The following is a 72,089-nucleotide window of genomic DNA, read 5'->3' as shown; positions in this document are numbered from 1 at the left end:
GTGGGTTGCCATTTCCTCCTCCAGGGATCTTCCCAACCAGGAATCGAACCTGCATCTCCTGCATTGGCAGGCAGATTCTTTACTACTGAGCCACCTGGGAAGCCCTAAATCAACTACGCTTCAATTTTTTTTTTAATTTTTATTAAAAAAAATGTTGCCCCAGGGGAAAAAGTCAAACAGAAGAAATGTCAAACCAATAAGCCCAAAGGTGACAATGAAGACAGAGACGTAGCTCCAAAAATATGAGTCTTGAAGGTCTCTGCCTTCAAGGAATGTATATACAGTCTATTGGGACACTTTGAAATATACTTGAGCCCAACTTAGGCTCAAGTTGGGGCCTCTGTTATACACTTAATGTCTTTCCATGATGGTGTTTTTTCCCTTTAATGAACCCAATGATCAGAGGCCTGTCAAAGTAAATAGGAAGCCAGAGAGTAAACAGCTACCTATTGGTGTGCTTTATAATTGGCCAAGTGATTGAAGACCTCTCTTGAGTGAATAACTGGACAGGAAGTGGCCAGGAAGCGACAATATTTTCAGAAGATTTGACTGAGTGGGAGTTGTATTTTCCATTGTCTGATACTTGCCAATCATTACACATATGTCAGTAAAACAGAGTTTGTTCAGCCCATTCAGTGCACCTGTGTGATCATGTTCTCTTTTTTTTTTTTTTTTTTTTTGGCTTAAAGAACTAACATTTATTTTCTCAGTTCTGGAGTTTGGAAGTCCAAGATCAGCATCTAATTCTTGATCAGAGTTCACTTGCTTTAGGGGAAGCCATTTCCAAATGAAAAGTTACTATTTCATTCTCCTGATTTTTTCTTTGCTTTTTGGAGCCAAAGAAGTGCTTCTTTCAAAGGGTAAAATTTTCTGAAATATCCAGTGAGCTGAAAACTTAAATAAATGCCAGATTCCAACTGTAAATAGGAAGAGTGGAAAAGAAAGTATATCTGAACATTGGATTGTAGAAATATTGGAAATCACTATTGGGAATAGTGATGTAGAAATAGACAAGACAGTCAAAAAAGATTTTACCAGGCATCCTTGTAATCTACTTAGATATTTCAGTATTTGACCTTGAAGCAACTTCTGGAAAGTTGGATGGCATAATTTCCTAGAATATCATAGTGGATAAATCCATTAGCCCGATGGGCCTCACTTGGCATTTTCAAAGAAATTTACTGCCAGTAATAAGGTTGCGAACACTAAAAGCTGCTAGCTGATGAAAATCTTGCTTAAAAAAAATCTAGGCAGATTTCTCACAGGAGTTTCACCAAATACACTCACACACCCATACTATCAAAATGTATGAAAAGTGAAAGTCGAGTCCAACTCTTTGAGAACCCATTGACTATATGGTCCATGGAGTTCTCCGGGCCAGAATACTGGAGTGGGTAACCTTTTCCTTCTCCAAGGGATCTTCCCAACCCATGGATGGAACCCAGGTCTCCCACATTACAGTCAGATTCTTTACCAACTGAGCTATCAGGGAAGCCTGTCAAAATGTATACCTTTCAAAAATATGCATTAAGGCCTAAGGCTATTATGGATATTACAAAGTCTATTTCATCTATGAAATTATTTTTAATCCAGCAAAAATGTTGTGAGACATATTAGGTGCAAGGCATATGATCGGTGCTTAGGAGAGCACAGAGAAGAATAAGAGAGTCCCTTCTTCCTTCTAGTAACAGATAAGACAACTAAAACAGAATAAGTAAGTACTAAATAGAGAGACAAATACCCTCCTGGGAGAGCTCAGGGAAAGAAGCAATTGATTATGACCAACAGTATTAGGGGAGACTTAATTGGGGTCAAAACTGACTCATAGAAACAAAAGTAAACCACACTCTTTGTGGAATCAAACAAGAATACACATTATTTAGCTAGATTTATACACGATTGGAAACTCGTTTAAAGATTATCCATCCTACAAAGGGAGAAATGTTATTAATGCAAAAAAAAAAAAAAGTTATCCACAATGTCATCACAAATTACACAACCTGTGGAAAATTCTTCCAGAGATGGTAGTACCAGACCACCTGACCTGCCTCTTGAGAAACCTATATGCAGGTCAGGAAGCAACAGTTAGAACTGGACATGGAACAACAGACTGGTTCCAAATAGGAAAAGGAGTATATTAAGGCTGTATATTGTCACCCTGCTCATTTAACTTATATGCAGAGTACATCATGAGAAATGCTGGGCTGGATGAAGCACAAGCTGGAATCAAGATTGCCGGAAGAAATATCCTCAGATATGCAGATGACACCATCCTTATGGCGGAAAGTGAAGAAGAACTAAAGAGCCTTTTGATGAAAGTGAAAGAGGAGAGTGAAAAAGTTGGCTTAAAGCTCAACATTCAGAAAACCAAAACCATGGCATCCAGTCCCATCACTTCATGGGAAATAGATGGGGAAACAGTGGAAATAGTGGCTGACTTTATTTTGGGGGGCTCCAAAATCACTGCAGATGGTGATTGCAGCCATGAAATTAAAAGACGCTTACTCCTTGGAAGGAAAGTTATGACCAACCTAGACAGAATATTAAAAAGCAGTGACATTACTTTGTCAAAAAAGTCAATCTAGTCAAGGCTATGGTTTTTCCAATAGTCGTGTATGGATGTGAGAGTTGGACTATAAAGAAAGCTGCTGCTGCTGCTGCTGCTGCTAAGTCACATCAGTCATGTCCAACTCTGTGCGGCCCCATAGACAGCAGCCCATCAGGTTCCCCCGTCCCTGGGATTCTCCAGACAAGAACACTGGAGTGGGTTGACATTTCCTTCTCCAATGCATGAAAGTGAAAAGTGAAAGTGAATTCTCTCAGTCGTGTCCGACTCTTCGAGACCCCACAGACTGCAGCCCACCAGGTTCCTCCATCCATGGGATTTTCCAGGCAAGAGTACTGGAGTGGGGTGCCATCGCACCAATGAATTGATGCTTTTGAACTGTGGTGTTGGAGAAGACTCTTGAGAGTCCCTTGGACTGCAAGGAGATCCAACCAGTCCATCCTAAAGGAGATCAGTCCTAAGTGTTCATTGGATGGGCTGATGTTGAAGCTGAAACACCAGTACTTTGGCCACCTGATGCAAAGAACTGACTCATTTGAAAAGACCCTGATGCAAAATTCACAGAAGTAGGGCAATGGGTTAAAGTTATAGCAAATCAAATTTGGGCTGAGTATTTAAAAATAAAATCCTAACAAATATTCTAAAAAAAAAAAGAAAAGACCCTGATGATGGGAAAGATTGAAGGCAGGAGGAGAAGGGGACAACAGAGGATGAGATGGTTGGATGGCATTACCAACTCAATGCACATGAGTCTGGGTAAACTTAAGGAGTTGGTTATAGACAGGGAGGCCTGGCATGCTGTGGTTCATGGGGTCGCAGAGAGTCAGACATGACTGAGCGACTGAACTGAACTGAACTGAAAATGCTATCAGTAAATAGTATCTGTTCTCCTGGGAATTGCAACATTTTACAAAAGTGTATTTAATTCAAGAAGGACAACATCATGACTCTTAGTTGCAGAAAATAACATTTTGAACAGTGGCTAACAGAGCAGGAGGACATAAATATTCTGTCCCTAGAAAGATGTGTTATAGAGTACAACAGGAGTAGTTTGCTTGTCCTAAACATGTCCATGATTCACTCTTCTCCCAAGACTATCAATTAGTTTGCTCTTATTTCACAAATACCTAGTAGGTCTTTGATTACTAATGTACAGTTGTCCCTCAGTATGCACAGGGCACTGGGATCCCGCCACCTCCCCCTGGAGGTTACCAATATCCAAGGATGCTCAAGTCCCTCATATAAAATAGCACTTGCATATAACCTATGCAACACTTTAAATCATCTCTAGATTACTTATATTTATTACAATGTGAAAGCCATATAAATAGTTGCCAATGTGCAGCAAATTCAAGTTTTGCTATTTGGAACTTTCTGTAGTTTTTTTTGTTTTTTGTTTTTTGTTTTCTCTTATTATTTTTGATCCACGGTTGGTAGAATCCACAAATTTGGAACCTGTTGATAAGGAGGGCTGATTATAAGCATGCATTTTAATCCCAGAAAGAAAACTGAAGAATAGCACTAATCTTTGAACTCCTTGAGGGCAAGGACTATACATTGGTTATTGTTTTTTTTTGTTTAGTCACTAAGTCATGTCTGACTCTTCTGTGACTTTATGGACTGTAGCCCATCTGTCCCCTCTGTCCCTGGGGTTTCCTAGGCAAGAATACTGGAGTGGGTTGCAATTCCTTTGTCCAGGGGATCTTCCCAACCCAGGGACCAAACTCATGTCTCCTGCAATGGCAGGCAAATTCTTTACCACAGAGCCATGTGGGAATTTATACACTGGTTAGCATAGATCAACATGACAGTGCTTGGTGACAGCTTAGGTACACTGACAAAATTGAAAATTAAAAAAAAAAAACGTCAAAAATCACAATTTGAAGTACCAGCAAAGCAAGATAGACTCTTAGTTGTCACTTAACTGTCATACATCCTACCAGACTCACAAATTTTCCTGTTATATCCTTATTTTACAAAAGAAAAGAAAGCCAGTAGAAAAATGATGGAAGAATCCACATAAAGTAATCTGATATATCAGATTAGATCGGATCAGTCGCTCAGTCCTGTACGACTCTTTGCGACCCCATGAACCGCAGCACACCAGGCCTCCCTGTCCATCACCAACTCCCGGAGTTCACTCAGATTCATGTCCATCGAGTCAGTGATGCCTTCCAGCCATCCCATCCTCTGTCGTCCCCTTCTCCTCCTGCCCTCAATCCCTCCCAGCATCAGAGTCTTTTCCAATGAGTCAGTCCTTTACATCAGGTGGCCAAAGTACTGGAGTTTCAGCTTTAGCATCATTCCTTCCAAAGAAATCCCAGGGCTGATCTCCTTCAGAATGGACTGGTTGGATCTCCTTGCAGTCCAAGGGACTCTCAAGAGTCTTCTCCAACACCACAGTTCAAAAGCATCAATTCTTCGGCGCTCAGCCTTCTTCACTGTCCAACTCTTACATCCATACATGACCACAGGAAAAACCGTAGCCTTGACTAGACGAACTTTGTTGGCAAAGTAATGTCTCTGCTTTTCAGTATGCTCTCTAGGTTGGTCATAACTTTCCTTCCAAGGAGTAAGCGTCTTTTAATTTCATGGCTGCAGTCACCATGTGTGGTGATTTTGGAGCCCAGAAAAATAAAGTCTGACACTGTTTCCACTGTTTCCCCATCTATTTCCCATGAAGTGATGGGACCGGATGCCATGACCTTCGTTTTCTGAATGTTGAGCTTTAAGCCAACTTTTTCACTCTCGACTTTCACCTTTATCAAGAGGCTTTTTAGTTCCTCTTCACTTTCTGCCATAAGGGTCGTGTCATCTGCATATCTGAGGTTACTGATATTTCTCCCGGCAACCTTGATTCCAGTTTGTGTTTCTTCCAGTCCAGCGTTTCTCATGATGTACTCTGCATATAAGTTAAGTAAACAGGGTGACAATATACAGCCTTGACGTACTCCTTTTCCTATTTGGAACCAGTCTGTTGTTCCATGTCCAGTTCTAACTGTTGCTTCCTGACCTGCATACAGGTTTCTCAAGAGGCAGATCAGGTGTTCTGGTATTCCCATCTCTTTCAGAATTTTCCACAGTTTATTGTGATCCACACGGTCAAAGGCTTTGGCATAGTCAATAAAGCAGAAATAGATGTTTTTCTGGAACTCTCTTGCTTTTTCCATGATCCAGCGGATGTTGGCCATTTGATCTCTGGTTCCTCTGCTTTTTCTAAAATCAGCTTCAACATCAGGAATGTTAAGGTTAACATATTGCTGAAGCCTGGCTTGGAGAATTTTGAGCATTACTTTACTAGTGTGTGAGATAAGTGCAATTGTGTAGTAGTTTGAGCATTCTTTGGCATTGCCTTTCTTTGGGATTGGAATGAAAACTGACCTTTTCCAGTCTTGTGGCCACTGCTGAGTTTTCCAAATTTGCTGGCATATTGAGTGTAGCACTTTCACAGCATCATCTTTCAGGATTTGGAATAGCTCAACTGGAATTCTATCACCTCCACTAGCTTTGTTCGTAGTGCTGCTTTCTGAGGCCCACTTGACTTCACATTCCAGGATGTCTGCCTCTAGGTCAGTGATCACACCATAGTGATTATCTGGGTCATGAAGATCTTTTTTGCACAGTTCTTCTGTGTGTTCTTGCCATCTCTTCTTAATATCTTCTGCTTCTGTTAGGTCCATACCATTCCTGTCCTTTATCGAGCCCATCTTTGCATGAAATATTCCCTTGGTATCTCTGATTTTCTTGAAGAGATCTCTAGTCTTTCCCATTCTGTTGTTTACCTCTATTTCTTTGCATTGATCGCTGAGGAAGGCTTTCTTATCTCTTCTTGCTATTCTTTGGAACTCTGCATTCAGATGTTTATATCTTTCCTTTTCTCCCTTGCTTTTCACTTCTCTTCTTTTCACAGCTATTTGTAAGGCCTCCTCAGACAGCCATTTTGCTTTTTTGCATTTCTTTTCCATGGGGATGGTCTTGATCTCTGTCTCCTGTACAATGTCATGAACCTCATTCCATAGCTCATCAGGCACTCTATCTATCAGATCTAGGCCCTTAAATCTATTTCTCACTTCCACTGTATAATCATAAGGGATTTGATTTAGGTCATACCTGAATGGTCTACTGGTTTTCCCTACTTTCTTCAATTTAAGTCTGAATTTGGCAATAAGGAGTTCATGGTCTGAGCCACAGTCAGCTCCTGGTCTTGTTTTTGCTGACTGTATAGAGCTTCTCCATCTTTGGCTGCAAAGAATATAATCAATCTGATTTTGGTGTTGACCATCTGGTGATGTCCATGTATAGAGTCTTCTCTTGTGTTGCTGGAAGAGGGTGTTTGCTATGACCAGTGCATTTTCTTGGCAAAACTCTACTAGTCTTTGCCCTGCTTCATTCTGTATTCCAAGGCCAAATTTGCCTGTTACTCCAGGTGTTTCTTGACTTCCTCCTTTTGCATTCCAGTTCCCTATAATGAAAAGGACATCTTTTTTGGGGTGTTAGTTCTAAAAGGTCTTGTAGGTCTTCATAGAACCATTCAACTTCAGCTTCTTCAGTGTTACTGGTAGGGGCATAGACTTGGATTACTGTGATATTGAATGGTTTGCCTTGGAAACGAACAGAGATCATTCTGTCGTTTTTGAGATTGCCTCCAAGTACTGCATTTCAGACTCTTTTGTTGACCATGATGGCCACTCCATTTCTTCTGAGGGATTCCTGCCTGCAGTAGTAGATACAATGGTCATCTGAGTTAAATTCACCCATTCCAGTCCATTTTAGTTCGCTGATTCCTAGAATGTCAACATTCACTCTTGCCATCTCTTATTTGACCACTTCCAATTTGCCTTGATTCATGGACCTGACATTCCAGGTTCCTATGCAATATTGCTCTTTACAGCACCGGACCTTGCTTCTATCACCAGTCACATCCATAGCTGGGTATTGTTTTTGCTTTGGCTCCATCCCTTCATTCTTTCTGGAGTTATTTCTCCAGTGATCTCCAGTAGCATATTGGGCACCTACTGACCTGGGGAGTTTCTCTTTCAGTATCCTATCATTTTGCCTTTTCATACTGTTCATGGGGTTCTCAAGCAAGAATACTGAAGTGGTTTGCCATTCCCTTCTCCAGTGGACCACATTCTGTCAGATCTCTCCACCATGACCCGCCCATCTTGGGCTGCCCCACGAGCATGGCTTAGTTTCATTGAGTTAGACAAGGCTGTGTTCCTAGTGTGATTAGACTGACTAGTTTTCTTTGAGTATGGTTTCAGTGTGTCTGCCCTCTGATGCCCTCTTGCAACACCTACCGTCTTACTTGGGTTTCTCTTACTTTGGGCGTGGGTATCTCTTCACAGCTGCTCCAGCAAAGTGCAGCCAATGCTCCTTACCTTGGATGAGGGGTATCTCTTCACCACCACCCTTCCTGACCTTCAACGTTGGATAGCTCCTCTAGGCCCTCCTGTGCCTGCGCAGCCACGGGCATTGGGTTGGTCCTCCGGGCACCCGAACCTGGCCTCGGGCTTAAGGGAGTGGGGTATCTCCTCTCGGCTGCCCCCCCTGGCCTCGGGCGTGGGGTTGCTCCTCCCAGCTGCCACCCCTGGCCTCAGGGGCCTATTATTTCCAGTTTAACAACAAGTATTTGATATCAGAATCAGGTGGAAATCTAGATGATCAAGGATCTATTTAAAATTTTTAAAAATTGTATCAGAAATATTTTAATAATATATATGATGAAAGAATGCAGAACATTTTTCAAGCAGGTCAAAACTAGAGCACAATGAAGTTAGGAACAAAATATAATGAAATGAGTATATCTTGCTTAGTTAAATGTATTTTAAATTATTGTGATTCAAGTATTTAGAAATACTGCCTGTTTAGTAAAAATTTAATCCATTTATTTATTTGAGAACTATTTATTAAACAGCTACTCAATGTTGGCATTGAGTGTACAGTAGTGATGAAGACAGGTACTATTCATCTTTTTGAAGCCAGGGCCAATTTATCCATTAGGCATGGTGAACACAGTGCCTAGGAACCACAGTACTTTTCAGGGATCCACAAAAATATTTTAATTTTCTTTAAGATGAGAAATAAGAAATGAAATGAATGTAATCCTGGCTGGACTGTATTAGTCTTTATTCTAATGCAGTGATAAAATATAATTTTAATGTTAGTTATGGCTAAAGAGGCCCACAAAAGCAAAAGTTGCTAGGACAGGCCTGTGGGGATTTTATGTTCTATTAGAGGAGACTGGCTAGTGCTGCTTCTGATAAAGAAAGAAAAGGAGGAAGGAAGGAAAGAAGGAAAGATGGCTGGAAGAATGAAGGGAAGGAAGAAGGAAAGAGTCATTAAACTTCGACCTCCCATCCTCCATAAAGAGATTGATTCCTAGAAAAGCAAGATAGGTTTAAGACTCCAAGAGTTGTATTCAGCGTGAGGAAGATCCTAGGAAGACTCTGAAATAAAGAGCATCTTTAATAATCCTCATGGTAAAACATTTGAAATCTATTCAAAGGAAAGAACTCAGAAGATAGGAAAATATTTCGACCTACTGGATCCTCTAAAGTTCACTAAATTTAACAGGTCATCACATCCATTTCTCTTTCCTCCCTCACATGGGCAATGACCCACATGCTTTTTGATTGCTGAATAAGATAAGATCATGTGACCTGCTAAGAGATTTCTAATCAATAGAAAAGAGCAGCAGGCACAAATGTATGGAGTTTATCAAACACTGGCATAGCAACATAAAATTTGATTAGAGTGGATTTCCACTTTTTTGTTTGTTTGTTTATTTTTTTAAAATTTTATTTTATTTTTAAAATTTACATAATTGTATTAGTTTTGCCAAATATCAAAATGAATCCATCACAGGTATACATGTGCTCCCCATCCTGAACCCTCCTCCCTCCTCCCTCCCCATACCATCCCTCTGGGTCGTCCCAGTGCACCAGCCCCAAGCATCCAGTATCGTGCATCGAACCTGGACTGGCATCTCGTTTCATACATGATATTTTACATGTTTCAATGCCATTCTCCCAAATCTTCCCACCCTCTCCCTCTCCCACAGAGTCCATAAGACTGTTCTATACATCAGTGTCTCTTTTGCTGTCCCATACACAGGGTTACTGTTATCACCTTTCTAAATTCCATATATATGCGTTAGTATACTGTATTGGTGTTTTTCCTTCTGGCTTACTTCACTCTGTATAATAGGCTCCAGTTTCATCCACCTCATTAGAACTGATTCAAATGTATTCTTTTTAATGGCTGAGTAATACTCCATTGTGTATATGTACCATAGCTTTCTTATTCATTCATCTGCTGATGGACATCTAGGTTGCTTCCATGTCCTGGCTATTATAAACAGTGCTGCAATGAACATTGGGGTACATGTGTCTCTTTCCCTTCTGGTTTCCTCAGTGTGTATGCCCAGCAGTGGGATTGCTGGATCATAAGGCAGTTCTATTTCCAGTTTTTTACGGAATCTCCACACTGTTCTCCATAGTGGCTGTACTAGTTTGCATTCCCACCAACAGTGTAAGAGGGTTCCCTTTTCTCCACACCCTCTCCAACATTTATTATTTGTAGACTTTTGGATTGCAGCCATTCTGACTGGTGTGAAATGGTACCTCATAGTGGTCTTGATTTGCATTTCTCTGATAATGAGTGATGTTGAGCATCTTTTCATGTGTTTGTTAGCCATCTGTATGTCTTCTTTGGAGAAATGTCTATTTAGTTCTTTGGCCCATTTTTTGATTGGGTCATTTATTTTTCTGGAGTTGAGCTGGAGGAGTTGCTTGTATATTTTTGAGATTAGTTGTTTGTCAGTTGCTTCATTTGTTATTATTTTCTCCCATTCTGAAGGCTGTCTTTTCACCTTGCTGATACTTTCCTTTGATGTGCAGAAGCTTTTAAGGTACAGTTATCAAGACAGTGTGGTACTGGCACAAAGACAGAAATATAGATCAATGGAACAAAATAGAAAGCCCAGAGATAAATCCACGCACATATGGACACCTTATCTTTGACAAAGGAGGCAAGAATATACAATGGATTAAAGACAATCTCTTTAACAAGTGGTGCTGGGAAAGGTCAACCACTTGTAAAAGAATGAAACTAGAACACTTTCTAACACCATACACAAAAATAAACTCAAAATGGATTAAAGATCTAAACATAAGACCAGAAACTATAAAACTCCTAGAGGAGAACATAGGCAAAACACTCTCTGACATACATCACAGCAGGATCCTCTATGACCCACCTCCCAGAATACTGGAAATAAAAGCAAAAATAAACAAATGGGACCTAATTAACCTTAAAAGCTTCTGCACATCAAAGGATTTCCACTTTAAATGACAACATCAAGTTACTGTACTATTGGAAGGCCATTACAAGTGAGGATGAAGCAGAGCATAGACTACTTAAGGAGATGTATACTTTAGAATCCTTTAGCAATAAATGGAAACAGTTATTTTATGTTATCTTCCCCAAACTTTGCTTTTCTGAAAATACTCAGAGTTGTAGTCATCTTTAACATGAGCTAAAATATGTTTCCAGAAAGTTCTGACACTAATTTTTTAAATCAAACTTACTGGAATAGTTTTGCAACCCCAGAGTATCAGTTCTATGATCACACTGCCATTTAGATTTCCTGCTGTTAGGCACTGCACCAAAAGTTATGACTGGAAAAGTTATGGGAAGTATTCTGCCACCTTAAGGCCCTGGGTTCAGAGAACTGAATCAAGTACCTTGTTTATATTAGTTGGCACACTACCAAGATTATGTAAAAGAGATTTTTTTAAACACTAGATGATGTATAATTAATCAGTTCTCATATCTTTGAAGTAGCTGAAAAAATGTCACCAAACACACCACGCACACACACACACAAATCTCTCTGAGGAATAAGTACTTGCCAATACACATATGCAATCACAGCAACATTCTTTTCTCTGTTTAGAAGTCAGAGCAGACTAGCTCAAGACCTGTTTTTTCTTTTTTTTAAGTGGCATTGATTTACAATTTTATGTTAGCTTCAGGTGTACAGCAAAGTGATTCAGCTATATATTGTTTTTCAGATTCTTTTCATAATAGATTATTACAAGACATTGAATATAGGTTCCCTATGCTATACAGTAGGACCTTGCTGATCTATTTTATATAGTTCAGTTCAGCCGCTCAGTCGTGTCCGACTCTTTGCAACTCCATGAATCGCAGCACACCAGGCCTCCCTGTCCATCACCAACTCCTGGAGTTCAGTCAGACTCACATCCATCAAGTCCGTGATGCCATCCAGCCATCTCATCCTCTGTTCTCCCCTTCTCCTCCTGCCCCCAGTCCCTCCCAGCATCAGAGTCTTTTGCAATGAGTCAACTCTTTGCATGAGGTGGCCAAAGTACTGGAGTTTCAGCTTTAGCATCATTCCTTCCAAAGACACCCAGGGCTGATCTCCTTCAGAATGGACTGGTTGGATCTCCTTGCAGTCCAAGGGTCTCTCAGGAGTCTTCTCCAACACTACAGTTCAAAAGCATCAGTTCTTTGGCACGCAGCTTTCTTCACAGTCCAACTCTCACATCCATACATGACCACTGGAAAAACCATAGCCTTGACTAGATGGACCTTTGTTAGCAAAGTAATGTCTTTGATTTTGAATATGCTATCTAGGTTGGTCATAACTATTCTTCCAAGGAGTAAGCATCTTTTAATTACATGGCTGCAATCACCAACTGCAGTGATTTTGGAGCCCAGAAAAATTAAGTCTGACACTGTTTGCACTCTTTCCGCATCTATTTCCCATGAAGTGATGAGACCAGATGCCGTGATCTTCTTTTTCTGAATGTTGAGCTTTAAGCCAACTTTTTCATTCTCCACTTTCACTTTCATCAAGAGGCTTTTGAGTTCCTCTTCACTTTCTGCCATAAGGGTGGTGTCATTTGCATATCTGAGGTTATTGATATTTCTCCCAGCAATCTTGATTCCAGCTTGTGCTTCTTCCAGTCCAGCGTTTCTCATGATGTACTCTGCATAGAAATTAAATAAACAGGGTGATAATATACTGCCTTGACGTACTCTTTTTCCTATTTGGAACCAGTCTGTTGTTCCATAACCAGTTCTAACTGTTGCTTCTTGACCTGCATATAGGTTTCTCAAGAGGCAGGTCAGAATTTTCCAGTTTATTGTGATCCACACAGTCAAAGGCTTTGGCATAGTCAATAAAGCACAAATAGATGTTTTTCTAGAACTCTCTTGCTTTTTCCATGATCCAGTGGATGTTGACAATTTGATCTCTGGTTCCTCTGCCTTTTCTAAAACCAGCTTGAATATCTGGAAGTTCACGGTTCAAGTATTACTGAAGCCTGGCTTGGAGAATTTTGGGCATTACTTTACTAGCATGTGAGATGAGTGCAATTGTGCGGCAGTTTGAGCATTCTTTGGCATTGCCTTTCTTTGAGATTTGAATGAAAACTGACCTTTTCTAGTCCTGTGGCCGCTGCTGCATTTTCCAAATTTGCTGGCATATTGAGTGCAGCACTTCCACAGCATCATCTTTCAGGATTTGAAATAGCTCAACTGGAATTCCATCACTTGCACTAGCTTAGTTCATAGTGATGCTTTCTAAGGCCCACTTGACTTCACATTCCAGGATGTCTGGCTCTAGGTCAGTGATCACACCATCGTTATTATCTTGGTCGTGAAGATCTTTTTTGTATAGTTCTTCTGTGTATTCTTGCCACCTCTTCTTAATATCTTCTGCTTCTGTTAGGTCCATACCATTTCTGTCCTTTATTGAGCCCATCTTTGCATGAAATGTTCCCTTGGTATCTCTAATTTTCTTGAAGAGATCGCTAGTCTTTCCCATTCTGTTCTTTTCCTCTATTTCTTTGCACTGATCACTGAGGAAGGCGTTCTTATCTCTCCTTGGTAGGTGCCCAGTATGCTACTGGAGATCAGTGGAGAAATAACTCCAGAAAGAATGAAAGGATGGAGCCAAAGCAAAAACAATACCCAGCTGTGGATATGACTGGTGATGGAAGCAAGGTCCGATGCTGTAAAGAGCAATATTGCATAGGAACCTGGAATGTTAGGTTCATGAATCAAGGCAAATTGGAAGTGGTCAAACAGGAGATGGCAAGAGTGAACGTCGACATTCTAGGAATCAGCAAACTAAAATGGACTGAAAAGAGTGAATTTAACTCAGATGACCATTATATCTACTACTGCAGGCAGGAATCCCTCAGAAGAAATGGAGTAACCATCACGGAAAACAAAAGAGTCCAAAATGCAGTACATGGATGCAATCTCAAAAACGACAGAATGATCTCTGTTTCCAAGGCAAACCATTCAATACCACAGTAATCCAAGCCTATGCCCCAACCAGTAATGCTGAAGAAGCTGAAGTTGAATGGTTCTATGAAGACCTACAAGACCTTTTGGAACTAACACCAAGAAAAGATGTCCTTTTCATTATAGGGGACTGGAATGCAAAAGTAGGAAGTCAAGAAATACCTGGGGTAACAGGTAAATTTGGCCTTGGAATACAGAATGAAGCAGGGCGAAGACTAATAGAGTTTTGCCAGGAAAATGCGCTGGTCATAGCAAACACCCTCTTCCAACAACACATGTGTAGAGAAGACTCTACACATGGACATCACCAGATGGTCAACACCAAAATCAGATTGATTATATTCTTTACAGCCAAAGATGGAGAAGCTCTATGCAGGCAGCAAAAACAAGACTGGGAGCCAATTGTGGCTCGGATCATGAACTCCTTATTGCCAAATTCAGACTTAAATTGAAGAAAGTAGGGAAAACCAGTAGACCATTCAGGTATGACCTAAATCAAATCCCTTATGATAATACAGTGGAAGTGAGAAATAGATTTTGGGGACTAGATCTGATATATAGAGTGCCTGATGAACTATGGACAGAGGTTCATGACATTGTACAGGAGACAGGGATCAAGACTGTCTCCATTTAAAAGAAATGCAAAAAAAGCAAAATGGCTGTCTGGGGAGGCCTCACAAATAGCTGTGAAAAGAAGAGAAGTGAAAAGCAAAGGAGAAAAGGAAAGATACAAGCATTTGAATGCTGCTTACCTGTGCAGCCCAGAAATTCACATTTGGTGAGGCTGGAATCACAGATAGATGTGACATCTTTGTTTGTTGACATGACAGCAGATGTTCCATTTCACACTACCCATGAAATGACTGTACAGAAGTGAAACTAACACATCCCTCTGCCAGAGGCTTGTCATTCTAGGAGATATTTGCAGCAATTAAATGGTATTTTCACTTTGTTTCTTCATCTCCCCCCATCTCTGATACATAAAGAATCTGACATCCAGGCCCCAACAAGATGGTTACTTTGAGGCGTTAGCCTGCCATCTTCTAGGTCTGCTGGTTCCCCAATTAAAGTCTCTTTCTTGCCTCAACACCCCATCTCTCGGATTCATTGGCCTGTCGTGAGGTGAGCAGAGGGAGTTTGGACTCAGTAACATGTTAACCCCAAACTTCTAATCTATCTTTCCCGCCCCTCCTCTTTCCCCTTTGGCCATAAGTTTGTTTTCTATGTCTGTGAGCTCAAGACCTATTCTTTTTTTTTTTTTTTTTTTTAATTTTAACTTTCCATTTATTGAGCTTTCACAGATGGCCAAGTCTACCTTACATAGTAGGCATGATCCATTACAATAAAATAGCATTAAAAAGTTTCATGTTACAAAGCAGAGCAAAGCAAAAAAAAAAAAAAAAAACAGAGCAAAACAAATTACAGTTCCACCAGCTGAGCAGGGACACAGAAATGCCTCCTTAAGTTGCTGCTTTACCACAAAAACACCAAATACTGAGTTAGTTTAATCCAGAGATATTTTTCAGACAGAGAATGTGATATCAAGTCAAGACAACAAAGAAGGAAACATGAAGGCCTCTGGGAGATGGTCCACTGAGACTCTACCCATAGGTAGGTAGGTACAGATATGAGTTTACACAACAGCTACTTTTAACATTAGGTGCGAACAAGAGAGGTGAACAGACTGAGCTTGATGTGTAAGTGCTGAGGGAGAAGTAGGGAGATATGACCACGTCAGCTGACCATCTTCCACTTCCTGTAGAAGCGCAGGACATTCTTGACTTCCACACCAGCTTCAGTTGCCGTCCCCAGCACCAGCTGCAGGGGGTATGAGAGATTCCTAGGGTTGTCTAAACAGATGCCCGTGAGGATGGTGATCATATTCCTGTGGTCGGGGGTCCCCAGCCAGGATGAGTCCAGCAGACCTCTGCAGATGTCAAGCATGTTATAGAGGTCCCAGGCATCAGAGTCTGGCCTGGTCATCCTGGGTCTCACCAACATCACAGACACACAGGACTGGCAGAGAAGGTACTGGTTCCCTCTCTTCAGCTCCCCCTCTAGGAAGGTGATGGCTGCTGAAGCCCGCTTGTCCTCCCTTCTCAGGATATACAATATGTTCACCACGATGTTGGGTATGATGAGGAGAAACTGACCGCTGGTGGCAAGCTGCCGGATGACTGGCAGGTGCTCACAGAGGGCCCAGGCGTCAGGGAACAGGTAAAGGGTCAAAGCTGACCGAATCTGGATGTGCCTGAGAGTTTTCTCCAGCAGCACCACCTCACTTTGAAGCCACAGTTGTACTATGTCTTTGAAAAATCTGATCCTGGAAGTTTTCTCTAGCAACTGCTGAGATGGGTTGTCTGGTCCTTCAAACCCAGTGCTCACAAAGACCCCTGAATGAGAGTCATACCTCAGGAACTGTTCTTAAGGGCAATTACTAACAGACATATGAGCTCTTTACCTTGTTTTCACTAAACAGTTATAAGTTTGAGTTAATTTTAGTAAGTTAATTCATCACTCTGGATCTTTGTCTCCCTATCTAGAAAATGGAAATAATAATAAACTGCCCTACCTACTAGTCCATGAAGCTTATGAAAGGCTGAAATAAGATGTTGTATATAAGAGTTGTTCACAAAATATAATGGTTTGTTTTCACATATTTCACATTCTTTTAGCCGAGAAGCACCTAGTGGTGTTCAAGACGTAAAAGTGAAGTCAACAGAATCACTGTTCTCATGGACTTTATAACACAAGGTGTTCAATTGGCAGACCTATTTCAACCCCTAATATTATGGTAGTCACTGTGCTAACTGAGGGGATTAATGAGGATGAAAAACAAGATCCTTAAATTTAACGTTGTAAATCCATTACACTTCAACTTTTTTAAAAGGGAAAAAGAAAAGCAGGATCCTTACCTTCACAAAGCACACAGTTTATGCAAGAGGCTTGCCCATTAACCAACAACTACAAAATAGCACAGGTAGTACCTTGAGAGAAAAGAGCACAAGAGGAAAGGCTCCCATGCATTTCTAATCATTTCTAATGTTCTCTGCCTGTGCTTCAGAGATGCTGCCAACATGTCATCAGTACTGACCTGGCTCTTTAGACTTGCACAGTTGGGTTCCCCGTATGTGTGGGTAAACTGAATAACAAATTAGCATGCTTTGTATTCCATTATCTATTTTACTGGATTGGCCAAAAAGTTCATTTGGGTTTCGAAATTTTCTGGCCAGTCTAATTCAATTAAAAAACCTGAAATCTTTATTAAAATAGGTTAAGCACCAACATTAAAGAATGAAGCAATAGTAACCCACAGACAACTTTTTAAAAAGACATTAACTCCTCAGTTCAATTTCTTTTCTTTTTTTTTTTTTTCCTCACTAATGCTAAACAAACATTGTTTAGGGAAGATTCATATTTTTGGCATTGTAGTCCTCAAAATCAAAATATCTATTTATTGTTGGAAAAACATCTCAGAATTGCTTTCATTAATTACCTAATTTAATCTGACTTGAAATATTTAAGCAAAATAAATTTAAAATTCCAACTAGAAACATAAAAGATTTACCAAAGGAAACTTCTACTCTAAGCACTTAACTGACATGAGATATTGTTGTGTATGAGCTCTTCCTGTTTTTTTAATAAAGTATCAAGTTTTCCCAAGATAACATCCCATGGGGCCTGGAAAATTTATTTTTAAAGGGTGTAATTTTTTCCTTTAATATGCTGCTATAATTCTAGGACAGCAGTCTCTCTCTGGGGGAAAAAAAAAGGCATTCCAGTGGGTTGCCATCTGTATAGCCCCATTCCAAATGATCAGAACAAACTGGTTCAGAGGCTGAATGACAAATATTATGAATTTCAAACAAATCTAAACCTGCCATTCTTCTCAACTCGGATGCTCAGGAAATCATTTAAAACATTAGATAACCGTGTCATTGCACACATTGAGAGGTGTTTTGATTTCAGGGATTACAATTACCTGAGAAACACAGAACCATTTGCCTTGCAGAAGCTATTTAGATTTGAAGACCTCTTCATCACAGCCCTGAAATTTCATCTTACATCATCTCCCGATGCGAGCTGCCTGTATTATACTTGGAGCTGCTTTGAAAGCTGCAGCCTTGTTTTACTGCCAAGTCTCACAGACAGCGTTAGTATGATAGGCTGTGACACATACAGGTACTTTTGAGAAGAGAGGTTAAATCCTAGAGGGAAAAGGGTTTGGGGAACAAATGACTTAACAACAGGAAGAAATCAGTTAGCCAGCAAAGCAGCAGGACTGAACAGGTATTTAGCTCTTTAAGGAAACATCCAACTATGTATAAAGGTCAAAGAAAAGAATGAGATCAATTGGAGTAGATATTCACAGGTACTTAATATTTGATGATGCTGATATTTAAAGACAAATGACAAGGAATTCATCATTTCTGTGTGCCATTAATTTATAAATATTCTTCATTTAAAAATAAACTTTCTTACAGAAATGATATCCACTTATCATATTTCTTTTTTGAAATGTATTTCTTATTTGATTTGCTTTCAATAATTGAACTATACCAGAGCACACCACTTAAAATGCTTCTTCATTTAACCCAAAAGTAATTAAATCAGTAATAAGCATGTATTATGAATAAGTTTATCAATCGATGTCAGCATTTCAAATGTTGGAAATTGTTCAGTAATATCCAAGATAATGATTTCAGAAATACAGGGGAGGCATCATGACTCAATGTGTATTATGACATTTATGAAATGTTAAGGAGAAAAAAATGAGAAAGAAAAAAAAGAAAAAGAGCTATTAAAGGCAAGCATGTCAATTTCATGAAGTGGTTCAAGATTAGTATTTTATTCAGAATGAACTAATTTAGTATTATTTTATAGTCCTCAGACCAATAGACCAGTCTCTACTTCAAAAATGCTCAGATAACATTTTTCTAATTTAAAGTTTCTCTCTGCTTAAGATTTAACTATCCAAAGAATAATATTTATAAGTTTCATCTATTTTTACCTCGCTTACCAGTAATAGCCTCAAAAGATTTCGTGCCTTCAAAGACTTGATTGTTTCTTCCAAGATTTTAGCTATCAAAGTTTTAAATTGTTCCTTGGGATATGTTGGGGCAATTAGATCACTGCCCTCAAAATCTGCATTTAATAGCAGTGATTTTATTTCAAGTTTTGAAAGAAGTAAAGCAGGAGTTATCTCATTAGAAGTTCATTGGCTAGAACTTTATCAAAAAATACTTGTTTTGGGTGTCGTTTTATCTTTTATTAGAAGCCTAATAGATTCATTCTAAAATCAAAAAGCATAAATCCCTTTCCAAATTCTCAAATGTTTCTAAGAAAAAAGGTTTTTATTTTGAATTGGTTACCACTATTAAATTCTTATTTTAGAAAATTCCTTCCTCTTTTATATACAATTGCATATTATAAAGATGATACATATAGTAACCTTTGCATATATCTGTGTATCATCTTTGTATACATTGTGTTATTATTATAAAATTGAGATGTCAAGGATATTGTCAATCTTTAAGGTGTTTTGCTGATCTCTTGAATAATAAAGTGAAAGAGGTTAATATTATTTCATTATCACCCCCCTTTTTCTGTTTCTGTACTCAACATGAATCATTCATTCAATAAGCTTTTTTGCTAAACATTGTGGGTAACACACAAAACACACACACACACACTCTAGGAAGTCAAGACACATACACCATCAAGGAGAAAAAATGATTAAATGCCAATACAGCAGGAGTTGTGATAGAGCTTTTTAAATAGATGAGATTCATCTTCACTGAAGTTTATGAAGATGGTGATAGGACTTGAGCTGGGTCTTAAAGTATACTGGATTAAGTTGAAATGAAGGGAGAGGGTATGTACAAGGAAGAGTTAAGAAACAAAGAATGAGCATGACCAGGAGACAATGAATGGAGACTGCTTAACATAAAGCAGTTGTGTTTTAATCCCCGTCCCTGGGATTCTCCAGGCAAGAACACTGGAGTGGCTTGCCATTTCCTTCTCCAGTGCATGAAAGTGAAAAGTGAACGTGAAGTCGCTCAGTCGCGTCTGACTCTTAGCGACCCGATGGACTGCAGCCTACCAGGCTCCTCCATCCATGGGATTTTCCAGGCAAGAGTACTGGAGCGGGGTGCCATTGCCTTCTCCGGAAGGTGTTGATAGGGAAAGATAAATTTGGAAATAAATTTTGGAGGAATGTAAGTACTAAAGGGGAGATTTGGCGCTAGTTTTACCCTGGGAATGGGGTAGAAATGGTGAATACAGATGTCCTAGGGAAGAAAACATCAACAGGGTTTTCATCTATTCATTCTAGCAAGCATTTGTCAAGTACCGTGTGTGTGTGTGTGTGTGTGTGTGTGTGTGTGTGTATAGTCGCTCAGTGTCCTACTCTTTGCAACCCTTTGAACTATAGCCCACCAGGCTCTTTTGTCCATGGGATTCTCCAGGCAAGACTGCTGGAGTGGTTTGCCATTCCCTTCTCCAGCGGATCTTCCCAACTATTTTAATTGGTAGAATATTAATGGGCTGGAGATTCCAATATGGCTTCAAGGCTTTGAGATTTCAAAAACAAATTTTATATTAACTGAAATTTTATTATGCTCTCTGGTCCTTTTAAAAATAAAATTCTAAAAGGTGCTTGAACCACGTAAGGAGAGGGAAACAGATGAACCAAATTTGTGTAATTAGTTCCTGAACTGACCTTCAATTCCACTGTGCTCCTTGCCTTTGAATCCTTATTTCCAAACCTGTCTTCAGCTCCTTTCCTGCCTCACCTCTCCAACTTCCCAGACCCTAACTACTTTATTTCTAGATGTTGTTCCAACTTGGAGGTTTAGATCACCCTGGGCAAAGCCTAAGATAGCTTTCCTTTTCTGGTTTGCACTGGAAAAAATTGACTTGGAGAAAAATTAGGAAGTTTCAGAAGAAAAACAATTAGGGTAGGAAAAAATTGATCACTTTGTCTATGATTCTATTGACTATCACTTTTGTGTCTTCCCTTATAGCTCAGTTGGTTTAAAAAAAAAAAAAATCCGCCTACAATGCAGGAGACACCAGTTGGATTCCTGGATCAGGAAGATCTGCTGGAGAAGGAATAGGCTACCCACTCCAGTATTCTTGGGCTTCCCTTGTGGCTCAGCTGGTAAAGAATCTGCCTGCAATGTGGGAGACCTGGGTTTGATCCCTGGGTTGGGAAGATCCCCTGGAGAAGGGAAAGGCTACCCACTCCAGTACTGTGGCCTGGAAAATTCAATTGACTGTATAGTTCACGGGATCACAAAATGTCAGACATGACTGAGCGACTTTCACTTTCACTATTGACTTGGTAGTGATGGTGGGATTCATTTTCATATAGGTGAGTCCTGATAGACAGATGGAAAATATAAAATTGGAAATTAAGGTAGGAAACAAGATTGGAATGCAGATTTGGGAGTCTTCACCAATGGCAATTAAAGTCTCACAAATGTTCTGAAGAGTATGCCCCTTTCCGTGAGTGGGCATTAGTGGTAAGGAAACAGGTCTGTGGTGTTCTTCATGGTCAACTAATATTAATGTGCTGAGTCTTATTAAGTTTTTGCAACAACTCTATGAGGTAGGAAGGTGAGACAGATTGTCTATCATTTCTTATTAGGATTTTTTTCTAATTAGATTAAGAATTTTACTCATCTTAAGACTGATATACATATTATTCTGAGACTGATTTCTTCTAAGGCCCTACACACATAGACCAATACTTTATTTTCATGCCTGGTCTAATTATTCCAAAAATTAGCTGACTCTGTTGTCTTTCCTATCCGTACACACAGTCTTGCTCTCACAAACAAATGTGATTAGAAAAATTGCACATGTTAAAAAGAAGAACAGCTTAAGGAAATTTGGTCTATAACACACAGATCCACTTGTCAGCTAAAAATAAAGCAAATGTGTAAGGGAAAGCATAAAAGAGAAAAGGGCTTGTTATTCTTTGAGAGATATGTTTTGAAACCATTGGTAACTGTACCTGGAAAAACAATAAACTATAAAAAAATCAGTCTTTTTATTCATTTATTAATTTTCTACTGAACATACTACATTGTATTCAAGTTCTTTTCTCTTTTTTAAATCATTTTGTTATATACCATCAAGAGGAGCCATAAATATAAATCCCAGAGGATGGGACAACATTCAGTAACTATAAGACACAGGTGGGAAATTAGAAATACAGAGAACTCTTATTCACTCCTTTGGATCACCAGATCATAGAATTGAAAGGAATTTGAAAAAAAAATTAATTTAGGCATCTTTGGTTTAAAGAAGAGAGATTGTGAAAAGCTTAAGGTCCTATAGCTGGTAAATGGTAGAGCTTTCATTCCGTGGTACCACACTAATATTAGTCCCCACACCTTGACTAAATGAATGAATCCAAAAGTAACATTTGAATTCCTACTATGTGGTATGCGTTGAAGGGGAAGCTAAAGTTTAAAAGAAAGTGAAAGTGAAGTTGCTCAGTTGTGTCCAACTCTTTGCGACCCTATGGACTGTAGCCCACCAGGCTCCTTCATGATGGGATATTTCAGGCAAGAATACTGGAGTGGGTTGCCATTTCCTTATCTAAAAATTGGCTCAGTGGGTAGAGAATCTTCCTGCAAAGCAGTAGACACAGGCAGACATGGATTCGATTCCTGGGTCAGGAAAATTCCCTGGAGCAAAGCATGACAACCCACTCCAGTATTCTTGCCTGGAGAATCCCATGGACAGAGGAGCTTGGCAGGCTACAGTCCATAGTGTCACAAAGAGTCAGACACGACTGAAGCGACTGAGCATGCACACACACACATGTCCATCAACAGATGAACGTATATATATCAAATCCATGTCTGCCTGTGTCTCCTGCTTTGCAGGTAGATTCTGTACCCACTGAATCATATATATATATATATATATATATATACACACGAATCACTTTGTTGTACAGCAGAAACTAACACAACGTGGTAAAACAACTATATTCAATAAAATAATTTTTATTTTTTTTAGAGTTTTAAATTTGAAGACACCTACCCTGTTGCTAGGAGTTTTGAAATTGATGTGAAGTCAGCATACAAGAATCAGCTAACAAATACAATCAGAATGAGTCTATAATCAAATGTTCAATGGAAGCAGGGCATTGACTAGGAATAGAAGTTGGAATTGGATAGAACAGAGTTATATAACTGAGTTATAACTGTGTTATATAGTTAGGCTCTCATTAGTTATCTATTTTATACATAGAAGTGTATATATGCCAATCCCAACCTCCTAATTCATCCCACCTTCTTTTCCCACCTTGGTTTGCATACATTTGTGTCTCTATCCCTGCCTTGAAAATAAGTTAATCTACACCAATTTTTCTAGATTCCACATATAAGTGATACTATACAATATATGTTTTTCTCTTTCTGACTTACTTCACTTTGAATGACACTCTCTAGATACATCCACATTTCTGTAAATGGCATAATTTCTTTCTTTTTATGGCTGAATAATATTCCTATATATATATATATTTATACATACACACACACACATATATATATATGTATATATCACATCTTCTTTCTTTATTCCTCTGTTGATGGACATCTAAGTTGCTTCCATGTCCTGGCTATTGTAAATAGTGCTGCAATGAACACTGGGGAGCGTGTGTCTTTTTGAATTATGGTTTTCTCTGGGTAAATGCCCAATAATGGGATTGCTGGGTCATATGGTAGTTCTATTTTTAGCTTTTTGAGGAACCTACATACTTGTTTTCCACAGTGGCTGCACCAACTTACATTCCCACCAACAGTGAGAGAGAGCTCTCTTTTCCCCACACTTTCTCTAGAATGTATTATTTGTAGATTTTCTGATCGTGGCCACACCAGCTATACCAGTGTGAGGTGATATCTCATTGTAGTTTTGATTTGCATTTCTCTAATAATGAGCAATGTCAAGCATCTTTTCGTGTTTGTTGGCCATCTATATGTCTTCTTTGGAGAAATGTCTATTTAACATGAGTCTTCTGCCCGTGTTTTGATTGGGTTGTTTGTTCTTTTGATATTGAGCTGCATGAGCTGTCTGTGTATTTTAGAGATTAATCCTTGTTGGTTGCTTTGCTTGCAAATATTTCCTTCCATTCTGATGGTTGTCTTTGCATCTTATTTATGATTTCCTTTGCTATAAAATTTGCTCAGGAATTTTAAATCCCTGCCCCCCAGATAAGCTGTATTTACTCTTACTGTGAAATTATCAAAATTCCTGCCAAAGCAGTTTCCTCCACTTTAAGATCTTATATCTCACTAACATATGATAAACATTATAGTCTCCTTTTTATGGCAAATAGCACATAACTCCAGAAAAATGTAGAGAAAGCTTCTAGCATAAGTCCTCATTGAAGTGGAAGCATTCAGTGCCCCAAACTGCTTGCTTTAAATTAATGGTTACTATCAAAAGGCTAAGATACAAATGTATACTTATCCAATGGTTTGAGACAACCAAAAAAGAAAAAAAAAATGGGCAAGTAATATTACTCTTGAGTTTTACTCATTTACAATAAAGTTATCGTACTGCAAATATTAAACCCACAAATGTATTTAACCTGTTTCAAGGAAAAATTGCATCATCTATAGAGGAATTTTAAAATGCATGTTTCATTGCCATTGAATCAGTATTCTTTTTCATTGCTGAGTTTCTCCAGGGCCTGTAATTATGCTGACACATAGTAGGCATGCAATAAATATTGTTGCATTTTCTAGATCAGGTCCTTTTCGCTCTCTAAATATATTAACATTTAACCTCAATGGTTGCTTAGGCCCCAAGGGCTACACAGAGACTAACAACAATATGAAAACATACTTTCAAAGCCATTTCATAAACAATGCTAAAATTAGATATAGTTCTGGGTGTGGCGGGGGAGGCATTTCTCTTCTTTCTGTGGAAAAATTAAGGATTAAAACTGGTGAGATCTTTCAGAGCTGCAGTGTGAGTTTGAATAACAAAGAAAGAAGGAAAGAAAAAGGAAAAAAGCAAGTAAAGCAAGTCAGCCTGATGCAGAATAAGAGAATTAAGAACTGCTTTTATCACTAACCCCCAGGGGAAAAAAAGTTGATAAATGGAGCAAAAATAAGGTAAATACTATACTCCCAAAACAGAAAACTGAAATTTTATGAGGCTGTTGCCAGCTGATATTCCTTACCTACTTGGCTTGAAACAAATGAGAGGCAGAAGAGTTAAACGCTGTGGTGTTATGAGACCAAACCTGGGTCCACTAGTCCACATGTAGTAAAGTCAGTCTACGGACAGCAGGTTGTGGTGAAGAAAAGTGCAACGTTTATAGCAGGGCACCAGGCAAGGAGTCCAGGGCAGCTAGTGCCCAAAACAACCTAACTCCCCAGTGGATTTCAGGAAAGCATTTTAAAGACCCACCACCATATGAGAGGGGGTGGGTCTTGGGGTGAGTGTTCAGCTCATGTTCAGCTCAATTGTGATTCTCTGATTGGTTGATGGTGAGGTAACAGGGTGGTGTCACAGGGGTTAATATTATGGATCCTCAGGCTCCAGTAGGTCTGGGGGTACATGCTTCTGGTCATCAAGTAGTTAAGTCTTCCACTTAACTAGGTTTTAGCATCTGTAAAACAACTCAGGAAATGTCCATCAACTACTATTAGCTACATACTTCAGAGAGGAGCTAAAGCCAAGGATATGGGAGGAGAACCATCCCAGGAAGGACCCATAGGGTCCTACTTGGTTACACTGGTTTTGGAGTCAGATCAGGATATTCACTCCAATTCTGCACTTAAACAAATGTGAGACTTTCAAGGTTACTGTGACGTTAAAGAAAATATTAACAAATAGCAGCTTTCAATAAGTACAGCTTTTTCAGCTCCTTAAGTTATAATTAGTATTTCAACTGTGGACAATCATGCTGAATTTAGTCCTAATAAGGCAATTTTTCTGCCTAAAACAAATACCCACACCATAGGCACTATGAACATGCCAGTAAAATCTTGTTGGAATATTTTTAAGCCAAATTTTTTATCACACTAATAATATCCCTAGAGTCAATACAGACAAAATAAAAAAAATGCTGCTATAGTACAATCAAGTGTTTAAAAAATAAGCATGAAATAAGTTCCTACTATGTGACATGTTTTGCCAGGCAGAGGCTACCACAATAAGTAAGGCTTAATTGTTGCCCTTAGGGGAGAAAGTGGGAGAAGAGCCTTGTAAATATTTATAAAAGGGGTAATGAGGAGGTCCATTGTTTTCAACTCAGCGAGTCTTGTGGCAGAAAACAACTTGGGATCAGAAACATCCTTGGTCCTTGTTCCCATAATCCTGTAAACCACAACTGCAGATTTCTAGTAGGTCACCACTAAAATGTGAGCCATCTAAACTCAATGAAAACAATCACAGTTAAAAAGAAGAGAGTCCATATATCCAAAGCATGATATGAATCACTCTTAAAAAAGTAAGAGCTAATGGAAAATCAACATTTTTATAGAGTATGCAATTTACCAAGCACTTTCCTTTCTATAATCTCATTTGACCATCATTGTTACAGAGTCCAAGCTCACTCTGCTTGCCACATGACAGGCCAATGAATCCGAGACATGAGATATTGAGGCAAGGAAGAGACATTAATTGCGGCAGATCAAGAAAATGGCAGGCTAGAGCCTTAAAACAACCACCTTATTGGGGTCTAGACTCCAGGTTCTTTCATAGATCAGAGAGAAAGAAGGGAATGAAGCAATGAGGAACTAAAGTCAAAAGGCAGAAGAGAGAGGGAGAGGCAGTGGGGAAGTAAAGTGAAAGGGTCTCCAGTCTTGCAAAACATCTCCAAGGTTATGTCCAGCCTTTGGAAGGGGTGTGTTAATCTCTTCTATTCACAGGTGGACAGGGACAAACTATCTCACCTTGAGCTGAACAAAGGCATTTTGGTTTACAGTCAAGCAGGGGGCAGGGTCCTCTAGGCAAGCCATTGTGTATGATTATAATAATGAAAGCAAGTCAAAGAAACAGTTTCCAACATGGAATCAGAATTGGCTTCCTCCCTGCAACGTCATAAATCCATGAACTAAGCAGTCATTCTTTGGCACATTTTATAGGTAAGGAAACAGGCTTCAAAAAGTGGAGCAAATAATTTGAATTGGTATGATATGCTGGGAAATAAAAGCAGGTGTTCTTGAGGACTGCAAAAAGAAATGCCTCAAAGGTAGAAATCAGGTGGGATCAAATTAAAGAATAAAAAGGAAGGGAAGAAGGGAGGGAGAGAAAAAAAGCAAGCAAGGAACAAAAGGAAGGAAGGAAAGAAAGAAAGAAAGATAAGCCACAGTCCAAAGGCACAGAGGAGGAAGAGCTCCTGAAAAGTGAGGAGACTTTTTGAAGTGCTTCTAACACAGAGATGGCTGAGACCATGGAGCAACCAAAATGATGATAGGTGAGCCCTACAGAAGAAGCAGTGAGAAATTGTGACCCCACCGTAATGCCTCTATCATGATCTTGGGCCAGCCAACAAAAAAGTTGCCTATGCATCCTATCTCCATTTCCTTTCCTTGATGCCCTTAGACCACTCTAATCAGATTCTAGCCCTTCCATTAATGCCACCAACAGTGCTCTCATGGAGGTGACTAACGAACTCCAAAGTTGTTGTGGGAGCATGTAATTTCCTTGGTTCTGTCTCATCACAATGAAAATTTGAAGCAACAGACGTTAAAGCCCTCAGACAGACCATGTCTCAGCTCTCGAACAGATCAGCATTACAGCTCTTGGACAGATCAGTGTTACAGCTCCGTGTTACACCCAGTTTTATTTAAGAAAATACATCCTTGAGGCGTGAGGGCATGCTGACCCAAAAGAAGGGAAGAGAAGAGAGAGAGACCCCTGGCCCTTTGACTCCTCTTTTTATGTTTTTTCTCCTCCCCCCTGGGCCTGCCCTGTGTAAATTGGGCTAGCTAGGAGTGTTGTTTGTTCTACCTGAGGTCCTCCCTCAGGTCCTAGGACCTTCCTTTGTTCTATTTTTGTGGGCTTTTCCCTTCCTTGTCTTTTAACCACCACCATTCTGGACTCCTTTTTCCTATTCTAACTACCTAACAAAAGTGTTCAGAAAAGGCAATGGCAACCCACTCCAGTACTTTTGCCTGGAAAATCCCATAGATGGAGGAGCCTGGTAGCCTGTAGTCCATGGGGTCGCTAAGAGTCGGACATGACTGAGCGACTTCACTTTGACTTTTCACTTTCATGCATTGGAGAAGGAAATGGCAACCCACTCCAGTGTTCTTGCCTGGAGAATCCCAGGGACGGGGAAGCCTGGTGGGCTGCCGTCTATGGGGTCGCACAGAGTCAGACACGACTGAAGTGACTTAGCAGCAGCAGCAACAAAAGTGTTAATCCAGTAGTTAATTCTCAGTCCTCATCTTACTTGACTTGAATGTTTGTGTGCCACAAATTCATATGTTGAAATCCTAATCCTAATAGGTGAGGCTTCTGGGATGTGCTTAGGTCATGAGGGTGAAAACTCTCATGAATGGAATTAGTGTCCTTATAAAAGAGGCTCCATAGCTCCTTCCACTGCATGAGGATACAGCAAGAAGTTGGCAGTCTGAGACTCAGAAGAGGGCCCTCACCCAACCATGCTGGCACCCTGATCTTCGATTTCCAGCCTCCAAAACTGTGAGAAATTTCTGTTGTTTATAAGCCCCCTAACCTGTGGTATTTTGTTATGGCAGACCAAATACACAAAGAGGATTTATCAGGAAAATTAAACACAATAATGGGCATCTCTTCCTCTATATCTGAGAGACAATTCAAATTCAGCATGTTCAAACCTGAACTCCTGGGCTTCTCCCTCAAGCTACTCTACCAGCCTTCCTCATCTCAATGGATGTCAGTTTCATATTTCCAGTTGTTCAGGCCAATAAAAACCTTGAAGTTATTATTTTAAAAAAATATTTCTTGAAATAAGTATATATATTAGACATCTAATGTTTAAGAATTTATACAAATTGAACAAATGCAGAATCAGAACTGGGAGTCCTCTGGTAACCTAGAGATTAGGATTCCAGGATTTCACTGCTATGACCTGGGTTTAATCCCTGGGAACTGAAATGACACAGCCATGTGGCACAGCCCAAAAAAAAAAACACAGAATTTTAATAATATCCCAGAAGCCTTCTTTAGACTTCCTCCTTCTAGTCACTTCAGTTCAGTTCACTTCAGTCACTTAGTCATGTCCAACTCTTTGTGACACCATGGACTGCAGCACACCAGGCCTCCCTGTCCATCACGAACTCCCGGAGCTTACTCAAACTCATGTCCATCGAGTCGGTGATGGATCCAACTATCTCATCCTCTGTTGTCCCTTTCTCTTCCCACCTTCAATCTTTCTGAGCACTAGGGTCTTTTCAAATATGTCAGTTCTTTGCATCAGGTGGCCAAAGTATTGGAGTTTCAGCTTCAGCATCAGTCCTTCCAATGAATATTCAGGACTGATTTCCTTTAGGATAGACTGGTTGGATCTCTTTGCAGTGCAAGGGACTCTCAAGAGTCTTCTCCAATACCACAGTTCAAAAGCATCAATTCTTCAGCGCTCAGCTTTCTTTATGGTCTGACTCTCACATCCATACATGACTACTGGAAAAAACCATAGCTTTGACTAGATGGATCTTTGTTGACAAAGTAACATCACTGTTTTTAATATGCTGTCTAGGTTGGTCACAACTTTTCTTCCAAGAAGCAAGCGTCTTTTAATTTCATGGCTGCAATCACCATCTGCAGTGATTTTGGAGCCCAAAAAAATAAAATCTGTCACTGTTTCCATTGTTTCCCCATCTATTTGCCAAGAAGTAATGGGACCAGATGCCATAATCTTAGTTTGCTGAATGTTGAGTTTTAAACCAACTCTTTCACTCTCCTCTTTCACTTTGATCAAGTGGCTCTTTAGTCTTTCACGTTCTGCCATAGGGGTGGTGTCATCTGCATATCTGAGGTTATTGATATTTTTCCTGGCAATCTTGATTCCAGTTTGTACTTCATCCAGCTCAGCATTTCTCATCATGTACTCTGCATATAAGTTAAATAAGCAGGGTGACAATATACAGCCTTGATGTACTCCTTTTCCTATTTGGAACCAGTCTGTTGTTCCATGTCCAGTTCTAACTGTTGCTTCCTGACCTGCATACAGATTTCTCAGGAGGCAGGTAAGGTGGTCTGGTATTCTCATCTCTTTAAGAATTTTCCACAGTTTGTGGTGATCCACAAGGTCAAAGGCTTTGGCGTAGTCAATAAAGAGAATAGATGTTTTCTGGAACTCTCTTTTTTTTCAATGATCCAACGGATGTTGGCAATTTGATCTCTGGTTCCTCCGCCTTTTCTAAATCCAACTTGAATATCTGGAATTTCATGGTTCACATACTGTTGAAGCCTAGCTTGGAGAATTTTGAGCATTACTTTGCTAGCGTGTGAGATGAGTGCAATTCTGTGGTAGTTTGAACATTTTTTGGCATTGCCTTTCTTTGGGATTGGAATGAAAACTGACCTTTTCCAGTCCTGTGGACACTGCGGAGTTTTCCAAATTTGCTGGCAGCTCTTTCACAGGATCATCTTTTAGGATTTGAAATAGCTCAACTGGAATTTCATCACCTCCACTAGCTTTGTGGTGATGCTTCCTAAGGCCTACTTGACTTCACATTCCAGAATGTCAGGCTCTAGGTGAGTGATCACACCATTGTGGTTATCTGGGTATCTAGTTACTAGCACCTCTCCCATAAAAAACATGGATTTCTAAATATAAAATAAAATCTGGATATTTTAGCATTTGTCTATCATCAGTGCCAGAGAAAAATAAAAGTTTTTAAAAAGCAAATAGGAAGGAGAACAGACAAATCTATCATAGAAGAAAATTTCCCAGAACTAAAGAAAGACATGAGTTCTCAGATTTAAGAAGCCCATCAGTTGTCAAGCTCAATATATGGATAAAGACCCACACCAAGACACACTGTTGTGAAATGTCAGAATAAGTGGAAAAAAAAAAAAAAAAGCCTCTTAGCTTCCGGAAAGTAAAACATCGCCCTAAAGGAGCAATAATCAATGACATCTGAATTGCCATAGGCAACTTTGTGAAGGAAGAAGATGAGACAATATTAAAAATTAAGAAAATAAGATTTTTGTTAATGTTTTAGATCATATTTATATTTCTGCACATTACTGAAAAAACAGATTAAAAAGCTTGCATTCCAAAACAAAAATAGTCCATAATCCCATCACCTAACCAGGTCAATGATATGTTTTTAGCCAGGTTTTCTTCTAGTCCTTTTTCATATGCATTTTCAAAGTTAATATATTTGCAATAGTATTAAAGGTAGAAATTATATGTATATCTATATATAGATATAGATATATTGGGGCTTCCCTTGTGGCTCAGCTGGTAATGAATCCGCCTGCAATGCAGGAGACCTGGGTTCTATCCCTGTGTTGGGGATACCCCTTGGAAAAGGAAAAGGTTAGCTACTCTAGTATTCAGGCCTGGATAATTTGAAAAGAGCTGGACATATGACTGAGCAAATTTCACTTTCATATTCTACAAGCTTATTTTACAGTACATCACAGGAATTGTTCTAGTTGGTAGTTGGTAGCCTTTCTTTATTTCTCATCTTCCCCCATTTCTTCTCCTTCTCTCTCACTCCCTCCATTCCCAATCCATGGTAACATTACCACTTCTTCTCCCATTCAAGTACTAACAAGGCCTGACCCTGCCAAGCTTCTGAGATCAGACAAGATCAGGTACGTTCAGTGTGGTATGGCCTTAGACTACCACTCTTTCTATCTTTGTTAGTTTTTCAAAATTTCTCAACTCTTCTAGCTTATTTTCTCTACCTCTTAAAAGTTAGAATCAGCCTATCAAACTTCAAAGAAAATTTCGGTTGTCACTGCTATGTTTAAAGTGGATAACCAACCTACTGTATAGCACAGGAAACTCTGTTCAATGTTGTGTGGTAGCCTGGATGGGAGGGAAGACTGGGGGAGAATGGATACATGTGTATGTATGGCTGAGTCTCTTCATTGTTCATCTGAAACTATCACAACATTGTTTGTTAATGGCTGTAATCCCACTACAAAATTCAGTGTTTTTTAAAAATTTCTGTTGGGTTTTAATTGGAACTCCATAGGATTTACAGAATAGTTTGATGAGGACTGCCTTCTTTAGAAAACTGAGCCTTTCATCTAGGGGCATGGCATGTCTTTCCATTTATTGCAGTTATCTTTTGTGTGGAGGAACTCCTAGCATCACTGTCACAGACAAGTGGCCATGTCTATTATTCACATCCTCAATTCAGTTCAGTTCAGTTCAGTCGCTCAGTCATGTTCTACTTTTTGCGACCCCGTGAACTGCAGCACACCAGGTCCATCACCAACTCCCAGAGTCCACCCAAACCCATGTCCATTGAGTCGGTGATGCCATCCAGCCATCTCATCCTCTGTTGTCCCTTTCTCCTTCTGCCCTCAATCCTTCCCAGCATTAGGGTCTTTTCAAATGAGTCAGCTCTTCGCATGAGATGGCCAAAGTATTGGAGTTTCAGCTTCAGCATCAGTCCTTCCAATGAACACCCAGGACTGATCTCCTTTAGGATGGACTGGTTGGATCTCCTTGCAGTCCAAGGGACTCTCAAGAGTCTTCTCCAACACCACAGTTCAAAAGCATCAATTTTTTGGTGATCAGCTTTCTTTATAGTCCAACTCTCACATCCATACATCACCACTGGAAAAACCATAGCCTTGACTAGATGGACCTTTGTTGGCAAAGTAATGTCTCTGCTTTTTAATATGCTGTCTAGGTTGGCCATAAGTTTCCTTCCAGGGAGTAAGTGTGTAAGTCTTTCAATTTCATGTAAGTAAGTAAGTCTTTTAATTTCATGGCCGCAATCACCATCTGCAGTGATTTTGGAGCCCAGAAAAATAAAGTCAGCCACTGTTTCCACTGTTTCCCCATCTATTTGCCATGAAATGATGCACATCCTATGACTCAACAATTCCTTTTCATCAACTTTGGAGTAGTATCCATACTTAAACGTGCCCTACAGTATTCTCTATAGTAGGGAAAAAGGGAAATAACCTAAATGTCCATCGATAAGGGAATGGATAAAGAACATATTTCCATCCATTGTTCAACAAATCACACCACAAAACACATTTATATTCATGTAAAGCACACATGCATGTACACAAAACACACATTTTTACCACCCATCAACTTTAAAATCTTGAACATACCTAATACTTACTTCACTTCATTGTTATTTTTCTGATTTCTGAGAGGATTAAACGGATTAATACTTCTAAAGTCCTTAAGGCACTGGCTGGTACAAAGTAATTGCACTCAATGCTAGCTGAAGTAATTGCATTCAATGCTGTGTGTGTGTGTGTGTGTGTGTGTTAGTTGTGTCCTACTCTTTGTGACCCCAAGGACTGTAGCCTACCAGGGTCCCCTGTCCATGGAATTCTCCAGGCAAGAATCCTGAAGTGGGTGGCCATTTCCTTCTCCAGAGGATCTTGCTTACCAAGGGATCAAAACCTGGTAACCTGCATTGCAGGCAGGTTCTTTACCATCAAAGCCACCAGGAAAGCCCTGCAAGCTGCTATTATTGTTGTTATTATTATTATTAGTCTTAGTTATATTTAACAGATAATTCATTAACTAACCACCTTGCGTGAGGAACCCCACTATCCATTGGTGACACAGAAACGAAAAAGAATCTGTCCCCATCATTGAAAAAGCTTACACAATGTGGAACAAATAGACACATATGTCTGCAATGGCCATATAATGTGGTAAGCACTTTGAAAGAATAATTGGGGAGTGCTGTGAGCATACAGAGGAGGCTCACTCAACACAGGATTGGAGCAGGATGGTGGAAGAGTGGGGCATTTTTTATATGGAAAATTCTAATGACAACTTTCTTTCCATCCCGTCCTTGTTAAAGGAGAGAAAGTCCTTCGTACATTATTTATTCCTCTCCAAACCTAAAAGTACCCACCACAATTTATGTTACCACAAGATTTTCTGATTACCGCTCAAGCTTGGCAACCAAAGGTAACCATTATGAGACATGACAGGGTTGTTCAGCAGAACAAGTTGGGAAACAACTATAAATCTTGCTGTCAAGCTCACAAGGAATTGACTTTATTCTGCAGGGTGCCAGCCTTTCATAACATAGTTTCCACATTCAGAGAGCATTTTATGGTAAGCTTCCAAACATTGTGTTGCACAACAAATATCTAAATCCTTTGCCAAGGGTTTAATATTGTATAAACTCAAGATAAACATGAGTCAGCATTGCATCACTATGTTTTTTTAAAGGGGGTAGGCCATGACAGTGGCATGTATTAACTAGAGTATATTAACTAGGAACCATTAGGTAAGTTTCCAACTTGGATCACACTCTTACAAGATTCAGTCTGAAAATTCAAGAAAGAGATGGAAAATCTGATACTGATTAAAAGACCAACCTATAAGACAGTGATGAATTAAAGGAATATGGAATGTTTTTGAACTAATTCAATAAGAACTGTTCACTCTAGGACAAACAAAAGTAAGAGATTTTCTGCCCATAAAAGCTCATGGTCTAGTCAGAAAAACAAAGTGCTAGCACAGAAAATGTTATGCTATAAAGTCTTTTACAATATGAACTTTAAGTATAGGCCAGAGCAAGTGGTATTTTAGCTAGATTTTTAACAAGGATTACACATCCCTCATGAAAAACTTGTCATGGCTTCTTATTGCTGACAGGATAAATCTGCTTTTCTCACCTTGTCCCACAGACTATACCCAATGGTAATCTTCTAGTCTAACTAGAGTGGCTTAAGCAGTATGCCCCAAGTTTCCCATCTGGAATACTCTTCTGTACAAAACCTAACCATGGGGAGCCATGTTGATCCCATCTCTTCCATGGAACCTTTGTTGATCAGAACAGAAAACATGCAAAGTTCCCTATCATGGTCAGAATAGGCCTTCAACACTTGGACTGCATCCTAATTGAATTAGTTTATGTCTCTAAGGAAAGCAAGGGTCAACCACTAAAAGGATAACATCTAAAAAGCTGGAACAGCTAGCTTTGTCAAATAGCACTTTCCTGGGGAGAGGAAGACTTGGGAAGACTTGAATGTTTTTATTTCCTAAAGCAAGACATTCTTCATGGGGAGAGGATGGAAGGGCTTTCAGCCAATCAGTTCAGTTTACTCCCTCAGTCACGTCCAACTCTTTGCAACCCCATGGACTGGAGGAAGCCAGGCTTCCCTGTCCATCACCAACTCCCGGAACTTGCTCAAACTCATGTCCATCGACTCAGTGATGCCATCTAACAATCTCATCTTCTGTCGTCCTTTTCTCCTCCTGCCTTCAGTCTTTCCCAGCATCAGGGTCTTTTCCAAGGAGTCAGTCCTTTACATCAGGTGGCCAAAGTATTGGAGTTTCAGCTTCAATATCAGTCCTTCCAATGAACACCCAGGACTGATCTCCTTTAGGATGGACTGGTTGGATCTCCTTGCAGTCCAAGGGACTCTCAAGAGTCTTCTCCAACACCACAGTTCAAAACCATCAATTCTTCAGTTCTCAGCTTTCTTTATAGTCCAACTCTCACATCCATACATGACTACTGGAAAAACCATAGCTTTAACTGGATAGACCTTAGTTGAAAAAGTAATATCACTGTTTTTAATATGCTGTCTAGGTTGGTCACAACTTTTCTTCCAAGAACCAAGCATCTTTTAATTTCATGGCTTCAGTCACCATCTGCAGTGATTTTAGAGTCCAAAAAAATATAGTCAGCCACTGTTTCCATTGTTTCCCCATCTGTTTGCCACGAAGTGATAGAACCAGATGCCGTGATCTTAGTTTTCTGAAAGATGAACTTTAAGCCAACTTTTTCACTCTCCTCTCTCACTTTCATCAAGAGGCTCTTCAGTTCTTCTTTGCTTTCTGCCATAATGGTGGTGTCATCGGTATATCTCAGGTTATTGATATTTCTCCCAGCAATCTTGATTCCAGCTTGTGCTTCATCCAGCCCAGCATTTCTCATGATGTACTCTGCATATAAGTTAAATAAGCAGGGTGACAATATAGACTCTTGATGTACTCCTTTCACAGATTGAAACCGGTCTGTTGTTCCATGTTTAGTTCTAACTGTTGCTGCTTGACCTGCATACAGATGTCTCAGGAGTCAGGTCAGGTGATCTGGTATTCCCATCTCTTTAAGAATATTCCACAGTTTGTTGTGATCTACACAGTCAAAGGCTTTGGCATAGTCAATAAAGCAGAAGTAGTTATTTTTCTGGAACTTCCTTGCTTTTTCTATGATCCAACAGATGTTGGCAATTTGATCTCTGGTTCCTCTGCCTTTCTAAATCCAGCTTGAACATCTGGAAGTTCACACTTCACATACTTTTGAAGCCTGGCTTGGAGAATTTTGAGCATTATTTAGCTAGCATGTGAGATGAGTGCAATTCTGTGGTCATTTGAACATTCTTTGGTATTGCCTTTATTTTTATTTTTTTTATTTTATTTTTTTTAATTTTATTTTATTTTTAAACTTTAACTGACCTTTTCTGGTCCTGTGGACACTGCTGAATTTTCCAAATTTTCTGGCATATGAGTGCAGCACTTTCACACCATCATCTTTCAGGATTTGAAATAGCTCAAATGGAATTCCATCACCTCCACTAGCTTTGTTCATAGGGATGCTTCCTAAGGCCCAATTGACTTCACATCCTAGGATGTCTGGCTCTGGGGAGTAATCACACCATTGTGGTTATCTGGGTCATGAAGATATTTTATGTATAGTTCTTCTGTGCATTTTTGACACCTCTTAATATCTTCTGCTTCTGTTAGGTCCATACTATTTTGTCTTTTATTGTGCCCATCTTTGCATGAATGTTCCCTTGGTATCTCTAATTTTCTTGAAGAGATCTCTAGTCTTTGCTGTTCTATTGTTTCCTCTATTTCTTTTCATTGATCACTGAGGGAGGCTTTATTATCTCTCCTTACTATTCTTTGGAACTCTGCATTCAATTGGTATCTTTCCTTTTCTCCTTTGCCTTTAGCTTCTCTTTTTTTTTTTTTTTTCTCAGCTGTTAGTAAGGTCTCCTCAGATGACCTTTTTGCCTTTTTACATTTCTTTTTCTTGGGGATGGTTTTGTACAATGTACAAGAACTCCTGTATAATGTCATGAACCTCTGTCCATAGTTCTTCAGGCACTCTGTCTATCAGATCTAGTCCCTTAAATCTATTTCTCACTTCCACTTGATAATCATAAGAGATTTGATTTAAGTCATACCTGAATGGTCTAGTGGTTTTCCCTACATTCTTCAGTTTAAGTCTAAATTTGGCAATAAGGAGTTCATGATGTGAGCCACAGTCAGTTTCTGGTCTTGTTTTTGCTGCCTCTATAGAGCTTCTCCATCTTTGGCTGCAAAGAATATTGACCATCTAGTTATGTCCATGTATATAGAGTGTTCTCTTGTGTTGTTGGAAGAGGGTGTTTTGTATAACCAGTGCATTTTCTTGGCAAAACTCTGTTAGCCTTTACCCTGTTTCATTTTGTACTCTGAGACCAAATTTGCCTGTTACTCCAGGTATCTCTTGACTTCCTACTTTTGCATTCCAGTCCCCTATGATGAAAAGCACGTCTTTTGGGGGTGTTAGTTCTAAAAGGTCTTGTAGGTCTTCATAGAACCGTTCAACTTCAGCTTCTTTGGCATTACTGGTTGGGGCATAGACTTGGATTACTGTGATATTGAATGATTGGCCTTGGAAACAGAGATCATTCTGTAGTTTTTGAGACTGCATCCAAGTACTGCATTTCAGAATCTTTTGTTGACTATGAGGGCTCCTCCATTTTGCCTAAGGAATTTTTACCCATAGTAGTAAATATAATGGTCATCTGAATTAAATTCGCCCATGCCAGTCCATTTTAGTTCACTGATTCCTAAAATGTCAATGTTCATTCTTGCCATCTCCTGTTTGACCACTTCCAATTTACCTTGATTCATGGACTTGACATTCCAGGTTCCCATGCAATATTGTTCCTTGCAGCTTTGAATTTTACTTCCACCACCAGTCACATCCACAACTGGGCATTGTTTTTGCTTTGGCTCAGCCTCTTCCTTCTTTCTGGAGTTATCCACTCTTCTCCAGTAGCATACTGGGCACCTACAGACCTGTGGAGTTCATCTTTCAGTGTCATATCCTTTTGCCTTTTCATACTGTTCATGGGGTTCTCAAGGTAAGAATGCTAAAGTGATTTGCCATTTCCTTCTCCAGTAGACCATGTTTTATCAGAAATATCCACCATGACCTGCCCATTTTGGGTGGCCCTACATGGCATAGCTCATAATTTCATTGAGTTAGGCAAGATTGTGGCCCATGTGATAAGTTTATTTAGTTTTCTGTGATTGTAGTTTTTCATTCTGTCTGCCCTCTGATGAATGAGGATAAGAGGCTTGTGCAACCTTCCTGATGGGAGAGACTGGCTGTGGGGATACTGTGTCTTATTCTGGTGGGCAAGGCCATGTTCAGTTAATCTTTAATCCAATTTTCTGGTGACGGGTGGGGCTGTGTTCCCTCTCTGCAGTTTGGCCTGAGGCCAAACTATGGTAGGCATAATGGTGACCTCCTTCAAAAGTACTTATGCTAGCATACCGGGCTTCCCAAGCCTGTTGTAGTCAGTGTCCCTAACCCTGTGGTAGGCCACTGTCAAGCCACACCTCTACCAGAAACTCCCAAGCATATACAGGGATGTTTGTTTCAGTCTCTGATGGGGTCACTGCTCCTTTCTCCTGCAACCTGGTGTCCACAAGGTTTTGTTTGTGCCCTACAAGAGTCTCTGTTTCCCTAGTCTTGTGAAAGTTCTGTAATCAAGTCCTGCTGACCTTCATACTCAAATTCCCTGGGAATACTCAGTCACTTTGCCAGATCCCAGGGTTAGGATGTCTGTTGTGGGGCCTAGAACTTTTGAAGTAGCATAAGAACCTCTTTGGTATAATTGTTCTCCAGTTTGTGAGTTGCCTGCCTGGCTACTCTATAGTGGCACTAATGATGACCTCCTCCAAGAGGACTTATGCCACATGCTGCATCGCCTAGGACTGATGTTGCTAGAGCTTCTGTCCTCATGGTAGGCCACTGCTGACTCATACCTCCATAGGAGACCCTCAAACACTCAAAGGCAGGTCTGTCTCTATTTTTGTGGGTGCCTGCTCCTTTGCCTTGGTCCTGGTGTACACAAGGTTTTGTTTGTGCCCTCCAAGCATCTCTGGTGGGTGTGAAGTTTGATTTTAAACACAATTGCACCCCTCCTACCATCTTGTTGTGGCTTCTCCCTTGCCCTTGGCCATGGGGTATCTTTTTTTGATGGGTTCCAACATTAACCTGTCAATGATTGTTCAGCAGCTAGTTGCAATTTTGGTGTTCTCATAGGAGGAAAATGAGTAGTAATGTGTATCTATTAATCCCCCAAAAAATATTTTTTAAAAAGTTCCTGGCCAAGCCATTTGCTATCCTCACTGAATACAGAAAAAAATGAAACAAATTAGCATTTTACCAGAAAGGTTTTAGATGACACATAAAGAAGGAAGAACTGTGGTAAACCTTAGACAGTGTTACCAAAGGAACTGGCACAACAGGGAATCTCTAAAAATAATATTAATACAAATTAGTCTTAACTATTTAAAGAGATTGTGATGGGTGTCCAAGAAATGTCCTGGATAATTCCTTAAAGTTGCTTTCATTTTCAAACCCATGAATTCATCAGACAACTTGTTTTTTCCATGTATAAGCTCCATACCTTTAATAAAGAAGTTCTAAAAAGGAATGATAACATTTTGTTTAAAAATAATTGATACTTCAAATTATATCATATATACTAATTTATATATTTTCGTGCTTGGTCAAAACAGACTGCATAAAATAATGATTTTTTAAAAATTATTCTGCAATGGGTAACTGTAATGGATAACTAAAATTTAATCCAAATTTGATGGCTTTAGCCTTAGGTCTTATAAATTTCCATTTGGCCATTTATGATGAAAGATTTAGAGGAAAGAGAATAGGTTATAAATATTTCAGAGGTGGAATATGAAGAATGTCAAATAAGTGAATTGCCTGTCTTCATTACAGCAACAAAGTTGTGATGTAAAGCCTGGTCCACTGGAGAAGGGAATGGCAAACCACTTCAGTATTTTTGCCTTGAGAACCACATGAACAGTATGAAAAGGCAAAATGATAGGATACTGAAAGAGAAACTCCCCAGGTCAGTAGGTGCCCAATATGCTACCAGAGATCAGTGGAGAAATAACTCCAGAAAGAATGAAGGGATGGAGCCAAAGCAAAAACAATACCCAGTTGTGGATGGGACTGGTGACAGAAGCAAGATCCAATGCTGTAAAGAGCAATATTGTATAGGAACCTGGAAGGTCAGGTCTATGAATCAAGGTAAATTGGAAGTGATCAAACAGAGATGGCAAGAGTGAACGTCAACATTCTAGGAATCAGCGAACTAAAATGGACTGGAACAGGTGAATTTAACTCAGATGACCATTATATCTACTACTTTGGGCAGGAATCCCTCAGAAGAAATGGAGTGGCCATCATGGTCAACAAAAGAGTCTGAAATGCAGTACTTGGATGCAATCTCAAAAACGACAGGATGATCTCTGTTCGTTTCCAAGGCAAACCATTCAATATCACAGTAATCCAAGTCTATGCCCCAACCAGTAATGCTGAAGAAGCTGAAGTTGAATGGTTCTATGAAGACCTACAAGACCTTTTAGAACTAACACCCCAAAAAGATGTCCTTTTCATTATAGGGGACTGGAATGCAAAAGTAGAAAGTCAAGAAGCACCTGGAGTAACAGGAAGATCTGGCCTTGGAATATGGAATGAAGCAGGGCAAAGACTAATAGAGTTTTGCCAAGAGAATGCACTGGTCATAGCAAACACTCTCTTCCAACAACACAAGAGAAGACTCTACACATGGACATCACCAGATGGTCAACACTGAAATCAGATTGATTATATTCTTTGCAGCCAAAGATGGAGAAGCTCTATGCAGTCAGCAAAAACAAGACCAGGAGCTGACTGTGGCTCGGATCATGAACTCCTTATTGCCAAATTCAGACTTAAATTGAAGAAAGTAGGGATAAACCACTAGACCCTTCAGCCATGACCTAAATCAAATCCCTTATGATTATACAGTGGAAGTGAGAAATGGATTTAAGGGCTAGATCTGATAGATAGAGTGCCTGATGAACTACGGACAGAGGTTCGTGACATTGTACAGGAGACAGGGATCAAGATCATCCCCACTGAAAAGAAATGCAAAAAAGAAAATTGGCTGTCTGGCGAGGACTTACAAATAGCTGTGAAAAGCAAAGGAGAAAAGGAAAGATATAAACGTCTGAATGCAGAATTCCAAAGAATAGCAGGAAGAGATAAGAAAGCCTTCCTTAGTGATCAATGCAAAGAAATAGAGGAAAACAACAGAATGGGAAAGACTAGAGATCTCTTCAAGAAAATTAGAGATACCAAAGGAATATTTCATGCAAAGATGGGCTCGACAAAGGACAGAAACTGTATGGACCTAATAGAAGCAGTTTTGTCAACAAAGGTCCATCTAGTCAAGACTATGGTTTTTCCAGTGGTCATGTATGGATGTGAGAATTGGACTGTGAAGAAAGCTGAGCACTGAAGAATTGATGCTTTTGAACTGTGGTGTTGGAGAAGACTCCTGAGTGTCCCTTGGACTGCAGGGAGATCCAACCAGTCCATTCTAAAGGAGATCAACCCTGGGATTTCTTTGGAAGGAATGATGCTAAAGCTGAAACTCCAGTACTTTGGCCACCTCATTTGAAGAGTTGACTCATTGGAAAAGACTCTGATGCTGGGAGGGACTGGGGGCAGGAGGAGGAGGGTACGACAGAGGATGAGATGGCTGGATGGCGTCACCGACTCGATGGACGTGACTTTGGGTGAACTCCAGGAGATGGTGATGGACAGGGAGGCCTGGCCTGCTGCGATTCATGGGGTCGCAAAAAGTTGGACATGACTAAGTGACTGAACTGAACTGAACTGAACTGAATCTACTAATACAGTATAGAGGCTTCTCTGGTAGCTCAGCTGGTAAAGAATTCACCTGCAATTCAGGAGATCCTGGTTCGATTCCTGGGTTGGGACGATCCCCTGGAGAATGGGTAGGCTACCAACTCCAGTATTCTTGGGCTTCCCTGGTGTCTCAATTGGTAAAGAATCCGCCTGCAATGTGGTAAACCTGGGTTAGATCCCTGGGTTGGAAAGATCACCTAGAGAAGGGAATGGCTACCCACTCCAGTATTCTGGCCTGGAGAATTCCATGGATTTATACTCCATGGAATTGCAAAGAGTTGGACACGACTGAGCGACTTTCACTTTAATACGTACGTAGTTATTTTCATCTATATTTTGAAGTTAATATACCTTGTTCACATTTAAGGACCAGACTTATGCTGAATATAAAATGCATTGAGTAGGTATATGGTTAAGGGTCTTAATTTAAAACAGCAAAAAATGACACTGGTTAATATAAGCAAGCATGGAGTTTATTGGAAGAATGCTAGATATTTCACAGAATTCATAGTAAGATCAAAAACCTAGGATCAGTATGCAGTCAGGAACCAGAGGAAGATAGAGGTTAGCACTACAGTTTATATCATGCCGTTGGAACAGTCTGGTGACCACAGTGCATGGACTACTGCCATTGAATACTGGATATTGCAGGCAGCATCCACTGTTAGAACTCTTCCCTCTTTCTTTTTCTTTGTTTTAGATTCCTAGTCCCTGGTAGGAGAATCTGATACGTTTAGTGTCAGTTATGTATCTAAAGGGCTCCCCTGGTGGCTTAGTGGTAAAGAATTCGCCTGCCAAGCAGGAGACAGGAGTTTGATCCCTGGGTCTGGAAGATCCCCTGGTAAAGGAAATGGCAACCTACTCCAGTATTCTTCAAGAGTCAGACAGGACTTAGCGTATAAACAGCAACAAAAATATCCAAGACCTAATTCTCCAGAACCTCTGGACATGCTGTCTTAACATGATGAAAGCAAATTTGCAGCTGTGGTTCAGGTAAGGATCTTGTAGGGGCTTTCTCAGTGGTAAAGAATCTGCCTGCCAATGCAGAAGATGCAGGTTTGATCTGTGGTTCAGGAAGTTCCCTGAAGAAGGGAATGGCTACCCAATCCAGTACTCTTGTTGTTGTTTAGTCACTAAGTCGTGTCTGACTCTTTGCAACCCCATGGACTGCAGCACGTCAGGCTTCCCCATCTTTCTTCTTCTCCTCATGTCTGGAATCATTTCCAGCATCAGGATCTTTTCCAATGAGTCACCTGTTCGCATGAAGTGGCCAAATATTGGAGCTTCAGCTTCAGCATCAGTATTCTTGCCTGGAAAATCCCATGGACAGAAGAGCTTGGCAGACTACGTGGGGTTGAAAGAGTCAGACATGACTTAGCAACTACACAATAACAACAGTGCATCTAAAAATTAGGGTTTAGGGACTTCCTTGGCAGTCCAGTGACTAAGACTTGGCACTCCCTTGTCAGGGAACTAGATCCCACATGCCAAAACTAGGAGTTCACATTTTGTGATTAAAGATCCTGCATGACAAAATGAAGATTAAAGATCCCCTGTGCCACAACTAAGACCCAGTGCATACAAGTAAATACATACATAATAAAACCAAATAAAAAAAAGTTTAGAATTAGAGATAGTATCTTGCCTTTTTAGTTTCTTTCAGTTCAGTCGCACAGTCGTATCTGACTCTTTGCGACCCCATGAATCGCAGCACTCTAGGCCTTCCTGTCCATCACCATCTCCCGGAGTTCACTCAAACTCACATCCATCTAGTCGGTCATGCCATCCAGCCATCTCATCCCCTGTCGTCCCCTTTTCCTCCTGCCCCCAACCCCTCTCAGCATCAGAGTCTTTTCCAATAAGTCAACTCTTAGCATGAGGAGGCCAGAGTACTGGAGTTTCAGCTTCAGCATCATTCCTTCCAAAGAAATCCCAGGGCTGATCTCCTTTAGAATGGACTGGTTGGATCTCCTTGCAGTCCAAGGGACTCTCAAGAGTCTTCTCCAACACCACAGTTCAAAAGCATCAATTTTTCAGTGCTCAGCTTTCTTCACAGTCAAACTCTCACATCCATACATGACCACTGGAAAAACCATAGCCTTGACTAGATGAACCTATGTTGGCAAAGTAATGTCTCTGCTTTTCAATATGCTATCTAGGTTGGTCATAACTTTTCTTCCAAGTAGTAAGCGTCTTTTAATTTTATGGCTGCAGTCAACATCTGCAGTGATTTTGGAGCCCAAAAAAATATAGTCTGACACTGTTTCCCCATCTATTTCCCATGAAGTGATGGGACCAGATGCCATGATCTTCGTTTTCTGAATGTTGAGCATTAAGACAACTTTTTCACTCTCCTCTTTCACTTTCATCAAGAGGCTTTTTAGTTCCTCTTCACTTTCTGCCATAAGGGTGGTGTCATCTGCATATCTGAGGTTATTGATATTTCTCTGGCAATCTTGATTCCAGCTTGTGCTTCTTCCAGCCCAGCGTTTCTCATGATGTACTCTGCATATAAATTAAATAAGCAGGGTGGGAAGGCAAAGAAAGGCTTTATTTTCTTCAATCATAAAGCAAAAACTTGGGCTGGACAGTCACAAAACATATGCAAGAAAAACTCCCCGTAAAAGTAAAGCAAAAACTAAAGTTGGCAACAGATGACTTTAAGCATGTTTGATGATTTTCAATAGACTGCATTGTATGGGAAATTGCCTGTGAACCAGCCAAGGCACAGAGAATTTCCTGGGAGAAATTTCTGGACAGAGACATACCACAGAGATATTGGTTCCAGACCACCACAATAAAGCAAATATGACAATAAAATAGGGCACATGACATTTTGGTTTCCCCATGCATGTAAAAGTTATATTTACACTGTTTTATATTATGTATGTAATAGTATTATGTCTAAAAACCGTACATATCTTAATTTTAAAGTGCTTTATTGCTAAAAAGTGCTAAACATCATCTGAGCCTTCAGTGAGTTATAATCTTTTTGCTGGTAGAGGGTCTTGCCTTGATATTGATGGCTGCTGACTGATCAGGGGTGGTGGTTGCTGAAGTTTGTAGTGGCTCTGGCAATTCCTTAAGACAACAATGAAAATTTCCACACAGATTGTCTCTTCCTTTCATGATTTATTTTTTTAATTAATTAATTTATTTTAATTGGAGGCTAATTACTTTACAATATTGTAGTGGTTTTGCCATACATCAACATGAATCAGACATGGGTGTACAGGTGTCCCCCCATTCTTAACCCCCCTCTTACCTCCCTCCCAACCCCATTCCTATGGATTGTCCCAGAGCACCAGCTTTAAGTGCTCTGTAACATGCAGTGATATTTTATAGCATATTACCCCTAGAATTACTTTCAAAATTAGCATCAGTCCTCTCAAACCCTCCCATTGCTTTATCAACTAAGTTTTTTGCTGTATTCTAAATCGTTTGTTGTCATTTCAACCATCTTCATAGCATCTTCACCCGAAATATTCAAGTCAGGAAACCACATTTTTTGTTCATCCATGGAAGCAACTCCTCATCTGTTAGTTTTATCATGTGTTAGTCACACAGTCATGTCCGACTGTGATGCCATGGACTGAAGCCCACCAGGCTCCTCTGTCCATGGGATTCTCCAGGTGAGAATATTGGAATGGGCTGCCATTCCCTTCTCCAGAGGATCTTCCCAGTCCAGTGACTGAACCCAGGTCTCCCGTGTTGCAGGCAGATTCTCTACTGTCTGAGCCACCAGGGAAGCCCTGGTATAAGACTGAAATTCAACCTGCACATAAAGGTGGACTGGTTTGCCTTTATCATGAGATTGCCACAAATCAGTCACATCTTCAGGTTCCACTTCTAGTTCTCTTCCTATTTCCACTATATCTGCAGTGACTTCCTCCACTGAAGCCTTGAACTCCTCAAAGTCATTCATGAGGGTTGCATCAGCTTCTTACAAACTCCTGTGAACTTTGATGTTTTGACCTTTTCCCATGAATCCTGAATGTTTTTCATGGCATCTAGAAGGATGAGTACTTTCCAGAATGTTTTAAAATTACATTGCCCAGATCTGTTAGAGGAATCACTGTCTATGGCAGCTATATCCTTATGAAATGTATTTCTTAAATAAGATTTGAAAGTTGAAATTACCTCTTGATCCATGGCCTGCAGAATGGACACTGTGTTTGAAGCATGGGGAAAAAAAATGTATCTCATTGTACATCTTCACCAGAGCTCTTGAGTTACTAGGTGCACTGTCAATGAGCAGTAGTATTTTGAGAGGAATCTTTTTTCTGAGCAGAATTTCTTAACAATGCAATTAAAATACTCAGTAAACAATGTGGTAAAATGATATTCTCTCATCCAGATCCTGCTGTTCCACTTATAGAACATAGACACAGTAGATTTAGCATTCTTCTTCTTTTTCTGGCTTCACAATACAGCATGTGGGATCTTAAATCCTGAACCAGGGTTCAAACCCATACCCCCTGCAGTGGAAAAATGAAGTCTAAACCACCAGACCACCAGGGAAGTCCCCAGATTTTGTGTTATTCTTAAGAGCCTTAGGGTTTTCAGAGTAGTAAATGAACACTGACTTCAGTTAAAATCACTAGCTGCATATTAGCCCCTGACAAGAGAGCCAGCCTCTCCTTTAAAGCTTTGAAGCCAAGCATAGACTTCTCCTCTCCAGCTATGAAAGTCTTAGATGGAATGTTCTTTCAATATAAGGATGCTTTGTCTACACTAAAAATCTGTTGTTTAGTGTAGCCTCTCTCATAAATGATATTATACATCTTCTGAAGAACTTGCTGCAGCTTCTACACCAGCACTTACTGGTTCATCTTGCACTTTGATGTTATAGAAATGGCTTCTTTCCTTCAATCTCATGAACCAAAATTAGCTTCAAAATTTGCTTCTTAAGCTTCCTCACTTCTCTCAACCTTTATAGAATTGAAGGGAGTTAGTGACTTCTTCTGGATTTTGTTATGCCTTATGGGGAGTATTGTAGCTGGTGTGATCTTCTATCCAGACCACTAAATTGTTCTCTATTTCAGCAATAAGGGTATTTCAATTTCTTATCATCCGTGTGATAAGCACAAAGAGCATTAATTTCCTTCAAGAACTTTTCCTTTACATTCACAACCTGGCTAACTTTTGGGTACAAGAGATCTAGCCTTCAGTCTGTCTCAACTTTCCACATGCCTTCCTCACTAAGCTTAATCATTTCTACTTTTAAAGTGATAGATTTTTTATTCTTCCTTTCACATGACACTTAGAGGCCATTGTAGGCTTAATTTCAATTCATAGGTCTAATTTAAATATCGCTGTGTCTTAGGGAATAGGAAGACCCAAGGAGATGGAGAGAGACAGGAGAACAACCAGTCAGAACACACAAAACATTTTTTGGTTAAGTTTCACCATCTTATATGGGTGTAGTTCAGTTCAGTTCAGTCACTCAGTCGTGTCTGATTCTTTGCGACCCCATGAACCACAGCACACCAGACCTCCCTGTCCGTCATTAACTCCTGGAGTTTACCCAAACTCATGTCCATTGAGTCGGTGATACCATCCAACCATTTCATCCTCGGTCATCCCCTTCTCCTCCTGCCCTCAACCTTGCCCAGCATCAGGGTCTTTTGAAATGAGTCAGCTTTTCACATCAGGTGGCCAAAGTATTGGAGTTTCAGCTTCAACATCAGTCCTTCCAATGAACTCTCAGGACTGATCTCTTTTAGGATGGACTGGTTGGATCTCCTTGCAGTCCAAGGGACTCTCAAGAGTCTTCTCCAACACCACAGTTCAAAACCATCAATCCTTCTGTGGTCAGCTTTCTTTATAGTCCAACTCTCACATCCATACATGACTCCTGGGAAAACCATACCCTTGACTAGACAGACCTTTGTTGGCAAAGTAATGTCTCTGCTTTTTAATATGCTCTCTAGGTTGGTCATAACTTTCCTTCCAAGGAGCAAGTGTCTTTTAATTTCATGGCTGCAGTCATCATCTGTCATGATTTTGGAGCCCCAAAAAATAAAGTCTGACACTATTTCCACTGTTTTTCCATCTATCTGCCATGAAGTGATGGGACCAGATGCCATGATCTTAGTTTTCTGAATATTGAGCTTTAAGCCAATTTTTTCACTCTCCTCTTTCACTTTCATCAAGAGGCTCTTTAGTTCTTCTTCACTTTCTGCCACAAGGGTGGTGTCATCTGAATGTCTGAGGTTATTTATATTTCTCCTGGCAATCTTGATTCCAGCTTGTGCTTCTTCCAGCCCAGCGTTTCTCATGATGTACTCTGCATATAAGTTAAATAAGCAGGGTGACAATATACAGCCTTGACACACTCCTTTTCCTGTTTGGAACCAGTCTGTTGTTCCATGTCCAGTTTTAACTGTTGCTTCCTGACCTGCATACAAGTTTCTCAAGAAGCAGGTCAGGTGGCCTGGTAGTCCCATCTCTTTCAGAATTTTCCACAGTTTATTGTGATCTACACAGCCAAAGGCTTTGGCATAGTCAATAAAGCAGAAATAGATGTTTTTCTGGAACTCTCTTCCTTTTTCCATGATCCAGCGGATGTTGGCAATTTGATCTCTAGTTCCTCTACCTTTTCTACAACCAACTTGAACATCTGGAAGTTCACGGTTCACATATTGCTGCAGCCTGGCTTGGAGATAGTGGTGCCCAAAACAATTACAATAGTAACAGCAAAGATCACTGACTGATCATAGATCACCATAACAAATATAGTAATGATTTTAAAAGTCTTAAATATTGTGAGAATTACCAAAATTCTCATATAGAGACGTGAAATGAGCAAATGTTGTTGGAACAATGGTGCCAATAGACTGGCTCAATTCAGGGTTTGCCGCAAACACTCAACTTGTAAAAAAAAAAAGTGCTGTATCTGCAAAGAGTAATAAAGCAAAGCCCAATGAAAGGAGGTATGCCTGCAGTTATATTTTACTTTTATCTATGGTTATTGCTCTTCTCAAGTTGTCTATAATTTTGAAAAAATTATTTTCTAAATCTGCAAAAATAAAACACAAGCATACCCATGTAAAATGAAAACTAGATAATACAGAGAGTAAAAAAGTGAGCTCTCTTTCATTTCCATGAGATAATAAATTTGGCAGTCATTTCTGCATGCATTTACATAGAGAATGTGTATATACATAGATTATTTGTAGCTTTGTCTTTACACAAAGTGTAATGCTAAACATATTACTCGATTTCTTTTTACTTAATAACATAGCAAGGTCATTTTTCCATATCATTTCTTCCATACCACTATATAGAGAGACACATTTTTTAAGCATTTTATAATGGTCCATTGTATGGATTAACATAATATTCTTAGCCAATAGTCTCTTTTTGGATATTTGGGTTTTCAATTTCTTGCTATTACATATGACAATGAAATGAATATTCTTCTACCCCATATTTCCATATTTTAATCTTCTTGATAGAGGCTAATGATGGTATGTTAAGCTTTTGTAATCCTATTTCTGTTCATTTCTATTTTTAGCATCATCAAGTGCTTAATGAATTTTAAAAAGAAAGTGAAACTCAGTTGTGTTTGACTCTTTACAACCCCATAGACTATACAGTACTTCTCCAGGCAGTTTCACAACCTTTAGCAAGTCTAGCAAATTAAAATTAGTAATGGTGTAACACGTCTGATAATGACAATAGTGTGAGAGCTTGTATAGTAAACAAGCACTTTCTTCTACTGTTGGCACCAGTATTTTCCCTATCATCTTTTAAATGGGAAATTCATGATGTCTTTCAAAATTTGGCTCAGCAATTCCAGTTGAAATTTATCCTACTCTCGTGAAAGTCATTCAATCATGTCTGACTCTTTGTGACCCCATGGACTATACAGTCCATGGAATTCTCCAGGCCAGAATACTGGAGTGGGTGGCCCTTCCTTCTCCAGGGCATCTTCCCAACCCAGAGATCAAACCCAGGCCTCCCTCATTGCAGACAGATTCTTTAACAGCTGAGCCACAAGGGAAGGCCCCCCTCTTTTTTTTTTTTCTACATCATGTCTTCTTTATTTTCAACTTGTAAATGGATGCAGAGAGATGTTAGACTTTAGGCTTTACAAATGCAAATAAATTCCAAGACTGTTTTCTGAATTTCCAGTTACTATAAAAATTAACACTTAGAGGTAAATATTTTACATGACTTTTTTTTTGTTGTTATTTTTTAACATTTTTTCCATGAGAGCATTTATTATTCATCTATTGTGTTATATTATTGCAGTTTCTTTTTTTAATTTATTTTTTAATTGTAGGATAAATGCTTTACAGGATTTTGTTGTTTTCTGTCACCTTAAAATGAATCAGGCATAGGTACGAATATGTTCCCTCCCACTTCAACCTCCCTCCCATCTCCCTCACCATCCCCACCCTAGATTGGTATAGAGCCCCTATTTGAATTCCCTGAGACATACAGAAAGTTCCCATTGGCTACCTATTTTACATATGGTAATGTAAGTTTCCATGTTACTCTCTCCATACGTCTCACCCTTTCCTCCCCTCTCCCCATGTCCATAAGTCTGTTCACTATGTCTTTCTCCACTGCTGCCCTGCAAATAAATTTTTCAGTACCATCTTTAGATTCCGTATGCATGCATTAGAATAAAGTATTTATCTTTCTCTTTCTGACTTACTTCACACTGTATAATAGGCTCTAGGTGTATCCACCTCATTAGAACTGACTCAAATGTGTTCCTTTTTATGGATGAGTAATACTCCATTGTGTATATGTACCACAAATTCTTTATCCACTCATCTGTTGATGGACATCTAGCTTGCTTTCATGTTCTAGCTATTGTAAATGGTGCTGCAGTGAACATTGGGGAATTTGTGTTTTTTTCAATTTTGGTTTCCTCAGGGTATATGCCTAGGAGTGGGATTGCTGGGTCATATGGTGGTTTTATTCCTAGATTTTAAGGAATCTCCATACCATCTTCCATAGTGACTGTATCAATTTACATTCCCACCAACAGTGCAAGAGGGTTCCCTTTTCTCCACACCATCTCCATCATTTATTGTTTGTAGACTTTTTGATGATGGCCATTCTGACAAGTGTGAGGTGATATCTCCTCATAGTTTTGATTTGCATTTCTCTAACAACGAGCAATGCTTTTGAACTGTGGTGTTGGAGAAGACTCTTGAGAGTCCCTTGGACTACAAAGAGATCCAACCAGTCTATCCTAAAGGAAATCAGTCCTGAATAGTCATTGGAAGGACTGATGTTGAAGCTGAAACTCCAATACTTTGGCCACCTGATGCAAAGAACTGACTCCTTGGAAAAGACCTTGATGCTGGGAAAGACTGAAGGCAGGAAGAGAAGGGGACGACAGAGGATGAGATGGCTGTATGGTATCACTGACTCAATTGACATGAGTTTGAGTAAGCTCTGGGAGTTGGTGATGGGCACGGAAGCCTGGCGTGCTGTAGTCCATGGGGTCGCAAAGAGTTGGACACGACTGAGCAACTGAACTGAACTGAGAAATGAGCAATATGGAGGATCTTTTCATGTGTTTGTTAGCCCTCTGTATGTCTTATTTGGAGAAAGGTCTGTTAAGGTCTTTTTGCCACTATTTGATTGGGTTGTTTGTTTTTCTGGTATTGAGTTGTGTGAGCTGCTTGTATATTTTGGAAATTAATCCTTTGTCAGTTGTTTCATTTGCTGTTATTTTTTCCCCATTCTGAGGGTTGTCTTTTCACATTGTTTATAGTTTTCTTAGCTGTGCAAAAGCTTTTAAGTTTAATTAGGTCCCATTTGTTTTTATTTCCCTTACTCTGGGAAGTGGGTCATAGAGGATCTTGCTTTCATTTATGTCATCAAGTGTTCTGCCTGTGTTTTCCTCTAAGTATTTTATAGTTTCCAGTCTTATATTTAGGCATTTAATCCATTTTGATTTATCTTTATGTATGGTTGCAGGAAGTGTTCTAATTTCATTCTTTTACATGTAGCTATCCAGTTTCCCCAGCACCATTTACTAAAGAGGCTGTCTTTGCCTCATGGTATATCCTTTCCTCCTTTGTCAAAAATAAGGTACCCATAGGCTCATGGGTTTATTTCTGGGCTTTCTATCTTATTCCATTGGTCTATATTCCTGCTTTTGTGCCAGTAACATACTGTCTTGATGACCGTACCTTTGTAGTATAATCTGAAGTCAGGAAGGTTGATTCCTCCAGCTTCATTATTCTTTCTCAAGACTGCTTTGGCTATTAAAGGTCTTTTGTGTTGCCATATAAATTGTGAAATTTTTTGTTCTAGTTCTGTAAAAAATGCTGTTGGTAATTTGATAGGGATAACGTTGTACCTGTAGGTTGCAATTGGTAGTACAGTCATTTTCACAGTATTGATTCTTCCTACCCAGGGACATGGAAAATCTCTCCATCTGTTTATGTTACTTTTTATTTCTATCATTAGTGTCCTAAAATTTTCTTTATACAGTTCTTTTGTCTCCGTAGGTGGGTTTGTTCCTAGGCATTTTATTCTTTTTGCTGTAATAGTGAATGGGATTGATTCCTTAATTTCTTTTTCCAATTTCATTATTATTATATAGGAATGCAAGGGTTTCTCTGTATTTATTTTGTATCCTGTGACTTTGCTAAACTCACTGATAAGCTGTAGTAATTTTCTGATAGTATCTTTAGGGTTTTCTGTTTATAGTATCATGTCATCTGCGAACAGTGAGAGCTTTACTTCTTGTTTTCCAATCTGGGTTGCTTTTATTTCGTTTCTGTCTCTGATTGCTGTATCTATGACTTCAAAACTATGTTGAATAACAGCAGTGAGAGAGGACACCCTTGTCTTCTTCCTGATTTTGGGGGGAATGATTGCAGTTTTCCACCACCGATAATAATGTTTCCTGTGGGATTATCATATGTGGCCTTATCATATGTTGAGGTAGGTTCCTTTTATGTTCATTTTCTGAATAATTTTAACCATAAATGCATGCTGAATTTCATTAAAGGCTTTTTCTGTAACTATTGCAATGATCTTCAAGAAAGTTAGATATAACAAGGGAACATTTCATGCAAAGATGGGCTCAATAAATGACAGAAAGTGTATGTACCTAACAGAAGCAGCAGATACTAAGAGGCGGCAAGAATACACAGAAGAACTGTACAAAAAAGATCTTTACAACTCAGATACTCATGATGGTGTGATCACTCACCTAGAGCCAGATATCTTGCAATGTGAAGTCAAGTGGGACTCAGGAAGCATCACTACAAACAAAGCTAGTGGATGTGATGGAATTCCAGTTGAGCTATTTCAAATCCTAAAAGATGATGCTGTGAAAGTGCTGTATTCAATATGCCAGTGAATTGGGAAAACTCATAAGTGGCCACAGGACTGGAAAAGGTCAATTTTCATTCCAATTCCAAAGAAAGGCAATGCCAAAGAATGTTCAAACTACTGCACAATTGCACTCATCTCACATGCTAGTAAAATAATGCTCAAAATTCTCCAAGCCAGACTTCAACAATACCTGAACTGTGACCTTCCAGATGTTCAAGCTGGATCTAGAAAGGCAGAGGAACCAGAGATCAAATTACCAACATCTGCTGGATCATCAAAGAACCATGAGAGTTCCAAAAAAAACACATCTATTTCTGCTTTATTGACTATGCCAAAGCCTTTGACTGTGTGGATCACAATAAACTGTGGAAAATTCTGAAAGAGATGGGAATACCATACCACCTGACCTGCCTCTTGAGAAACTGGTATGCAAGTCAGGAAGCAACAGTTAGAACTGGACATGGAACAACAGACTGGTTCCAAATAGGAAAAGGAGTACATCAAGGCTGTATATTATTACCCTGCTTATTTAACTTATATGCAGAGTACATTATGAGAAACGCTAGGCTGGATGAAGCACAAACTGGAATCAAGATTGCCAGGAGAAATATCAATAACCTCAGATATGCAGATGACACCACCCTTGTGGCAGAAAGTGAAGAAGAATGAAAGAGCCTCTTGATGAAAGTGAAAGAGGCAAGTGAAAATGTTGGCTTAAAGCTCAACATTCAGAAAACTAAGATCATGGCATCCGGTCCCATCACTTCATGGGAAATAGATGGGGATACAGAGGAAACAGTGGCTGATTTTATTTTCGTGAGCTCTAAAAATCACTGCAGATGGTAGCTGAAGCCATGAAATTAAAAGATGCTTGCTCCTTGGAAGGAAAGTTATGACCAACCTGGACAGCATATTAAAAAGCAGAGACACTACTTTGCCAACAAACGTCTGTCTAGTCAAGGCTATGGTTTTCCCAGTAGTCATGTATGGATGTGAGAGTTGGACTATAAAGAAAGCTGAGCACAGAAGAATTGATGCTTTTGAACTGTGGTGTTGGAGAAGACTCTTGAGAGTCCCTTGGACTGCAAGGAGATCCAACCAGTCCATCCTAAAGGAGATCAGTCCTGAGCGTTCATTGGAGGGACTGATGTTGAAGCTGAAACTCCAATACTTTGGCCACCTGATGAGAAAAGCTGACTCATTTTAAAAGACCCTGAGTCCAAGAAAGATTGAAGGCGGGTGAAGGGGATGACAGAGGATGAGATAGTTGGATGGCATCACTGACTCCGTGGACATGAATTTGAGTAAACTCCAGGATTTGGTGATGGACAGGGAGGCCTGGTGTGCTGCAGTCCATGGGGTTGCAAAGAGTCGGACATGACTAAGCAAATGAACTGAACTGAACTGAACTTATTGTGATGATCATATAATTTTTATCCTTCAATTTGTTAATATAGTTTGTCACACTGATTGATTTCTGTATATTGAAGAATCCTTGCATTCCTGGAATAAACCCAACTTGATCATGGTGTATGAGCTTTTCACTGTTTTGTTGAATTCTGTTTGCTAGAATTTTGCTGAGGATTTTTGCATCCATATTCACCAGTGATATTGGCCTGTAGTTTTCTTTTTCTGTGTTGTCTTTGTCTGGTTTTGATATTAGGGTGATGGCAGCCTCATAGAATGAGTTTGAAAATGTGCTTTCCTCTGCAATTTTTTAAAAGAGTTTTATAGGGATAGGCATTAGCTCTTCTCTAAATGTTTGATAGACTTCCCCTGTGAAGTCATCTGGCCCTGGGCTTTTGCTTTTGGGGAGATTTTTTATCAGTTTTGATTTCAGTGCTTGTAATTGGGGTATTCATACTATTTCTTCCTGGTTCAGTCTTAGAAGATTGAACATTTCTAAGAATCTGCCAGTTCTTTCAGGTTACCCATTTTATTGCCATGTAGTTATTCATAATAGTCTCTTAAAATCCCTTGTATTTCTGCTTTGTCTGTTGTAACTGCTCCTTTTTCATTTCTAATTTTATTGATTTGCTTCTTCTCTCTTTTTTTCTTGATAAATCTGGCTAAAGGTTTGGCAATTTTTTTTTTATCATCTCAAATAAGCACCTTTTAGTTTTATTAATCTTTATTATTGTTTCTTTCATTTCTTTTTCAATTATTTATGCTCTGATCTTTATGATTTCTTTCCTTCTGCTAAGTTTTGGGGTTTTTTGGTTCTTCTTTTTCCAGTTGTTTTAGCTCTAAAGTTTGGTTATCTACTCAATGTTTTTCTTGTTTCTTGAAGTAGTATTGTATAGCTACAGGCTTACCTCTTAGAATTGTTTTGTTGCATCCCATAGATTTTTAGTTGTTGTGTTTTTATTGTCATTTGTTTCTAGGAATTTTTTCATTTCCCTTTTTATTTCTTCAGTATCCTGTTCGTTATTTAGAAATGTATTGCATAATCTCCATGCGTTTGTGTTTTTTACAATATTATTCTTGTAGTTGATATCTAGTTTCATAGTATTGTGGTCAGAAAAGATGCTTAATATGATTTCAATTCTCTTAAATTTGTGACCCAGGATGTGATCTATCCTAGAGAATGTTCCATGTGCACTTGAGAAAATGGTGTATTCTTCTGCATTTGGATGGAATGTCCTGAGGATATCAATAAGACTCATCTCATCTAATGTATCATTTAAGACTTCTGTTTCCTTATTAATTTTCTGTTTTGATGATCAGTCCACTGGGGTAAGTGAGGTATTAAAGTCTCCTAATATTACTGTGTTACTGTCAGTTTCTCCTTTTATATCTGTGAGTGTTTGTCTTATGCATTGGGGTGATCCTATGCTGAGTGCATCAGTCAGTTCTGTCACACAGTCTTCACCAACTCTTTGCCACCCTACAGTCTGCACCATGCCAGACTTCACTGTTGATCACCAACAACTGGAGCTTGCTCAAACTCATGTACATTGAGTTGGTGATGCCATCCAGCCATCTCATCCTCTGTCATCCCCTTCTCCTCCTGACTTCAATCTCTCCAAGCATCAGGGCTTTCTCCAATGAGTCAGTTGTTCTTATCAAGTGCCAAAGTATTGGAGCTTCAGTTTCAGCATCAGTCCTTCCAATGAATATTCAGGACTGATTTCATTTAGGGTTGACTCATTTGATCTCTTTGCAGCCCAAGAGACTCTCAAGAGTCTTCTCCAACACCACAGTTCAAAAGCATCAATTCTTCTGTGCTCAGGTTTCTTTATAGTCCAACTCTCACATCCATATATGACTACTGGAAAAACCATAGCTTTGACTAGACGGACCTTTGTCAGCAAAGTAATGTCTCTGCTTTGTACCGTGCTGTCTGGGTTAGTCATAGCTTTTCTTCCAAGGAACAAGCATCTTTTGATTTCATGGCTGCAGTCACCATCTGCAGTGATTTTGGAGCCCAAGAAAATAAAGTTTGGCACTTTTTCCACTGTTTCCCCATCTATTTGCTATGAAGTGATGGGACCGGATGCCATGATCTTTGTTTTTTGAATGTTGAGTTTTAAACCACCTTTTGACTCTCCTCTTTCACTTTCATCATGAGGCTCTTTAGTTCTTCTTCACTTTCTGCCATAAGGGTGGTGTCATCTGCATATCTGAGGTTATTGATGTTTGTCCCAGCAATCTTGGTTCCAGCTTGTGCTTCATCCATCATGGCATTTTGCATCATGTACTTATACGTGATATAAGTTAAATGAACATGGTGACAATATACAGCCTTGACATACTGCTTACCCAATTTGGAAAGTCTGTTTTTCCATGTCCGGTTATAACTATGGTGTCTTGATCAACATACAGATTTCTCAGGAGGCAGGTAATGTGGTCTGGTATTCCCATGTCTTTAAAAATTTTCCACAGTTTGCTGTGGTCCACACAGTCAAAGGCTTTGGCCAAGGCAATAAAGCAGAAGTACATGTTTTTCTGGAACTCTTGATTTTTTGATGATCCAATGGATGTTGGCAATTTGATCTCTGGTTCCTCTGCTGTTTCTAAATCCAGCCTGAACATATGAAATTTCTCAGATCATGTACTGTTGAAGTCTCTCTTGGAGAATTTTGAGCATTATTATGCTAGCGTGTGAGGTGAGTGCAATTCTGCAGTAGTTTAAACATTCTTTGGCATTGCCTTTCTTTGGGACTGGAATGAAAACTGACCTTTTCCAGTCCTGTGACCACTGCTGAGTTTTCCAGATTTGCTGGCATATTGAGTGCAGCACTTTCACAGAATCATCTTTTAGGATGTGAAGTAACTCAACTGGAATTCTATCACCTCCACTACCTTCCAGAGAAGGCAATGGCACCCCACTTCAGCACTCTTGCCTGGAAAATCCCATGGATGGAGGAGCCTGGTGGGCCACAGTCCATGGGGTTGCTAAGAGTCGGACAAAACTCAGCGACTTCACTTTCACTTTTCACTTTCCACTTTCATGCACTGGAGAAGGAAATGGCAACCCACTCCAGTGTTCTTGCCTGGAGAATCCCAGGGACGGGGGAGCCTGGTGGGCTGCCATCTATGGGGTCGCACAGAGTCGGACACAACTAAAGCGACTTAGCAGCAGCAGCAGCCACTACTTTCATTCGTAGTGATGCTTCCTAATGCCCTCCTGACTTCACTTCCCAGGATGTCTTGTTCTAGGTGAACAATCACACCATCATGGTTATGTGGTTCATTAAGATCTTTTTTGTGTAGTTCTGTGTATTCTTACCACCTCTTCTTAATATCTTCTGCTTCTGTTAGGTCCATACCATTTCTGTCCATTATTGTGCCCATTTTTTCAAGAAATCTTCCCTTGGTATCTCTTGTTTTCTTGAAGAGATCTCTAGTTTTTCCATTCTATTGTTTTCCTCTATTTCTTTGCATTGATCACTGAAGGATGTTTTCTTATCTCTCCTCGATATTCTTTGGAACTCTGCATTCAGATGGGTATATCTTTCCTTGATATTTACAGTTGTTATCTCTTCCTCTTGAATTGATCCCTTGATTATTATGTAGTGTCCCTCCTTATCTCTTGTAATACTGTTTATTTTAAGGTCTCTTTTGTCTGATATGAGGATTTCACTACTCCAGCTTTATTTTGCTTTCCATTTGCATGGAATATATTTTTCCGTCCTCTCTCTTTCAGTCTATATGTGTCTATAGGTCTGAAGTAGGTTTCTTATACACAGCAAATGTATGGGTCTTATTTTTACATCCATTCTGTGAGTCTGTGTCTTTTGTTTGGAGTATTAATCTGTGTACATGTGAAGTAGTTATTGATATATATGTTCCTATTGCCATTTTCTTAATTATTTGGGGTTTGTTTTTGTAGATCTTTCTCTTCTCTTGTATTTCCTGATTATATAAATTCCTTTAGCATTTGTTGTAAAGCTGGTTTGGTGGTACTGAATTCTCTTCACTTTTGCTTGTCTGTAAAGCTTTCAATTTTTCCATCAATTTTGAATGAGATCCTTGCTGGGTAGAGTAACCTTGGTTGTATATTTTTCCCTTTCATTACGTTAAATATATCCTGCCACTCCCTTCTGGCCTGCAGAGTTTCTGCTGAAAGATCAGTTGTTAAACGTATGAGGTTTCCTTTGTATGTTACTTGTTGCTTTTCCCTTGCTGCTTTTAATATTCTTTCTTTGTGTTTAATCTTTGCTAATTTGATTAGTATGTGTCTTGGTGTGTTTCTCCTTGGGTCTATCCTGTATTGGACTCCTTGTGCCTCTTGGACTTGCTTGACTATTTTCCCTTTCCTTGTTGGGTAAATTTTCAACTATAATCTCTTCAAAACTTCTCATACCCTTTCTTTTTCTCTCCTTCTTCTGGGACCCCTATAATTCGGAAGTTGGTGCATTTAATATTGTCCCAGAAGTCTCAGAGACTATCCTCAGTTATTTTCATTCTTTTTACTTTATTCTGCTCTTCAACAGTTATTTCCACCATTTTATCTTCCAGCTCACTGATCTGTTCTTCTGCTGCAGATACTCTGCTATTGGCCCCTTCCAGAGTATTTTTAATTTCAGTAATTGTGCTGTTTATCTCTGTATGTTCATTCTTTAGTTTTTTCTAGGTCTTTGTTAATTGATTCTTGCATTTTCTCCATTCTATTTTCGAGGTTTTTGATCATTTTTACTATCATTATTCTGAATTCTTTTTCAGGTAGTTTGCCTATTTACTCTTCATTTATTTGGACTTGTGTATTTCTAGTTAGTTCCTTCATTTGTGCAGTATTTCTCTGACTTTTCATTATTTTTTTTTAAACTTATTGTGCTTGAGGTCTCCTTTTCCCAGGCTTCAAGGTTGAATCCTTCTTCCTTTTGGTTTCTGCCCTCATAAGGTTGGTCCAGTGGTTTGTGTAAGCTTCCGGTAGGGTGAGGTTTGTGCTGAGTTTTATTTTTCCTCTGTTGGGCAGGGCTGAGTGAGGTGGTAATCCTGTCTGCTGATGATTCGGTTTGTATCTTTGTCTTTTTTGTTGTTTGGATGAGGCGTCCTGCACAGGTGTTATTGGCAGTTGGGTGATGCCAGGTCTTGTATACAAGTGGTTGCCTTTGTGGAAGTTCTCAGTATTTTATGCTCCCTAGGGTTAGGAGTTTTCTGGTAGTCTAGGGTCTTGGAGTCAGTGGTTCCACCTCAAAGACCCAAGGCTTAGTCTCTGGCCAGGAACAAAGATTCCACAGGTGGTTTATTATGACATTAAACGGAATTAAAACAAATACCCAAAAACAAGACACAGATGATGAACCCCAGACAAATGGCAATTACAAAATCAGTCAAATAATCATTCAGATAATGGAATGTACACACATACATATACACTCATAAGCAAATAAAAACAGTCCAAAACAAAAATAAAGCACAAAGGCAACAAAGGGAACCAAAAATGATATTCACCAGTTAAGAACAAAACTAACTAAAGCACAGACTAGAAAACAAAACTAAAGCAAGGTTCTAACTGGGGAACAAAGCAATGAAAACAATACTAACAAATATGGTAAGAAAAAGAAAGGAAAGAAAGAATAGAAATTCAGGGTTAAACAGAGGTAGATAAAGAAGACATATATATTAAAGGTGAACTGCAAGGGGAAGAAAACAGTAGGAAATGCAAACAATGGAATAAATGTTAAAAAAATAATAATAGGTTTAAAAATGTAAATGTTAAAATTCAAAAAAGAAATAAAACAAGAAAAGAAGAAGAAAGAAAAAGGGGAAACTCCACAGAACTGCAAGAGGGCAATGAACAGGCAGAGGTTTATAACAGCAATAAAAAGTGTGATTAAAAAAAAAACTCAGAAGCTTAATTAGATTTCATAATGCTAATAAAATGGACAACTACAACAGAGCAGGGAGAAAAGGGGGGTAGGTGGGAAATCCAAAAGAAACCACAGAACAAGTCACAATATAAGAATAATAAATATTTTTATTGAGTCTCTGTGTTGTAGCCACACGTCCGGGAAACAAATTCACTCAGAAGGACAGTGCAGAAGTGGAGTGCAGTTTATTACACCAGGGGGCCCAAGGCAGAGTCTCCTCTGAGCCAAGGACCCCAGCCAATTTTTGTGAAAACCTTATATACCCTAAGTATACGTGTCCAAACCCAGCTCCCCAAATTCCCTAAAACTAGTCTGAACAAAAGAAAAGAAAGATACGATCAGTTAACCCATGATTCATATGCCTTAAGCTTAGGTAGTTAACAGTGGACAATTATCAATAGGCCTGTGGTCATACCCCAATGCCACTTCCTTCTCCAATACATGAAAGTGGAATGTGAAAGTGAAGTCGCTCAGTCGTGTCCGACTCTTAGCGACCATGAGCGACTTCACTTTCACTTTCCACTTTCATGCATTGGAGAAGGAAATGGCAACCCACTCCAGTGTTCTTGCCTGGAGAATCCCAGGGACAGGGGAGCCTGGTGGGCTGCCGTCTACGGGGTCACACAGAGTCGGACATGACTGACACGACTTAGCAGCAGCAGCAGCAGCAGCATACCCCAATAAGCATAATAAAATTTATGATTCTATTCGGTTACACAGATAATTAGGGTATTCTTTTAGGCCACAGATAGTCAGGGTACGAGCCCTGGGGCTCTTCCATCTGGGGCGAGGGAGGGGTCTGGTTTTCCAGTTAGTATGTCGTTTCCATAGATACTGGGCATATAGCTCAAAATCAACAGTCTGGCCCAAGATGGAGTCCTGCTTTCAAGATGGAGCCTGTTCTGTCTGTTTCCTCCTTCATCTGCTGTCAGCATCCTCTCCCTCCCTGGGAGTCAAAGTCCACCTTGCCTCCCTAGGATGCCCTCCAACGCTGATCTGGTCTCTGGACCTGCTGTGGGGTCAGCTCAGACTCTAATCTGGTCCTACACCTATGTGTTCTTGCCTCCAATATCCACAGCTATCAGAACTAGTGTGTTTTCTTTTGTGGGAGGTCTCAGTGTCCATTTATATATTACATAGACCTATAATCTGCCTAGTTGATTGTGTGGATTTAATCTGAAGCATGTACAGCTGGTGGGAAGATTTTGGACTTTCTTCCTTAGCCACACTGCCCCTGGGTTTCGATTATGGTTTTATTTCTACTTCTGCCTGTGGGTCTCCATTGGAGTTTGCCCCTGAGGCTGCCCTGGAGGACTTGGCTCTGCCCCAGTGAGGACCAGGTGTGAAGGTGGTGCAGCTGCTTGGGTCGCAGGGGCTCTGGCAGCACCAGGTACTCAGGCGAGTTGACAGGTAGGGGAACACAAAACTTAGTGCTCTAGAAGGTTATGGCAACCCATGCCAGTATTCTTTCCTGGAGAACCCCACTGACTGAGAAGCCTGGCAGGCCATAGTGCACAGGGTCACAGAACTGGACACTACCAAATTGACCCTGCACGCATAGATGCAAGAATATTTTGGCCTGTGGCAGCTCTGCTCCCCAGTGAGAGTTGAGTGTGAAGGTGGCACAGCTGCTTGGCTTGCAGGGACCCTGACAGCGCCAAGCATGCAGGGACACCCACTGCCTCAGCTGCAGGAGTTATGGCCCTATCAGTCTTTTTTTGAGCCTCTGGTAGCTGGTAATCAAAAGGCCTCTTTGGTTAGGCTTTCTCCATAGCTCGGCCTGATCAGGTACTTAGAGGGCTCCCTTGCCTGGAATCTTTCTCTGTTGATCAGTGCAGCAGGCACATAGAGGGTGAAAGGTTGTTGCTGAACCACAAAAGATGCTGGGATTCTTGGCCTCTGGAGGAGAATTCAATCCGGGGCCAGTGACGAGGTTTGCTTGCTTAGATCTTTTATGTAATAAAGATTTATTAAAGTATAAAAGAGATAGAGAAAGCTTCTGATATAGACATCAGAAGGGGGCAGAAAGAATACCCACCTGCTAGTCTTTAGCTGGATGTTATACAGCTATTAGCAATCTGCTAATTAGAGAAAGGAAAAGTCAAAACACAGAGAATGGCACCAGGCCCCTCACCCACAACACGCATTGAGATAACATTGGCATCAGGGGAGTCATCCCAGGCCATAAAACGATTGACATGAATCCTGAAGAAAGGCACATTTCCAAACAAATGTATAGTTTCATTAACATAGATTAGGAGAACAAAATATGAGTATAACATACTGGTTTGCAAGTCGGTTCTGAGCCTTTAGGCAGAACCCACCTGAAGACAGAGTCTAGGGTGAATACATAGTACATTAACATAGCTTAAGACAAACATTTCCATAAGAAAAATGCATTGGTTAGCTCACAGTTTGAGAAAAGTTAAGTTGAGGTGGAACCAGGTGTCATTATGGCAACACAGAATTTTAAGAGAAACCTCTTTTTAAAATTGTATAAAGAAGGGGAAAAAAAATATGACACTGGTTTGTTTCCTCATGCTGCTTAAGAGAGAGATTAAAAATGTCTGACACTTGCAGCCTATATCCTCAATTAGGAGACCCCTGGCCTTCCTCCCGGTTACCCTCTCAAGGGGCCACCTTGGCTTGGATCATACACTGTAGAATTTTGCATCAGGCACATAAAGGGGAACATAGGTTGGTGTCCTACCCTGTAGACTGGTGCATCAGGTACTAAAAGGGCAAACTGGTGGGGTCCTACTCTTTTGTTCCGCATGTCAGGTGCTTGATGGGTCAACCTCGCTATTGTTCAGCTGCCAGAGCTGGCTTGTAGGGAGAGAGAGGCTATGGTGATGACTCCACCCCCTACGCATGACTCAGCAGTATCATCTTGCTTCCATGGCTGCCTGGCTTTCCTCCACAGGCTTTTCCCACCACAATCTCCTCCCTCACGTTCCCTTGGTCTGTCCCTCTGCAGTCAACAGCAGCATTTGCTCTGGGGTTGCTCCACAATCCCTATGGTCCAGCTCCCAACTGCTGCACCTTCTAGGGGACCTGCGTCCCTGTCCGGGGTACATATGGCTGCGGGAAGGGCTGTCTGTTTCTCATTCCATTTACGCTGCCACAGATCAGCTGCTTCACTCTCAGCCTTAAATGTTTCTCCTCTGACCCAGACAATTGCCCCGATGTGGGGATTGGACCCCTGCTTCAGTTCCCCCACCTGCTGAGAGCAGGTCCAGTCGTACTAACACTCCTGTTTTTCCCCCAAGGTCCTTCATCCTACCAAATTTTGCATGGCTCAACATATTGTTTTCCAGTGGTCAGGTACTCCTGTCCACTCTCAGCTGGTGTCTGCAAGCACTTCTGTGTCTGAAGGTGTATTCCTGAAGTATCTGTGGACAGAGATATACTCCACGTTCACCTAATCCTCCCACATCTTGTTCATCCTTGGTATTACTTTTTAGTGCACAAAATTCAGGACTAAAATACCTTCATTTGGATTTTTAAAATGAAGATAAACTTATTTTGCCCCACTAAATGTTTTTTCTTAAATTATATTTATCCAATATTGACAGCAGTTTTCTTTTTGGATGTGACTGTCATAAATATGTTATTCACTCACACATTTCTTTTTGGCATTTCTAGATGGCTGAGTTTTGGGAGTCTCTCTCATAAACAACACATGGCTGAGTGGGCTGCCCCTTTATTCAGTATCAGAATTCTCATCCTTTGTGAGTCTGTCTCCATGAACTTGGAAGGGAGGGTTAGGTCAGTAAAATAGCCCCATTCTCAAAAGAAGTCTGTAAGGAGTAGACATACCACCTCTTGCTATTTAAATAAGCCAAAACAAAAGAGTTTTAAAATCAGTTGAATCTAGCAATCCCACTCCTGGACATATATTCCGAGAAATCATAATTCAAAAAGATACATGTACCCCTATGTTCACAGCAGCACTATTCACAATAGCCAATGTGTGGAAATGACCTAAATACTCATGGACAGATAAATGGATAAAGAAGATGGAATACTACTCAGCCATAAAAAGAATGAAATAATGTCATTTGTAGCAACGTGGATGGACCTAGAGATTATCATGAGAAGTGAAGTACTTCAGGAAGAGCAAGACATATCATATGATATGACATATAAGAAATCAAAACTATGACATGAATGAATTCATTTAGAAAGCAGATTTGTGGTTACCAAGAGGGAGGGGGGTTGGAGGAGGGTTGAAGTGAGAGTTTAGGATTAGCACATGCAAATACATACTATTATATGTAGACTGGATAAACAACCAGGTCCTACTGTATAGCAGAGGGAGCAATACACAAAATCCTATGATAAACCATAATGGAAAAGAATATGGAATGCATATATACATATAACTGAATCATTTTTGCTGTACAACAGTAATTAACACAATGTTGTAAATCAACTATATTACAATAAAATAAATTTTAAAAAAATCAATTGGCTAGAACTTGCCTGGTGGTACAGTGGATAAGATTCTACCTCCCAATGCAGGGGACACAAGTTTCATCCCTGATCTGGGAAGATACCACATGCCATGGAGCAATTAAGCTTGTGCACCACACATACTGACCCATGTGCCTAGAGCCTGTGCTCTGCAATAAGAGAAACCACCACAATGAGAAGCCTGCACACCGCAACTAGAGAGTAGCCCCCACTCGCCTCAACTAGAACAAGCCTTCATGCAGCAATGAAGACCCAGCCAACCAAAAATAAACAGAAAGCATTTTAAAACATCAGTTGGCTAAATTGCAGGAAATGACAGTAACATAGATTGAATCTGATCAGGCTTCGTGCTTTAGTAACTCCCTTCCCATCCCCAGGTAAGGCCATATATGCTAACACATAGAGGTAATATTTCCTAGAACCTTCCCCTTAACTTGGGCTTCCCTTGTGGCTCAGCTGGTAAAGAATCCGCCTGCAATGAGGGAGACATGGGTTCGATCCCTGGGTTGGGAAGATCCCCTGAAGAAGGGATAAAGCTACCCACTCCAGTATTCTGGCCTAGAGAATTCCATGGACTGTGTAGTCCATGGAGCCGCAAAGAGTCTGACACAACTGAGCGACTTTCACTTTCACTTTCTCCTTAACTTGCCTCTCATCGTGCTTGCTCTACCTTGGCAGCTTTTTGATTGCAGTCACATCAGTTAACTCCTGCTTCCTTACCTCTCTTCTCTGCTCCTTTGACTTGGCTCTCTAAATGAATTATTTGTTTCTCCAAACCAGCTTTGCTCCCATGGCTTCATGCTCTGCAAGCCATGGGCTAGATCTAACCTTCCTCCATGCCCATCTACAGCTTCAAGGAGGCCCCTTGGGTCTATGATCTTCAGCATAAAGATGATCTGATATAGGAAAAAATTCTGAAGTTTATAAACAATGCAAGAGATTTCAAACAGGAAATGATCATTTGTCTCTCCTGCTCTCTGATCCAGGCAGGACTATTATTGACTATATCACTAAACTACAATGTAAAAATGGCCCATCCCCCAACTTGGGACCTAGAACATGAGAAGTTTCACGTTTAGCTATTCCTCGGTACTACTCCTGAACTTCTCCACCTTTTGGAAGCTAGTTTATATCTTGTGGGTATGTCTGGCCCCTTCACTAGACTGAAAACACCTGTGTCATATCTACCTGTGTAATATCCACCTGGCCTAATAGAGTACTTTACGTGTCTAGGCACTCAACAATGTAAAATAGAGAAAAATTAATAAAATAATCAGAAAAAAGAGAATCAAAAGGGGGAAAAGATGACTCTTTCAGAACTGTGTTTATATAAAATTGGGATGTGATCAATTGAATGAGGATTTGTCTAGATTGGTTGGTTCTGGTAGTGATAGAAAAATAATTGTAAATATCTCTAACATGTGTGTAACCTTAATCATTTCTTTAGTCTTTACTAACAAAGCTATGGAGAGGGGGGCCCAACAGTCCTGCCAGTCTCTCACCCTCCAATAGTTGCATCCCTGGCATGCTTTCCCCCTTCCAGTTGAAGGGGGTGGAGCAGAATCAACAGAGCCAGCAGAATGTGGCTCCCATGGTTTATATATGGCTAGTGGTGGTTTTCTCCCCTTTACAACATTTATCATCTCTGCCTCTGTCGCTCCAGACCTGTGCCCTAGCAGAAACTACTGCTTCTGTCATACGTCTGGATGTCCGCCATGATGTTGTAGCCTTAGCTGGTTTTCCATTCCATCCCGCAAGTCATTTCTGCCTTTACTTCTACATCAGTGTATTACTAAGCCACAAATAGCACTGCCTCGTGCTTTCAAGTTCTTAGGATGACTCTAATGCTAGAGCTCTTATCTATCAGAGCCAGCACCATCCCCCGATGCTGAGCCTCCAGCACAGCACAGACACACAAGGTTTTTACTGAACTACTCCTTCCTCTCTAACACAAATAACACATTATTTTTCTGATCAAAGCAGTTTACCTCAATAATAACTCCCCTCAAAGTTGGTTCTTTCCCATTTACCAAACTGAATTTTTATTCATAGGAGGGTTCTTATTCTCCCAAACCTGAGGAGGGGTATTCTTGCTTAGGGCCAGATGTTCATTTCAACTTACCTAGTTATTATAGCTCATATCAGAGTCCTTAAACCCACACTTAAGTAAAGCTTTGATGGCTCTGCCCTCCTGGGCATCTAGATATGCCTGGACATGCTTCCACCCACAATGGGTACTTCTACAACTTAGCCTCTCACTGGAGGACTCCTGCTATACTTGAGTAGTGTTTTATAATTAAAAACAACAAATGAACTTGTGAGAACCAAATGAGTGCAAGCGTGTGAAAGTGCTTTGCAAATACAATGTATTATAGTTAATTCCTTATTATTTGTTTGTTTGCTTGCTTAATAGAAATCCATGTCCATGGGGGAACTGAAGGCTTCAAATAGTGAAGATTTTAAAAATAAAGGACAGGGATGTTTAACTGTAGAAGAAATCAAATTGAAAAAACATGTGCATATAAATTCAAAATCTATGTACTAGATAGAATTTCTGTGGCCCTTTTGAATGCACCGTTAGTCACTCGGTCATGTCTGACTCTCTGCGACCCCATGAACTTGCCAGGCTTCTCTGCCCACGGAATTCTCCAGGCAAGAATACTAGAGTGGGTTGCCTTTGCCTTCTCCAGGGGATCTTCCATGACCTGGGTATCAAACCTGGGTCTTCTGCATTGCAGGCAGGTTCTTTACCATCTGAGCCACCAGGGAATCCCCAAGAATTCTGGAATGGGTAGCCTTTCACTTCTTTAGGGGATCTTCCGAACCCTGGGATCGAACCTGGGTCTTCCACATTGTGGGCAGATTTTTTACCTGAGCCAGACACTTGCCAAGTGAACAGAGAAAGTTGGAAGATGGTCCTGCAGTACCTAAAAGTTGTCATACTCAGGCTGCGTATGTTAGGCCACAGAAATCTAAATGAAACTATACAGCATGGAGAATTACAAAGCTTGACTCCAGAGGTCAACTACTTGGATTTGAATCTGAGCCCTGCCCCTTAAGAGCTCTAGGTGAATTTTGACAAATTACTTAATCTTAGTGTCTCATCTATAATAAATTAGAGATGTCATAGTACCATCTCCCCAAAGTATTACATGAGTCAATACACATAAAGCACTTACTGACAGATCAGGCACAGAGCAAGTCTTTAATATGAATAAATTTTACAATTCATCTACTCATATACCATTGTTTTTCATGGGACTAAATTGGGCTAGAGTTTATCCAATTCTTGCTAAAGTGGAAATTTGGGGAATGGTTTTTTCAGTTAGGTAGAATTTGGTAAATATTTATTTGAAATTGAATTAAAATTATTTACTCCCATCATCCCATCAACAGAAAATAGGATTAAAGATTTAATGAGCATGGCCCCACCTGAATTTCCTCCACATTAAGTCTCTCCCATTGGGAAGCTTCCATAAGCCTCTTATCCTTATCCGGCATAGGGGAGACATCATGAAAACCACAGTCACAGAAACCTGACCAAACTGCTCACATGGACCACAGCTTGTCTAACTCAGTGTAACTGTGAGTCATGCCATGTAGGGTCACCCAAGACGGATGGGTCATAGTGGAAAGTTCTGACAAAACGTGGTCCACTGGAGAAGACAATGGCAAACCACTTCAGTATTCTGGCATTGAGAGCCCCTGAACAGTATGAAAAGGCAAAAAGATATAATACTGAAAGATGAACTTCCCAGGTTGGTAGGTGCCCAATATGCTACTGGAGAAGACTGGAGAAATAACTCCAGAAAGGAGGAAGAGACGGAGCCAAAGTGAAAACAACACCCAGTTGTGGATGTGACTGGGGATGGAAGTAAAGTCCGGCGCTGTACAGAAAAATATTGCATAGGAACCTGGAATGTTAGGTTCCATGAACCAAGGCAAATTGGAAGTGATCAAACAGGAGATGGCAAGATTGAACATCGATATTTTAGGAATCGGTGAACTAAAATGGACTGTAACAGGTGAAGTTAATTCAGACGACCATTATATCTACACTCTGGGCAAGAATGCCTTAGAAAAAGTGAGATAGCCCTCACAGTCAACAAAAGAGTCTGAAATGCAGTACTTGGGTGCAATCTCAAAAATGACAGAATGATTTCTGTTCGTTTCCAAGGCAAATCTTTCAATATCACAGTAATCCAACTCTATACCCCAACCACTAATGCCAAAGAAGCTGAAGTTGAACGATTCTATGAAGACCTACTCAAAAATGATGTCCTTTTCATCATAGGGGACTAGAACGCAAAAGTAGGAAGTCAAGAAACACCTGAACTAACAGGCAGGTTTGGCCTTGGAGTACAAAATGAAGCAGGGCAAAGGCTAACAGAGTTTTGCCAAGTGAATGCACTGGTCATAGCACTCACCCTTTTCCAACAACACAAGAGATGACTCTACACATGGACATCACCAGATGGTCAATACCAAAATCAGATTGATTATGTTCTTTGTGGCCAAAGATGGAGAAGCTCTATACAAAACAAGAAGCAAAAATAAGGCCAGGAGCTGACTGTGGCTCAGATCATGAACTCCTTATTGTCAAATTCAGACTTAAATTGAAGAACGTAGGGAAAACCACTAGACCATTCAGGTATGACCTAAATCAAATCCCTTATGATTATACGGTGGTAGTGACAAAAAGACTCAAGGGATTAGATCTGATAGAGTGCCTGAAGAACTATGCGTGGAGATTCGTGACATTGTACGGGAGGCAGTGATCAAGACCATCCCCAAGAAAAGGAAATGCAAAAAGGCAAAATGGTTGTCTGAGGAGGCCTTACAAATAGCTGAGAAAAGAAGAGAAGCTAAAGACAGAGGAGGAAAGGAAAGATACACTCATCTGAATGCAGAGTTCCAAAGAATGGCAAGGATAGATGAGAAAGCCTCCCTCAGTGATCAATGCAAAGAAACAGAGGAAAGCAATAGAATGGAAAAGACTAGAGATCTCTTCAAGAAAATTAGAGATATCAGGGGAACATTTCATGCAAAGATGGGCACAGTAAAGGACAGAAATGGTATGCACCTAACAGAAGTAGAAGATAGTAAGAAGAGGTGGAAAGAATACACAGAAGAACTATACAAATAAGACCTTAATGACCCAGAAAACCATGTTGGTGTGATAACTCACTTAGAGCCAGACATCATAGAGTGTGAAGTCAAGTGGGCTTTAGGATCATCACTATGAACAAAGCTAGTGGAGATGATGGAATTCCAGCTGAGGTATTCCAAATTCTAAAAGATGCTGCTGCTAAGGTGCTGCACCAAATATGCCAGCACATTTGGAAAACTCAGCAGTGGCCACAGGACTGGAAAAGGTCAGTTTTCATTCCAATCCCAAAGCAAGGCAATGCCAAAGAATGCTCAAACTACCGCACAATTGTACTCATCTCACACTCTAGTAAATTAATGCTCAAAATTCTCCAAGAGAGGCTTCAACGGTATGTGAACTGAAAACTTCCAGATGTTCAAGCTGGATTTAGAAAAGGCAGAGGAAACAGAGATCAAATTGCCAACATCCATTGGATCATACAAAAAGCAACAGAGTTCCAGGAAAATATCTACTTCTGCTTTATTGACTACGCCAAAGCCTTTGATTGAGTGGCTCACAACAAAGTGTGGAAAATTTTTCAAGAGATGGGAATACCAGACCACCTTACCTGCCTCCTGAGAAATCAATATGCGTGTCAAGAAACAACATTTAGAACCGGACATGGAACAACGGACTGGTTCCAAATCGGGAAAGGAGTACGTCAAGGCAACGTATATTGTCAACCTGCTTATTTAGCTTATATGCAGATTACGTCATGCAAAATGCCGGGCTGGATGAAGCAAAAGCTGGAATCAAGATTGCTGGGAGAAATAGCGATAACCTCAGATATGCAGGTGACACCATCCTTATGGCAGAAAGCAAAAGAGGAACTAAAGAGCCTCTTCATGAAAGTTAAATAGGTGGGTGAAAAAGCTGGCTTGAAACTCAACATTCACAAAACGAATATCATGGCATCAGGTCCCATCACTTCATGACAAACAGTAGGGGAAACAATGGAAACAGTGACAGATTTCATTTTCTTGGGCTCCAAATCACTGCAGATGGTGACTGCAGCCATGAAATCAAACGACAAAGATGCTTGCTCCTTGGAAGAAAAGCTCTGACTAACGTAGTGAAAGTGAAGTCACACAATAGTGGCTGACTCTTTGCGACCCCATGGACTGTAGCCTACCAGGCTCCTCCCTCCATGGGATTCTCCAGGCAAGAGTACTGGAGTGGGTTGCCATTTCCTTCTCCAGGGGATCTTCCCGACCCAGGGATCGAACCCTGGTCTCCCGCATTCCAGGCAGACGCTTTAACCTCTGAGCCACCAGGGGAGCCCTGGTATAACATTAGTCAGCCCTGTCTGACTAATGTAGACAGCAGATTAAAAAGGAGAGACATTGCTTTGCTGACAAAGGTCCGTCTAGTCAAAGCTATGCTTTTTCCAGTAGTCATGTGTGGATGTGAGAGTTGGACCATAAATAAAGCTGAGTGCCAAAGAACTGATGCTTTTGAACTGTGGTGTTGGAGAAGACTCTTGAGAGTCCCTTGGAAAGCAAAGAGATCAAACCATTGAATCCGAAAGGAAATCAGTCCTGAATATTCATTGGAAGGACTGATGCTGAAGTTGAAGCTGAAGCTCCAACATTTTGGCCACCTGACCCGAAGAACTGACTCATTGGAAAAGACCCTGATGCTGAGAAAGATTCAAGGCAGGATGAGAAGAGGACGACAGAGGATGAGATGGTTGAATGGCATCACTGACTTGATGGACATGAGTTTGAGGACGCTACAGGGGTTGGTGATGGACA

The sequence above is a fragment of the Bos grunniens genome, chromosome X (assembly GCF_055505025.1).
Source record: "Bos grunniens cultivar Pamir isolate PY7600 chromosome X, Bosgru_T2T1.0, whole genome shotgun sequence".
Taxonomy (NCBI): domain Eukaryota; kingdom Metazoa; phylum Chordata; class Mammalia; order Artiodactyla; family Bovidae; genus Bos; species Bos grunniens.
The sequence above is the reverse complement of the archived record's forward strand: the minus strand, read 5'-3'. Positions refer to the sequence as shown.